At 42.8% G+C, this 72,089-nt stretch overlaps 1 protein-coding gene across 3 annotated transcripts; it reads left to right on the top strand.

The window, feature by feature from the left end:
- The first annotated feature begins 13,108 nt into the window (after window positions 1–13,108).
- Window positions 13,109–67,402, top strand: LOC105917238 (NXPE family member 3). Of its 3 annotated transcripts, XM_036129625.1 has the most exons (8): window positions 13,109–13,246; window positions 33,226–33,381; window positions 40,535–40,975; window positions 43,497–43,792; window positions 46,483–46,553; window positions 65,614–65,646; window positions 65,851–66,036; window positions 66,115–67,402. In XM_036129625.1, the coding sequence occupies exons 1-8, from the start codon at window positions 13,229–13,231 to the stop codon at window positions 66,666–66,668; spliced, it is 1,755 nt and encodes a 584-aa protein (XP_035985518.1). In that variant the 5' UTR covers window positions 13,109–13,228; the 3' UTR covers window positions 66,669–67,402. The 3 variants fall into 3 exon arrangements, with proteins under 3 accessions (XP_035985518.1, XP_035985519.1, XP_035985520.1); XM_036129626.1 differs by lacking the exon at window positions 33,226–33,381 and having other exon boundaries at window positions 13,110–13,246; XM_036129627.1 differs by lacking the exons at window positions 33,226–33,381; window positions 40,535–40,975 and having other exon boundaries at window positions 13,115–13,246.
- Window positions 67,403–72,089: the final 4,687 nt, after the last annotated feature.

Raw genomic sequence — 72,089 nt, 5'->3', positions numbered from 1 at the left:
AGATGAACGTTTCGATATATAGTATGTGGGGGTAGACCCTACGGTTCGGGCTGTATTAACGGTGACGGAAGATAGATATGGAATAATTTTAAAGAAACCCTTATTATTAGGTGCATAGTATAAGGCCTCCACCATGCATTTTCAATGCATAGGCGGGCGCCTAATAATAATAATAATAATGTTTTTTGGTTAATTTTGTCACCAGGGTAACTGGAAATGACATCAAGTACAAAAAGCCAACTTCACAGCGTCGAGATGAACGTTTTGATTGTAGTATGTGGGGGTAGACCCTACGGTTCGGCCTGTATTAACGGTGATAGACCAGTGATGGACCCTTATTAGGTGCATAGTATAAGGCCTCCGCCAGGAGAACAGACGAACAGCATAGCTGTTCGCCTGCGCCGTGGGCTTGGAACCCTAATAATGGAAAAACACACGAAAAACAATAGGGTTCTCTGCACTGCAGTGCAGATGAACGGCTATGCGTTGCATATCCCATTCTTTCTGCACCGCGGGCTTGGAACCCTAATAAATAATTTAAAAACACACGAAAAACAATAGTGTTCTCTGCTTACAGAGCAGACGAACGGAATAGCTGTTCGCCTGCGCTGTGGGCTTGGAACCCTAATAATTTAAAAACAGACGAAAAACAATAGGGTTCTCTGCACTGCAGTGCAGACGAACGGCTATGCGTTGCATATCCCGTTCTTTCTGCACCGCGGGCTTGGAACCCTAATAAATAATTTAAAAACAGACGAAAAACAATAGGGTTCTCTGCACTGCCGTCCAGACGAACGGCAATGTGTTGCATAGCCCGTTCTTTCTGAACCGTTATCAGTTCTTGCCAAAATGCCTCCAAAATCTGCTGCAAGATCAGTGCAACAAACTATTCCCGAGTTGGAGGCTAACTGAGCTACATCCGCTAGCAAGGTAGCTATTGATGCGAGCACACTGCAAGCCTTCCGTGACATTGTGAAGGAAGTTATTAAAGAAGAAGCTGACAGTCTGCGGGAAGAAATCAAGCGATCTGTTGACTCCATAGTAACGACACTTGGTGAATGCCAGGAGAAGATACGTGAACATGACGATGAACTGAGCAACCAGGATGCGCGCTTACTGGCTATGGAGGCCCGGTTTATGGAGTTGAGCAACAAGCATGATAAACTACTGCTAAAAGTGGATGGTCTGGAGAATAGAGGAAGGCGGCATAACCTTCGCATACTGGGGATACCTGAAGGATTAGAAAAGGGGAACTCAACCAGATTCATCGCCGGTTTGCTGCACAAAGTCCTTGGTGGTCCCAATGGTTTGGAGAAACCCCCGGTCCTGGACCGAGCGCATCGGATGGAGGCAGCCCCAACACCCGCGGGGGGAGGACGACCACGGCCGTTCATTCTGTGCGTTCATTATCACCAGGAGAAGGAGTTGATTCAGTGCCTTGCTAGAGAGAAAGGTAGATTGGAGTTTCAAGGAAAGCAGATCTTCATTTTCCCAGATTATAGCGCCGATCTGAGCAAACGATGCGCAGCTTTCAATGAGGTGAAGGGAGCGCTTTGAGGAAAAGGAATCCGCTACAGGCTCTTTTATCCAGCCCGACTCCAAATTACGCTCAACAGGGAAACACAGGTATTTGACTCTCCTCAAGATGCAAAAGACCGTCTCCAGATCTTCGAGTGATGAGTGTTTACGTTAAAACATGGCTTCAACTGTTTATCGTTATTGGAAAGCCATTTGAAAGCGCTAAAAACTACTGATAGGTTCGTGATTACATTGGGCATGAATACGTCATTGTGCCTCTGACAGGCCCTTATGTATGTCAATATTATTTAGCCTACAGACTCTTAATATAATTTGCCTTGCTATATATTTGAATTGCATAAGGCATTTTTTTCGTTTGCTTGCTGTTTGAGTTACTCCCTGCCTGGTGTCACGGAAGGTGCGTTTGTTTTCCGTTCCCATGCATCACAGTGGACTTTTTAGTACATTGCTGCCTTGTATTGACCTCCCTTGTTAGGTTTAAACATTTTTCATTAATTTTATCAAACATTTTCTTTCTTTATTCTTTTTAAAATTAATGCCTGCTTGTATTGTAGGTGTGTATATATATATATATATATATATATATATATATATATATATATATATATATATATATAGTGATATAATTCAGGTTAGTTGTGCGGATTATTTTTGCCTTACTTTCAAAGTAGTGGGACTTCTGTGTGGTGAATGGATCTCCTAGACGAAGTAGAGAAGCTTCAAGGATATGGTGTTTGTCATTTGGGGACAGCACTAAGCGTGGGGGTTTACATGATTACTTGTTTCTGTGTTTTTTTTGGACATATCATTTTTGATTGCAGTTGGGCAGTGTTTGGCTTATGTAATTGTCGTGGCTTGCAATATTTGCTTTTTTGGATGTTTTATTGATGACCACCGCTTCCAATAACTCCTTCTCTTCAGTAAATAATGGCTGCCAAGTTAATTTCATAAGCTGGAATGTAAGGGGGATGAATCACCGAATAAAATGTAATAAGGTACTTTCTCATCTTGTTCACCTGAGAGGGAATATAGTGTTTCTTCAAGAAACACACCTCAAAAATTCAGATAAGAAAAAATTAAAAAGGAGTTGGGTTGGGCAAATTTTGCATTCTAAATTTAACGCTAAAGGCAGAGGCACAGCAATTCTTATAGAAAAAAACACCTCATTTATAGTATCTGATACAATAGCTGACTCTAATGGTCGATATATAATAGTGATTGGTTAATTATTTAATACCCCATTTATTTTGGCGAATGTGTACGCCTCTAATTGGGACGATCACACATTTTTTATTGATTTATTTAATTCACTACCCCAGGTGGACAGTCATCATTTGATATTTGGAGGAGATATAGATAGTTATGGATCCCTTGCTAGATCGCTCCTCAACAAAGCACTTTACAACTTCAAAATCCACACAGGTTTTAAAGTCATTTTTCAGTCATATGGAGCTGTGGATATCTGGCGTTTTCTTAACCTTTTTTTCAGCTGTACATCAAACCTATTCATGTATTGATTACTTTTTTGTTGATAAAAAAATTCTTCAAAAGATTAAGGCATCTAACTATAGCAGCATAGTTGTGTCTGATCATAGCCCACTCATTTTAAAACTTCAGTTTCCGGATGAACCCCATATATATGCCTCAACCCTCTTCTATTATCTGACAATGCATTTGTAAAATACATCTCTAAACAAATTGATCTTTTTCTGGAAACAAATTTCTCCCCAGACGTGACGTATAGTACTGTCTGGGAGAGTTTAAAAGCTTTCCTTCGAGGTCATATTATATATTATTGTCCATCCATCCATCATTTTTCTAACCCGCTTAATCCCTCATGGGGTTGCGGGGGTTGCTGGTGCCTATCTCCAGCATTCACTGGGCGAGAGGCGGGGTACACACTGGACAGGTCGCCAGTCTGTCGCAGGGCAACACAGAGACAAACAACCATTCACGCACACACTCACACCTAAGGCCAATTTGGAGAAGCCAATGACAGTCATGTTTTTGGACTGTGGGAGGAAGCCAGAGTACCCGGAGAGAACCCACGCATGCACAGGGAGAACATGCAAACTCCATGCAGAAAGACCCAGGGTTGGATTTGAACCCAGGACCTTCTTGCTGCAAGGCAACAGCGCTACCCACTGCTCCACTGTGCAGCCTATATCTTATTGTTGTATATCTAATTTTTCTCATGACAAAAGAAGGAGAAAAAATGCATAACTGAACTGATCGGCTTAATGGCACAGTTGGACAGCCAACATTCTAGAAATCCTTCACCAGACCTATATAAACAAAGAATGATGTTGCAAATCGAATTCAATTTGATTTCAACTCAACATGCTGAGCGTATGATCCACAACTCTAGAAGATTGTGGTATGAGCATGGGGAAAAATCATCTAAAATTTTAGCACATCAATTACGTAAATCAGAAGCTGCGCACTTAATATCTGCAATGGAGCAGCATTTACCATCACTGATAGCCCCTGATCAAATTGGATTTATTAAGGGCAGGCACGGCTTATTCAACTTGCGTCGTTTTTTAAACATATTGCATACACAGTCTACAGCAACTCCAGAAATAGCTTTGTCACTTGACGCCGAGAAAGCGTTTGACAGAGTGGAATGGGACTACTTGTTTTATATTCTCAATAAATTTGGTTTTGGGCCTAAATTCATCTCATGGGTTCAATTACTTTACACCTCTCCATTGGCTCGGGTAAAAACTTTATTCGCCTTTCTTTCCACTCCATCGCGGTACTAGACAGGGATGTCCCCTATCACCCCTTCTTTTCGCTTTATCAATTGAGCCCTTAGCTAATGACCTCCTGCTATATGTGTCTGATCCACTCAATTCTCTACCTCATGCCTTCACAATTTTTTACAACTTCGGTAGTATAATGGTAAGTTAAATATACACAAAAGTGAATTGCTTAAGATTAACCCGAAAATCTTAGCAAAGCGAAAAACATTTCTTTCAATAATTTTAACTTTAAAGTTAGAACTGACTATGTAACCTATTTGGGAGTAAAAGTAACCCACTCTTATAAATTACTTTATGAAAAAAACGTTGCCCCACTTCTTAAAAGAACAAAAACCGACTCGGGTGATGGAATAATTTGCCATTGTCACTGATTGGTCGTGTTAATTCTGTTAAAATGAACATTTTACCAAAGTTTTTATACTTATTACAATGCATTCCACTTTACTTACCAAAAACATTTTTTGCAGCTTTGGACAAACTTATTTCAACGTTTATTTGAAATGGTAAATCTGAACATATACGTAAAGATTTTATGCAAAGACTCAGGCCATTAGGTGGACTGGCCTTGCCATGTTTTCAACTTTATTATTGGGCAGCGAACATATGCGCTATGCTCCACTGGCTACATGACCTAACTTTTGAAGCACCTTCTTGAGTTCATGTGGAGGCATCTAGCTGTGGAAAGTCCTCTCTACCAGCCTTGTTAAGTTCAGCCCTTCATTTAAAATTGCATACTTATAAATCCAACCCTCTGCTCCATGACTCTCTCAAAATTTGGATACAATGTAGGAAAAACTTTGGTTTACATACTATATCAAGAAATGCACCTTTGTGCTCAAACCACATGTTCCCACCTTCAATAGATGATTTAGCTTTTAAGATTTGGAGTAATAATGGATTAAGAACTGTTAAAGATCTGTTTATTCATGGAGTATTTGCCTCATCCTTACAGTTGAGTGAACAGTTTAATATACTGATCAGAGCTCTGATTACCCCGTATGTTCCTAAGAGAGCACTTAGTTCTCAGACTGCAGGTCTGCTGGTGGTTCCTAGAGTCTCTAAAAGTAGAATGGGAGGCAGATCCTTTAGCTATCAGGCTCCTGTCCTGTGGAACCAACTCCCAGTTTTGGTCCGTGAGGCAGACACCCTGTCTACTTTTAAGACTAATTTTAAAACTTTCCCTTTTGACAAAGCTTATAGTTAGAGTGGCTCATGTTACCCTGAGCTACCTCTATAGTTATGCTGCTATAGGCTTAGGCTACAGGGCCTATTTTTCTCACATTACTGATTTCTACTGTTCTCCAGTCTACTGTTCTCCAGTTTCGCATTGCATTACATTGAAATGACTGTTGTCATTTCAGCTTTTAACTTTTTGCTCTCTCTCTTTTCTCTTCATAGTAGGTACACCTGGTCTGGCGTTCTGTTAACTGTGACATCATCCAGAGAAGACGGCTCACCCGCTACTACCATCTAACGTAGAACAGATTACTGGATCAATGTGTGCTTCTGTACTCTTTTGTCTGTCTTGTTGTGTCTCTGCTCTGTCTTCTGTAACCCCCAGTCGGTCAAGGCAGATGACCATTCATACTGAGCCCGGTTCTGCCGGAGGTTTTTCCTTCCCGTTAATGGGGAGTTTTGAAGCAATCAACTGGTTCCCTTAAGCCGGGCGTACACTGTACGAGTTTTTCAGTCGTGGTACTTATATACATCTCAAACTGTGCGACGGAACCGCGGGGTTTAAAAAGTTCACCGCTCACGATCTGTGCGGCGCGACGCTCGGACGCGACCGGAGTGCTCACACTGTACGTCGTGTCCCCTCTGGGACCGCTCACTGTGGTGGCAGAGGCAGGCGAGCGATGGTAGGTGACAGGGACCCAGAGCAGGGGTTCGAGCCCAGCTCTGGCGAGGCCCCGCAGGAGGCACCGGGCGTCGGGGGAACGGAGGGGAGAGAGGAGGGACGAGACGCACCGGCGGCCGCGCCCTGCCCGCACCCCCCCCGCGCGAGCGGAGGAGTGCCGAAACAGGCGGCCAGCGCGGACCACGGAGGAGTGCCGAAACAGGCGGCCAGCGCGGACCACGGAGGAGTGCCGAAATAGGCGGCGGACCGCGGAGGAGTGCCGAAACAGGCGGCCAGCGCGTTGCCGCCCTCCCCAACGCCCCCGCGAGTGGGCCGGGCGGAGGTCGCTTCAGGGACGCCCACTTCCCTCCCTCCGCTGGCGGGGACGAAGAGGAGGGGAGGGCGCCCCCTCGTAGCTCTGCTTGAACAGCAGGATGCGCTCACAAAAACCTCACGACAGCCGACTGAATTTCAAAATGTTTGATTTTCACCGATCGTCCGATTCCTGATCGGGAGGTAGTCGTGAGAAGCCAGTCCCCCCTCCTCCCCCCCTCTACGATCAAGCTGAAATTGGGCCCGATTCAAAAAATGCCCGCACGACTGAAGAATCGGCCCGAATAGGGCAAAAACTCGTACAGTGTACGCCCGGCTTTATATAGGAAATTTTTGACCAATCTGTATAATATGATTGATTTTGACTTTGTAAAGTGCCTCTGGGGCACGCATGTGCGACCCATATACAGAGGCCTTAGTCCTCGACGCGGTCGACCCGGGTTCGAATCCGACGCGCGGTCCTTTGCCGAATGTCTCTCCCCCTCTTCTGCCCCCCTTCCTGTCAGCCTACTTTCAGAAAAAGTGAGCCACTAGAGCCGCAAAAAATCCCCCCCAAAAAAAGTGCCTCGAGATGACATGTTTCATGAATTGGCGCTATATAAATAAAATTGAATTGAATTGAAGGTGTTACTCTATTGTATCTGTTACCCTATGTCTGTTGGTTGTGCTGTTCTTTTTACATCTCTCTTTCCAGGTGATGAAGCAGACAGAAGACGTTTTATCATTCTTTCCCTTTTATCTGAGCTTTCTTTCACCTCTTCTCTTTCTTTTTTTCTTTCTTTTTCTTCTTGTTCTTCCTTTACTCTCCTACTTTCCCATTGTAGTGTCCACATAATTTGAAATTCTCCTTGCAGGAATCACAATAAAACTATTTACATGCATAAATCAAGTGGAGCACTATGGCAAAAGCTGATTGCTCCACTTGTGAAAGTAAAATCTGTCAAGCTCTATTTGGCATTAAGACATCTTCTTATTTCAACATTTCTAGACAGGACACTGGAAAAAAAACACAGTAGAAATTATCAAGCCATTGTAACTTGGAATGATTACGTGTTGAAACCCTCAATTTTCTGGTGTTGTTAGAACATGATGTTGAACTGAACGCAAACAAATTAGACATGTTCTTACTTGGAACACACCCAAGAATGTTAACATTTCAACCCCTTGTTTCTACCTGTCAAGTTCAGTTAACTGGCTCTAAGTAGTACTTGCATGTCATATAACCTGTGTGTTGGAGCAAACATTTGCATTGGTGGGAATGGAAAACAAATATCTGTATAAGTAGGACAGATCTCATTCAATATCGGTATTGGATGCTACATGAATCTCATATTGGTCTGAGGTCACTAATCTAGACAGCAAGGTGTGTTGCTGGAGGACTATTATATTATAATATTGACAAATTAATCTTTGACATCCATTCATTTTGATTTTGCCTATCTTAGAAACTTTGCATTTATCCTTTTTTTCTTCTTCTGTCAATTCACCATTTGCTGCTCTCAGACAGTTCATTTTATTTTTAACTAAGTTATGCCCTAACTTGTGTTGTTCATTTTCCTTTTTGTTGGTTGAGCAGATGTCAATTCTACAGGATGGAATGGGCATTTGTGAACCTTGCTTGGCAAGTTAAAAAACTGGGGCAGGGGACAAGAGAAAATTACATTACGTCCGACATCGGTTTAGTAAACTTACACACCAAAGTAATACTAACTTTAGTGACATCTGTTTGACCTAACAGGGTGTCATTACCGCCAGTGTGAATAACAATTTTACTGTAGTTTAGAGTAGAATCTGCTGAACCACCTAATGCTTCAATTTAGAGATGCATTGCACAAGTTCCAGAGTTTTTGCACAAGTTTGTCCCCTTTGACGAGATGTTGAAATGACACAAATGTTGCGCACATGCACGAGAGAAGAGGATAAGTATCTGCCGCTGTGACTGCACAGACCTTTTGTTTGGAGCCGTAATATCTTCTGAGGTCAAAAAATTATAAATATTAAAGTTAGCCTGTGTTCTCCAGTGACTGCATTGATCATGGCAGAGACTTAATTGATAATTATTAATATCCACTACAATTTGGTGTTGTCGGCAGGATCCGACGTGCTAGGAGGACTGAGAGGTGAGGGATGAGGATTCTTGGCCAGCCTGAAGACTTATTATCTTAAGTCCACCTATATTGAAAAAGGGGAGGCCTGGAACCTGCCCGCAGCTCCTGGCCGCTTCCAAAAACGTCTGTGATGATTCATGGGTGAGACACTACTCTAAACCATTTTATTGCATATTAACCATTGTCTCCTAATATTAGTTAGTGGAGTGGAAACATCAGTGCGAGGGCTTCACCCTGTGAGGAGAACAGGGCCGGTCTATTGGCAACAATAGGACCCGGTCTATTGGCAACAATAGGACCCAGTCTATTGGCAACAATAGGACCAAGCGAAACAAAGGGTTTTGTGGGTGGTTTTAGCATTTCTACACTTCATAAAAGGAGAAAGCCAGGATGGGCAGACGTGCCGCCTGTAGGAAAAAAAGGTTCCGGAACCTCAAAGGCCTTGGGGGTGCCTCCCTCTCCTCAAGACTCTACAATATATAAAACTATGAGAGGGAAAAGTGGAGATGATTGTGTTGAATGTGCTTTAATTTGGAAAGATAAGTTTGGTTTTCCACGGGTGGAACTTTGAGTATAAATCAGTTAAATTAAGTAAAAAATCTGATGGATGGAGACTGGGATAAAAATAAGAAAAAGATAAAAAGGGGATTTAGATCTGAAGGAAAGATGAATAAAGTGTTGCAATGAATGCTACAAATAAATTCTGAACTGAAACAGAGGGCAGGGGGAAATATTTCTCTGGGGACATGGATAAAAAATGTGACAATGCTGGTTGTGCTGCTGATGACCCCATGTTTCCAATTACATATAGACCTAGAGGTGCTTCACCCTCCTGTCCATATGTTCCATTGCAGATGGAGCTGCAGGCCCTCCAGGGGGCTGACCCAGCTCTGGACTCCTATCGCCCTCCGTGAAGACATCAACCTGCTCAACAGCATGCAGACCAAGGCAAGGCTGGGGAGCTCAGCAAGCTCAGCAAGCAGGGCAGCTCTGATGGAGTAGTGGGTGAACAACTACGGGAGGATCCCTCACTCATCAGACCCAGTCACTCCCAAGGCAGAGCAAACACAAAAGTCATCTCAAAGCCAGCACCTCTCCAGTTTTCATATGCCAAAGAAATGGGAAACAGTGAGTAAACAAAGGAAGGGCCGATTCATCAAATTCCCATGCTGGAGGTGGCCGGAGCGAATGAACCCCAGCTGGTGTTTAGATGACTGCCTGCAGGAAGTGCAGCAGCCTTATGCCGGTAACTGACAGGTGGGGGATTGGACCCTGGATCCGGAGGTAAACCTTGTTGAGAAGGGACCAACCAATAGATAAGATTACCCCCACCCCCCACCCCCCGCCCCGGTTCTAACTTGGTTAGAAGTTATTCTAAGCAATCAAAAACATCCTAAAATAACAAATTTTACAAGCCTTGGTAATCCAACCATCTGAATGACCAACCAGCTGGTACAGACCTTCATAAAATGTATTAACAGACACATAAGTTAAGATTTAAGAAGCATTTATATTAAAGAACAGTGTATTCTTAAAACAATGTCTATGTAAACCAATGCAATTTTGTGGGGTAGATCTATGGAGATGGCTGCCTCACGGATTGATATTTAAATATATTTAAATACTGATTTTTAAAACTATGTAAACAATAATGTTCTGCTAAGATTTTACAAACACTGGTTGCTATTATTTTGTATGACTGTTCCCTTGTATAATACTCAAATTAGAAACAATAGGACAGTTGTGTTTATGCCAACTATAAATCTAGTTTCTTTAGTGCTTTTAAACTGTTGTCCTGGGGCAGAAGGTGTTGCTTCCCCACCCAATTGTAAAGCAGAACTAGACAGTCCATATTACTGAAACAAATTAGTTTTGCAAACACATTTGAAAACTGGCCATAAGTACAATTAATACTAAAAGAGTAAACTCCATAGAAGTCAGAGTACAAATTGTCAAGCCATTGTAACTTTGAATGATTACAAGTTGAAACCCTCAATTTCGTATAATTTTTAACTAAATGCAAACAAACCAAACATGTTCTTACTTGGAACACACCCAAGAATGTTAACATTTCAACCCTCAGTTAATTGTCTGTAAGTAGTACTTGCATGTCATACAACCTGTTTTTTAGGTGTGTCCACAAACACAGCATCAACGAAACACTCCCGTTCAAGCTCAACCAGCGCTGTTTCCACTTTTTCTCCAGACAGGAGCCACAGCGAAGTGCAGGAATCCATTGACAAAAAGCTAACCAGCTGTTATGGAAATTGTAGATGGAATTCTAAAAAATAGTAACTGAGTTCCCATCTTTACTAAATGAGGAGACGGCGGTAATATAGTTCCAGCACTTTTATTGAGAAACAGAGCAGAGATCACATAGATGGAAAGTAATCGCACCCCACGGTCCCGCTGCAGTCTGCGTCTGCCCTGTCTCTGCCTGTCTTGCTTTTCCGGCTTCCCCTAATACCGCACAGTGGCCTTGGCTTGAGACATAACAAAGACAGTCTATTATAGACAATAATCATTCTACGCAGCATTCAGCCTTGCACTCAGCAAACAGTGGATCTTATACACAGCCATCAGGTCTCCAGGCTTCCCACGTCCGAGTGGTGTGAGGCCATGGTGACTTCAGAATAATATTTTCAATAACACCCGCCTGGATGCCCGTCTCGCCTTGGTAGAAGTCCTACATAAGGAGTTTCAAGCCCTAAGAGAGTCACTGGGATTCAGCCAAGCACAGTAGGGTTAGGGGCAGGGTTAAGAACCACAAAATTACAGTTCTCCCTGCTGGAATACACTGGCCTTCCATGCACAGTCTTCCTGTCGGGTACCCATATTCCCATTTGCCTTTGTTATCTATTAATAAATTATGTTCCTTTCAAGTCCCCCTTTCCCTCGTTGTCCACTGTACTGTGTTTTGTCTGTCAATTTTATTTGGCTTTTCTTAGCCTTTCCTCTTTTCTTCTATTTTCATGTGTCTGTCTTTCTTGTTAGGTTAGGTCTGCTTCTCTTAGCTTTACCTTCTCTTTATATGTCTATCCTATGAAGGGTTAGAGGAAGTTTTTTTTTTTTTTTGCATGTTTGTCACATGTAAAAATGTATTATCCAAAAACTTGAAATATTAAATAACACGAGTAAGCCCAAAATAAAATTGTTTAAATTAAGGTGTTGGTTATGAGAGATAGAAAAACGAAAACCCACATAGTCCTGTGGGGAAAACTGACCTAACTGCAATCAAGTAATAACTGGCAATTACTCTTACACCGCTGTGGAGAGATTTAAGGTCATGCCTCAGTATGTCAACTGGAATTACATCAGGAATTTGACTAGGCCACTCGAAAATCTTTTTTTTTTCTGGTCTGGTCTTGGGAGGGTGGTGTCCATTGGTCCAGGTTAAAGGTGCAGGTCCAGTACTCTCTCTTGTTGGTTTTCTGAGGGTGGACAGGCAGGCGAGCACAGACAGGAGGGCTAAGCGGAGGATAGGTCCGAAGTCCTATCCTCTTTCTTGGTCTGAATGCTTGGAGGTTCTAAGATTGGGGTCCAGGATCTGCGGATCTTGGCAAGGCATTGCACCCAGACCTAGGAGTATGACAATGAAAGGATTTTAAACTGAATTGTAATGTAAAAATGAAAGGAAAAGCATAGTTTGTGAAGTCTTGTTTGAGTCCCAGTTAAAATGTAGCATTTTTGTGCAATTGTAGGAAGCAAAGGAAGACTGTCTAATTCTTAGAATAGAGCAATGGCATAATCATGGGGAGAGGTAATCTAAGCATTAATCACTGTCTTCAGATTGCTTTAGGAGAAATAGGTTTAAATTTTGATGCTTGGATAGTGAAAGTCAGTGCCCATGTTCACATCTTAGCCTAAAAATTTCTACCAAGGAGTCTTAGCTTAAGAGTGATTCAGATAGCTGCTGAGAGCGACTCTGAGTAAGGAAATAGAAGTAGAAACACTCTTTCAACAACTTTCATTGGTTGACAATACAAGAACAAAAACAACACAAATGTGTCATGGCCAGCAGCATTTTTAGAACAAAAATACTATTTCACAACTTGCAGACACAAACACATACAGAGATAATAAGTTAAACTGTTTGACATTTAGCAATTTTGTAAATGACAAGTGTTTAAGTCCTTTCCTTAGTTTTGTGTGTGTGTGTGTGTGTGTGTGTGTGTGTGTGTGTGTGTGTGTGTGTGTGTGTGTGTGTGTGTGTGTGTTTCTGTTAAATTTGACAGTTGAAAGATGTTTGTTCAATGCGCAGATCTAACACAAACACTTTTTGCAGAGATGTAAATTATCTTTACATGAACAAAATAGTGCTGTGAATTGCTCTGGACCCTCTACTGACAGATATTGAAGGGGTGGGAGGTGTAGCTGCAAGGAATGCCAAGTAATTCAAATTCACAGCTTTTGTTAACCCCGTGGCTGACTTGGCCACACCTAACAGGATTTGAGAGATTTTTCTCTATGTAAATATCTTGACAGACAAGTGAAAAATTCTCTCAGGTTGACAACATTGCAACTAGCCAGACCGGATGTCTGTAGATGAATGACACAATCATCACAGTTGCAGAAAAATGAGAGGGTGACAAATGTAAACTGTTCAGTTTAAAGAGAGCAGGAGCAGAGGACTTGGAAGGATCACAATGGGAAATAACGCAAAGGTAAAGAGAAAAATAACCTATTACATTACATAATCATATTTATATTCCTCTACTTATACAACAAACAAAGTCAGTCATGTCAGATTTAAAACATAATGAATATGTATCTGTCCAGTTGTAATAGTTCCTGGATTTACCTTTTGTAATTTGGTACAAAAAACATGAAATGAGATCATTTCATCTTTTCTTGAAAAAATAAGTGGATTTTTAACAAACCTTTTGTTTCTATACTTTATTCTTTAAAAAGTGTGAAAGAACGCTTTGATTCTGAAATTTACATAATTAATGTCAATGAACAGGCAAACTTTCTGTAAAAAGCATTACTCTTATCTGAGCAAAAATATTTGTTTTTGTTATAGAAAAGCTTTATTTTTGTTTTTTTGAAACAAAAACAGCCAAATTATTTTTAAACAGCTGGGAATGCTCATGTGGCTAAATAGAGGCGATTTTTTTTGCTTCTCATAAAAAAACTTTACATTTCCACCTTCAGGTTAGCTCCATTTCATCAACATTCCATTTGCTATGTTTTTATAGTTTATGTTGTCATGAAACCCTTTAAGGATACTCCATTTACTTATGGAAGACTTGTCATTTTAACATATTTACAGTATGCCTTCTTTGTAAATAAAGTAAGCTATATAACAAACTTCAGATAGCCTTTCAAAAGTCAACAAGTTACAAAAATTGCATTAATATTTCCGGAATTAAATAAGGATAAAATAATTACTTTTCAATATTAGAAAATTTGGAACAATAAAAGCTTACTTTTTAAGTCATATTGACAAATATACATTCATTATATTTTGAGAAAACAAGTGTTCTTTTCAATGTAATGAAAAGAACACTTTAATAAAGCAGCAGGCTCACAAAGGCACTTATTTAACAAACAGAAATGTGCTTATTACACATATTACACATAGACTTTAGTTTACATATTCAGATTTTTTCTTCTTTATCCTCATTGTCTCTCCATCCATATTTTGTTGTAGAGCTGTGCCAATATTTACAAATATTTTCAGACTACTCTTAAAGAGAGTGCCTATCTTAGCCTACAAATCCCTACCTAGGAATTTTAGCTTCAGAGTGAATCAGATCATTGCTGATAATGACTCTGGAGGTGCATTCACAATGAACGTGAATGTGTCAGGCCGAGCGACAGATTTATATGATATCCCTATACACAGTTGACACACAGGTGGCGCAAAGCAACACTATGCGAACCCAAGAGGTATTTCTAGCAATTTTGGTGATCAAAGCAAAACCAGGGTGACACAACACCTGCAATGGATGCAACGCGACAGTTGTTGGATTTGGCATGGGGTGAAGAACTGAGGTGGAGACAAAGCTGTTTTCATTCAACATGGAAGATAAGCTGATAATGGCAGTGTGCTGTCGGCCTGCGTTGTATGACTTACCCAGTTATTACTATCAAAACAAGTCTAGAAAGGACCAAGCCTTCAAAAAAGTGTAAGGAGACTGGAGTGGCAGGTAAGTGAAAGCGTCGCTAGATAGCGCCATTGTACTGCATTATTTCTGGCTTGTTGCCCACTGTGTAATTGCTCTCGAATGCTGTGCGAATGGCTGGTGATAATGCCAGGCAAGCAACAGCAAGCAGAAGGGCCGACATTGTGGCACTAATGTGAATGGTCATTGATTAAGGAGAGAACAAACTTTTATCCCAGTGACGAGGTGAAATGTGTCATGACAATGAAGCTTAACATTGTACACAATGTTAGGACGCACCTTATCTTTATTATTTTTGATTTGCTTATTTACTTTTACTAGCCAGTCATTTTACTACTTTATCTATTTGATGTTAATATGCACTAACTTGTCAGCATTTTACTGGGGTTGCCTACTTGTGTAAAAGTAAAATTGGCTCCTGGATCACAGCGCAATACACAGACTTGGAGCCGTATTGCTGCAGATCAATGCATCTTTTCTTCAGCTTTGCACCAACCTAGTGAAAAGCGCTCTGTGCAGCAATCAAAAGCAAGGAGATGGAATCAAGCAAACTTCTAGATGACCATTTAGGCTACTGTGCAATACAGAAAATAGTTTCTCACCTTTTTATATATATATTCTTTGTACATTTCTTCATTAATTATTCATGATTATTGATAGGGTTATGTTTGATAACCCCTTATTATCCTTTAAAGGAAACCACACAACACAAGTTTATACTATTCTATTGAAGGGGGCAGAGGAGCCAGGAGCAGAGGACCTGCTCCATCACAGTATTGGCTCATCTGCCTTGAACCACCTCTTTTTCTCTGCCTTTATTATCAAACTTCAAAAGAGGGACAGGAGAGGTCAAGACTTTACAACCTGGGGGTTGCCACACAAAGAGATGTAAGATTAACATACACAGCTGAATATAGGCAGGACATTCCTTATCTGGGAGAAGCATCTATTCTTCCTGTGTGAAGTTAAAACAATAGAACATGCTTGCAAGCCAGCTCTTTAAACTGACTAAAGGCCTGTAACTTAATAAATAGAAAATTATTACATTCACATTTCTCTAACATATCCCTTCTGTTAATCATTTTTATTTACAATTGAAGCTTAACCTCAAACTACGGGTTGTATTTCCTCAAGAGGGATTTGTGAAAGCAGTTGATATTGAAATATTACATTTCCCATAGTTTTGGCAATCATAGATTTTAGGCATGGAATTACACAAACAGTAGAAACACAAAAGTCAGAGTAAAGGTCATTGATGGTACTCTGGCATCCTACTGCATGTCCTACCTTCTCCGTGTCGCTTCCTCTAGGTAAGCGAATACACACTGGATGTTTCATTCCTTTAGGCATAACAGCCTTCATCTTGGTGGGATAACCTGTGACATTGCTGTTAGAGAACAGTGACGACTTTTTTCCGTTGCACACGCGTTTCTTCATAATCTCTCCAGTTGTAATGTTCGTTAACTGAGCAGGCCTAAACTGGAATGCATATGAAGCAAAACAAATAGCCTGTGAGGCGTTCATTGGGGATATGTACAAGGTAGGCTGCTTGGTACATTTAGGCATGACAGAACACACATAGCAATCAGCCTTGTTATGCTGTTGGGCTATAGCCCTTGCATACATTTCCCATAGGTTGTCAACATGGTGGTTTGGGATATTTCCCAGCCAAATCTTCATGGAAGTGGAGTGGATGAACCTCTTTCTTCTCTCACTCAGCAGGTCTGGACTCAAACAGATAATGCACGCAAGAGCCACAACGCAAAGGAAGCCCCATCTCCATGGGAACCCCATTTTTGCTAGGTTAGCAGAGATGTTAATTTTACCCAGGACTCTAAAGAACAGGGATCAGCTGGTTTCTTCACCGACGTTAACACGAGTGGCCGTAAAAGACCAAACCCCTTTGTAGTCGGACTTCCCCACTGTTCCAACCTTAGGTTTTTAACACTCTCTGTAACTTACAGTGGGTGAGGTGAATTCAGGATGGTCTTTCAGCGATCTTCACAGCTGTTGGCGTGGTCAGGAGCACTTGGAATGGTCCTTCCCACCTTGGGCTCACCCAGTTCTTCCTTCTGATGATTTTGATGAACACCCAGTCCCCTGGCCTCACTGCTTGTGGATCCTGTGGAGACAAAGGTTCTCCTCGCAGTAAATTTGCATTGGACACTTCTTTAAACTGCAACATTGCTCTCATGTACAGTTTTACTAGGTCCAGGCACTCTGGCCATGGCCTCTGTTTTTTCCATGCACTTTTTAAGCCTGGATTTAACTGTCCCATTTGTTCTTTCAACAAGTCCTGCACTTTGTGGATGATAAGCACAGTGATTCTTTAAGGTTATTTGTAACCTGCTTGCCATTTACTGAATCACCTTGTTCACAAAATGTGGACCATTGTCACTTGATTTTCTGTGGGATGCCAAAGTTTGGAACAACACCTTTGCATATAGCTTTAGCTACTGTCAATGCATCTGCATGCTTTGCTGGGATTATTTCAAGCCGTTTTCAAAATGCATCAATCATTACTAGACAGTATTTCTAAGGGCCACTTTGCCAATTTAATAAAATTCATATGCATTACTTCAAAAGGCTCCTTTGGTTCTGGAAACCTTAATTTTTTTCGGTGTAAAATTACCCTGGGGGCTATGTTTTACACAGTTAAAAAACACAGTTACACAGTTAAAAAAATCTTTACAAAAGTTTTTTTTGTGTATGAATTAAATCCATATGTTGTAAAATGTTGCTGTATTCTAGTTATCCCTCCTTTTTGAGACATGGCAAGGCCCATGGCTCAAAACAGCTGCTGTTTTGAATAAGCTTTTAGGGAGAACTGGTTTGTTACAGACTGTGTAGAATCCTTCTACATCCACTGTTGCTCCACTTTTTATTTCATTCCATTCCATTTCTGCAGTTGGCGCAATTTGCTGTCTAACAACCCTTCTAGATTCACAGGATATAGTCTTTAGGAGTAGTAAGCTACAGGTTTTTAGCTCATCACCACGAGGTTGTAACAACACAGAGGTCATAAAACTAGCTTTACAGTTGACTGTTTGGATGAACGGTTTTTGACAATTCGGTAGAGCTTAGACAGTTGCTGAGATAAGCTCTGCTTTTAACTCTGAGAATTGCTTTTCTGCTTCTAGGGTCCACTGGATTGTCTCTGACATAAATAAGATTTAAGAGAAGCTGAGTTTTTTTCAATGTAATGTGAAATCCAACCTCTGCAGTAACAGCACAATCCTAAAAAGGACATCTGTTTTTTAGTAACTGGTTTTCAGCGCACTTGCTATCGCAGTTTTTCATTCTTCCTGTGAATTTTTTCCATCTTCTGAGATAACATAGCCTATTATTTTACTTTACTTTCTACACCCACTGCATTTTATCTCTGCTAACTTTGTTTCCTGTTTTAGCCAAATGATGTAGCAGTTGCAGGGAGTCTGCTCTACAGTGTTCAGCTGTTTTAGATGCAATTAGAAGGTCATCCATGTACATTAACACTTGACTTATATGCTTAGGATTAAAGGTCTCCAAGCATGTTAAAACAGCCTGGGTGAAAATTGTAGGACTATTTGCAAATCCCTGTGGCAATTGGGAATCTGGGCATGGTCTAATTATTCCTGCATCCAATGGTTTAATACCCTCCTGTTCTTCACATATTAGCAGGATCTGTTTTATCCGCAGCATGTACTTGTATTGTGATTTAGGAACTATTTTAACTGGTTCTACAGTTTGTCAATAATCCTACATCAGTTGGTCCTGTAGACCACAAAGCATTTGAAATACCTTTTAAATAATTTTCATCAGATGATGGTGACATTACTACCGGAGCATGAAACCCTTTTCCTGTTAGAGTGTCTTTTATTTCTATTGCTTTTGACATCTATCCTTGGGACGTTAGGGTTAGGGTTTTACAAAAATGAGCATTTTAGATGCCTTTAGTCCTAGAATATTTTTATACATGTTTTTCAGGCTCCTGAATCACATAAAAGAGTAACTGGCTGTCTATTAATTGTAAGCCCTATGTATGGTTTTACTTTTAATGCATTTAATAGGTCCCATGCTCATACACATCACACACAGATAGGATACACCTTATCTCAAAAGTTAATTTATGGCCCCTATCACCCCTTAAATGACCCTTGATTTATGACACCTGTCACCCGTATGTGACCCCCCCCTTCCTGACCCTCTCCCTATTTTATGACACCTGTCACCCCTATGTGAATTCACACCCATCCTCCGCTGAAGTCCCGCCCCGGAAGTCCCCTTCAACCCGCCCATGACCGCTTCTCTCATGATATAAGCCCCTTTTCTTCAGCGTCCGTAGTGAATGAATACTTTTCAACATGGCATCTGGAAGAACCACCTTTGAACCTGTCATTGCTGAGACACCCATCACGATTTTCCATGATCAGAGCGATTTTTGGCGAGCTCAGCATACCCCTCACAAGGCTACGCTGTTTTTATGCAGAACTCAGATGCCTCCGAGCCTGCCTTTGCAAGAACAATGGTCTTTGGAACCCTATTGAGCCCGTGGTAAATGGGGGTACGTCTTTAAATATGAATCAGAGGAGAACCGGCGGCGCCCCTGGCGGCAGCAGCCGAACACAGCTCCTGTACCAACTAGCGGACTTTTTGAAAAAAATGCCGCCAAACTCGCTGGAAACCACTCATCTACCCAGCCGATCAGTACTTGACCGCGAGCGCCTGTTGGAGTTACGATCAAGTTGTGTTTTTGGACTTTTAAATACCACGCTCGACTGTTTACGTGACTGTGGCGTCTTACGGAGACCAGCCCCGGAGGCCTGTGAAGCGGCGGCTTCGACGAGCAGCTCACGCCGGAGGAGAGCACCGCGGAAGCGGTGTAGCCGGCCGAAGAAGCGCGGGTGCCGAGGAGGCTTAGCAGCGAGGCTAAAGGCTAACCCATTCAGACCGCCGCTACCATCCATCTGGCTTTCCAACGTTCGCTCACTGGACAACAAAATGGACCATTTACAACTCGAGCTCTCTGCAAAGAGGGAGCTCAGGGACTGCTGCGCTCTTATTCTGACCGAAACATGGCTAACCTCAACAATTCCAGACAACGCCGTTAGCCTGGAGGGGCTAGCTACTTTCCGCGCCGACAGACAAACAGAACTCTGCGGTAAGACCTGAGGAGGCGGACTCTGCGTTTACACCAATAACACCTGGTGTAAAAATGCTAGATTAGTCACAAGTCTCTGCTCTCCGGACATTGAGCTTTTGATTATTAGCTGCAGACCTTTTTATCTGCCTAGAGAGTTCACTGTTGTTATCATCGCAGCGGTTTATGTTCCTCCCAGCGCTAATACTAAAGATGCTATGACTGTTCTCTATCGGACTATCTCTGAGCTGCAATCTGCACACACAGAGGGTGTTTTCATCATTGCTGGGGATTTTAACCAGGCAAATATGAAAACTGTTCTCCCTCATTTTTACCAACACGTGGATTTTGCAACTCGGGGAGAGAACACTCTAGACTTAGTCTACACAAACATTAAAGGAGCATTCAGAGCAGCCCCCCGCCCCCACCTGGGCTCTTCAGACCACCTTTCTGTGATGCTAATTCCTGCATACAGGCCCCTGCTGATCAGAGCAAAACCAACAGCGAGGCAGGTGAGGGTGTGGACTGAGGGAGCAATGGAGGCGCTCCAGGACTGTTTTGAGTGCTCTGACTGGAACATGTTCAAAGATGCTGCAACTTATGAGGACAAGATCAACATTGATGAGTACGCCATGACTGTGTCAGCCTACATCAACAAATGCATTGAGGACGTCAGCACCACCAAGACCATCATCACCCGAGCCAACCAACGACCCTGGATTACTGCGGAGGTCCGTCAAGCGCTAAAAGCACGGAACTCAGCCTTCAAGTCTGGTGACAAGGAGGCACTGAGGACAGCGAGAGCCAACCTGAACCGTGCCATCAGGCTAGCAAAGCGGAACCACAGTCAGAAAATCCAGGAGCTTTTCCATGACGCCAGCAACACCAGGAGCATGTGGAAAGGCATCCGGGCGATCACTGAATACAACACGCCCTCCCCCCCCGGTGGGTGAAGTTGATGCTGACTTCCTCAATGGACTAAATAACTTCTTTGGGAGGTTTGAGGCACTAAACAGCACTCCAGCAGTGAAAGCTGTTCCCCATCAGGAACAGCTTTCACTGCAGCTTTCAGCTGCCTTGACACCGCCGACGTGTGGAAGACTCTGAGGAGAGTCAACCCGCGGAAGGCCCCAGGCCCCGACAACATACCTGGGCGGGTGCTCAAGGAGTGTGCAGGTCAGCTAGCTGGTGTCCTCACAGACATTTTTAACATCTCGCTGGACCAAGCCATAGTGCCAGCATGCTTCAAGTCTGCCTCCATCATTCCGGTGCCGAAGAAACCTCAAGTCACCTGTTTCAACGACTACCGGCCTGTTGCACTGACTCCCATCATGATGAAGTGCTTTGAAAGGCTGGTAAAGGAACACATCGTCTCCAGTCTCCCCCAACACTCGACCCGTTCCAGTTTGCCTACCGACGGAACCGCTCCACTGAGGACGCCATCTCCTCTGCTCTTCACCTGAGCCTAGCACACCTGGAGGAGAAGAACACGCACGTGCGGATGCTGTTCCTGGACTTCAGTTCAGCGTTCAACACCATCATCCCACAACATCTGGTGGGAAAACTGGAACATCTGGGCTTCAACACACCCCTACGAAACTGGCTGCTAGGCCCGTTTCGTGCTAGGCCTCACCAACAGACCTCAGTCAGTCCGGGTCGGACAGAACACCTCTGATGTCATCACCCTCAGCACGGGCTCCCCTCAGGGCTGCGTCCTGAGCCCCCTGCTGTTCACCCTGATGACTCACGACTGCGTCCCCAGGTTCACCACCAATCACATCGTGAAGTTTGCAGACGACACAACGGTGGTGGGCCTGATCAGAGACGACAACGACCAGGACTACAGAGAGGAGGTGGAACAGCTGGTGGACTGGTGCAGAGACAACAGCCTGATCCTGAACGTGGAGAAGACGAAGGAGATCATCGTCGACTTCAGGAAAAACCGGCCTCACCATGCTCCACTGCTCATCAACAACTCAGCGGTGGAGGTGGTCAGCAGCACCAAGTTCCTGGGGGTGCACATCACGGACAACCTCACCTGGACTGTGAACACCACGTCACTGGTGAAGAGGGCACAGAAGCGACTGTACTTTCTGCGGAGGATGAGGAGAGCCCGCCTGCCCCCGCCCATCCTCACGACCTTCTACAGAAGCACCATAGAGAGCATTCTGACCAGCTGTCTCTCTGTGTGGTGTGGAGGCTGCAGTGCCTCCGACTGGAAGAACGTGAGGAGAGTGGTGAGGACAGCAGAAGGGATCATCGGGGCTCCTCTTCCCTCCATTAAAGACATTTCATCGCAGCGCTGCGTGGCCCGAGCCCATAACATCATCAGAGACCCCTCACACCCCAACCATAGACTATTCTCCCTGCTGCCTTCTGGAAAGAGGTTCCGCAGCATCCGCTGCAGGTCCACCAGGTTCTGCAAAAGCTTTTTCCCTGCTGCCATCAGACTGTTGAACTGCTAAACTGCTGAAGTAAAAAAAAACGGACTGTGTACCACACTCGACTCGCTGATTTGCACATTTGCACATTTGCACATTTGTATCGTACCCTGCAAAATTGCTGCTGCACCTTACCCAGAAACGTACTGCAAAACTGTTTACAATGCAACTGTCTACTTTTAAATCACTGCTGCACCTTACTGCATATTTTCATCTGCCTACTGTTCACTGCTGCACTTTAACCGGAAGTCAATTGCAATCTATCCTGTAAGTGATTGCGATTTATCACTGCACTTTATCCTGTACTGTAATTCACTGTCAGGTATCCTGTAGAGTTACTGCAATCTTTCTGAGCTGTGTGAAAAACCAAATTTCGTTCTGTATGCACTCTGTGTATACAAAATGACAATAAAGAAAGTCTAAGTCTAAGTCTATATATCTCTATCAACTGGATGATGAAGGTGACGAGCTACAAACTATCCACTCCTTGGGCATGCTGACATCAAATGATTGGGCTGTTCTGAAACTCATCATGCTTCGCAGACTAGGCACTGAAGAAGCAAATGCAGCAGCAGGCCCCTCTGTGAGACAAGAAGCCGAGGACAGAATCATGGATTCACCCGCCACTAAACGGGGCAAACGACCACATCAACAAGCCGAGGATGGAATCAAGGATTCACCCGCCACTAAACGCTGACCAACCTAAATGAAATTGACAAGGATTCAGGAAATAGGATCTTCTCAGCTACTTGTCAGTAAAAGACGGGGGCTACCGGCCGATGGTTTTTCCGTGCAAGTCTCAGAAAGGCTCTAGATAAAACAGAGACGGTAATTTTCGTGCTTGAGTATTATAATTCTGACGGCGGTGTGTTCAGGACATTGCTAGCTATTCCCTTTGATGCGTGGCGTGACAAGATGATCGGAATAGCAGACAGGATTTCAACGCTGTTTCAAGACTGTCGCAACTGGAAAGACATTTGGGGGGTCAAGAAAGCACTCACTTTTTAGACCCACCCCTAACAACAGCCAATACCGCCCCTTCAACGTTAACCACGCCCTTCTCAGTATATAAAAACAACCAGGCAGGCCAATCGGGACTCTGTGCAACTTCGCTGACCAGACATCTAACATCTGACACCATGAGGAACGACGCTGGCAGCAGTCTGACATGACGGCGGGAGCGAGAGTATCCTCACGTCACTGCAGAGGCATAGCATCGACTGGTCCAGGCCCCCACCCTGGAGGCATGAAAGGCAGCCCTGAGTACTTTGTTTTATGGGATAAGAATTCCAGGCTTCCTACCATGCCACCTCAGACTACGGCCCTGGACGAAGATTCACAAGCTGTGAATCTTCCTGCCTGTGTCCTTCCTTGTCAGGCTGAGGACACGCAGCTCCCTGACAGCCAAGGAGATCCAGCCTCCCCAGTGCTATCCGAGGACTCACAGCTACCCTCAGGCCAAGGAGATCCCCCCTTCCCCGGAACCTTCTCAGCCAGGCCAAGTAGAGGCTGACACCGGGGCCGATGAAAATGATGGGTAGATTCGCTTCGGCTTCATCAGAGCTGTGAAAACTGTGGTGCACCATCTTTTGTTCCACGCCATCAACAAGTATGTGCAGGATAAATGTTACGGGTGTAATATGAACCGTCCTAGTTTGAGAGACCATGAATGCTTTTACCATGTTGAGGACGGGTTCTCAACATGGCAACTACTATCAATTACTATTGTGTAATGCCAGTGCTTTGTAATGCACATTTCATCAGAGCCATTCAACACTTTGTAGCCGCACGCAACATTCATCAAGACAGCGATGCAGTCAGCGCGGTTGCACAAGCTGACTTGTAGGAATTGACGCGGGTCAAGCAGGTGTATGACCCCATCCACGACGTGTATGGTCAGGTCATTCAAGAAATCTCTGAATTCAGAGATCAGCTTCTAGCCGCCTCGCAGTACTGGCGGGGGTGTTGAAACCAAAGCATGCATGTTTTCTCTTATCTTTCTCTTTATATATTAAATTAGTTTGTGACATAGTATTAAAAAGAATGTATTTTCAATGTAACTGTTTTATTTTTACATCTTTTCTTTTTATATATGAAATAAATTTTTACAATTAGTTTGTGGTATAATAAATTAATGTAATTTCTTTCCTGATTATGTTAATGAAATATATAAAAAAAAGATTGCAGACATCTTTTCCTTTATTTAGCATCACTACGTGTGTGGGAAGGTATGGCTGAAGAAAAGTTAAAGAAACGGGTATATTACACACCTGTTCACCCCAGTTCTTTCGGCGGAGTAGATAGATTACAGAGAGCTATGGAAAGTGAAACTGGTAAGAAGGTCCCGGCTGAAAAGGTTCAAGACTTTTTATCAGAACAAGATGCATATTCTTTGCATAAACCAGCAAGAATAAGATTTCCCAGAAATAAAGTGTTTGTCACTAGGCCTATGAGACAGTTTCAAGCAGATCTTTGTGATATGCAGTTTGTCCAAAGAAAATGACGGTTACAATTATTTATTAACCGTTATCGACATATTTTCCAAAAGAGCATATGTCAGGGTTTTAAAAAGGAAAACTGCATCCGATGTCGTAACAGCTTTCAAATCCGTTTTTAATGGAGAGTCAGATTCCGAAGAGACTTCAAACTGACGACGGTAAAGAATTTTTCAACAAATCATTCAAAGCATTAATGGATAAAAACGGTATTGAAAATTTTTCCACGGCTAGTGATATAAAAGCATCGGTGGTTGAGAGGTTTAACCGTACGTTAAAATCAACAATGTGGAGATATTTCACCGCAAACAACACTCTCCGATATGTAAATGTGCTTCAGGATATGGTCAAAAGTTACAACCACAGCTATCATTCGAGTATTGAAATGGCCCCTGTCGAAGTCACCGCTAGAAACGCTTTTCAGGTGTTTCAGAATTTGTACGGGACTTATTCCAAATGCTACACAAAACTCAAGATGGCGTTTAAGCAAGGTGACCATGTCAGAATCTCTAAAGTGCGTGGTGTGTTTGACAAGAAATATGAACGGAGATACAACAATCTCCACCTGTTTTCAAACTGAAAGATTTAGACGGAGAGCCCGTTCGAGGTTCTTTTTACGCTGAGGAGCTTCAAAAGGCGAAAATGCCAAAAAACAAAATGTATCAAGTGCGTGAAATATTGTGCAAACGCAATGGGGTCTGGCTTTTGGGCGAATGAGACACTCTGCAATGTAATGACAAGGGGAACTGCAATAAAGACAACGATCTATTGAAAAACGATTAGGTTGGGCTTGTACTGCGCCCTCTCCCGAAACACCTGAGGTCTCCATTAAGTGTGGAGCCCATAACCCCCCCACCCCTTTTGCTCCCCCCCGCTGGTTGGTACCCGCCAGAGTGCAGGGCGCCCCAGGGGCCTTGGGTCCCTGGAGCCCATGGCTGCATCCGCTCCAGCATAGCTGGCTGCTGGCAGAATCCATGGCTTCGTTGCCCAGTGCACCTGAGCCGTTGCTGCCCTGCGCACCCAAATTCCTGTGTTCTCCTACGTTCTCAAGTTCCTGTGCTCTCCCAATGTTCTTAAGTTCCTGCCCTCTCCCATTGTTCTGAAGTTCCAGCCTTCACTAACTGAATCCCAGCGTTCACTAAGTTCCTGAGTTCTCCCAGCGCTCCCTAGCTCTTGAGTTCTCCCAGTGCTCCCCAGTTCCTGAGTTCTCCCAGTGCTCCCTAGTTCCTAAGTTCTGCAGCGCTCTCTAGTTCTTGGGCTTACCTCTCTCTAGCGCCTTCCTCCTCCTGCCCTGCTCTGTCTCACTCCACTAATCATCTACACCTGTCAGTCTCTAATCAGCACGGACTGTTTCCACCTGTAAACCTCCCTACACCCTGTTCAATCGTCTGATGCCCTCAGTCAGAGATTCTCACACGTCTGGCTGAGCATCAACTCTCTGTAGTCTTGCACCCAGAGATTTTCCCACGTCTGGCTGCCATAGTTTTCCTACGCCTGCGCCAGTCAGCTGCTGATCCTCTTGCTGCTCCAGCGTTTCTGTGCTCCCGGTGATCCCTTGGCTCTGCTGCTGGTTCTCCCTGCTGTGCTCCTGATCCTCCAGCTACACTTGAATCTTCCTGCGCTTCATGTGACCTCTCTGTGGAGTTCCTGGTCCAACTGCAGCCCCTGCGTCCAAAGAACTCTCTCTGCTGCGCTCCTGGTCCTTCTGCAGCCCCTGCGTTCTGAGGACACTCTCTCTGCTGCGCTCCGGGTCCTTCTGCAGCCCCTGCGTTCTGAGGACTCTCTCTCTGCTGCGCTCCTGGTCTTACAGCAGCCCCAGCGTCCCGAGAACTCTCTCACCTGCTATGGAAGCTACCCGGTTCCTGCAGCACAGCACCCGCAGCACTCCAGCATTCCCCATCCATCTTCACCACCCCGGTAAAGATTCTCATCCATTATCCAAACACCTCAATAAACTGCCTCTAAACGGACTCTGTGTGTGTGTGTGTGTGTGTGTGTGTGTGTGTGTGTGTGTGTGTGTGTTTGGGTTCTCCGAGACAAATCCTGACATTTATACATTTGTAAATTAAGATAAACATTATTTATTAATATGAAAAAGTAAACAATTAAAATGCAAATATTAATTATTTTGGAATTATGTACTTTAAAGGTGTTTTTGTAGTTTCATAAATCAAATGGACAGAAGTTATTTTGTCCATTTTACTTTCTATAAGCACTTTTGTGTAATATTCACAGTGATTTGCTTAGCATGATTTTCTTTGCAGTTTGAGTAAAAATAACTTATGTACACTTAAATATAGGTAAAGCAATAATATTTAGTGTTCTTGTTTTGGGGTTGTTTTAAAGGTATACAGCCATATTATATGTTTATAAAAAAACAAAAACCGTTTGATCATGATAAAATAACATTATGCACACCAATCCACCATCCTGAAAATGTCTTGATGTCTGTTGACATCTGTCCTTTTTGTGGATAAAAATATAGCCCCAGCACCGGGTAAAATGACCGCATATAAACAGTCATGGCAGCATCTACCGACAGTATCGCAGAACTATCATAGTGCCGGTGTGCTTAATTAATAAAACAGCAATAAAAAATGCTAGACCAAGCCTGACCTTCTGCAATGTCTCACAGTAAAGCAGCAGCTTGTCGTGATCAAGACCAATGATCTACAACAACTGAAAGAGCATCATATCAGAACATTTACTCACATCAATCGACTCTGTGGTCACATTTGAGCGGGTTTAGCATCCGCTTCAGTGCACACCAACAGTTATACTGTATTCCCAGTGACAATGCAGTCTTTTCCTTCTTGGAAACATATGTTTTTAGAGTTTTTTTTACACAGGATCTCGGACCATTCTGCATTGATACCCTGAGAGATGCTAATTGCTAATAGCTGCTTCCTTGTTTTATCCTCTGCTGCGCATGTGCAGTGTTGTACTTTCTTCTGTTATAAATAAACACAAAAGGCTTTACTTACTATTAAATCCAGCAAAACAAAGCGTAAAACAGCAAAATAATAATTAATATGCCAGAAGGACGTGATAATCTTTCATAAAAACCTTGTAAGCAATCAGCATGAGCTACTGACTTATCAATAAAGAAACGTCAAATAACGTGGCTATGCACCTTAAAAGATTTTTAACCTTCTTCTGGACCAATTGTAAAGAAAATTACCTGATACACTGATAAATAAATAAAAGATGAATGAAGATATCTGCTTGGTCTTTTGAGTGGAATCCAGTTGTGACAATCTGCATAGACGCATAAATCCCTTTCAAGTGGTGAAGCTGCACAAATTAAAAGGGGGAACTTAACAATGGCGGAGGACCTAACAATGATTGTGACAGAACTGACTGAACTTATAGAGCTGTAATCCATCCATCCATCCTCTTCCGCTTATCTGGGGTAAGGTCGCGGGGTAGCAGCTTCAGTAGGGAGGCCCAGATGTCCCGCTCCTCAGCCACTTGGGCCAGCTCCTCCGGGGGAATCCCAAGGCGTTCCCAGGCCAGCCGAGAGACATAGTCCCTCCAGCGTGTCCTGGGTCTCCCCCTGGGTCTTTTCCCAGTGGGATGTGCCCGGAACACCTCACCAGGGAGGCGTCCAGGAGGCATCCTAACCAGATGCCCGAGCCACCTCAACTGGCTCCTCTCGATGTGGAGGAGCAGCGGCTCTACTCTGAGTCCTCCCCGGATGACTGAGCTCCTCACTCTATCTCTAAGGGAGAGCCCAGACATACTACGGAGAAAACTCATTTTGGCTGCTTGTATCCAGGACCTCGCTCTTTCGGTCATGACCCAAAGCTCATGACCATAGATGAGGGTAGGAACGTAAATCGACCGGTAAATCAAGAGCTTCGCCTTTTGGCTCAGCTCTCTTTACTAAAACGGACCAGTACAGCGCCTGCTTCACAGCAGACACCGCACCAATCCGCCTATCGATCTCCTGCTCCATCTTCCCCTTATTCGTGAACAAGACCCCAAGATACTTAATCTCCTCCACTAGGGCCAGAACATCCTCCCTAACCCAGAGGAGGCACTCTACTCTTTTCAGTCACAAGACCATGGTCTCGGATTTAGAGGCACTGATCCTCATCCTGGCCGCTTCACACTCGGTACGATAACTAACTTCCAAGACTTATTGAATAAGGAAACAGTGAAGTGGTGAAGTTCCCGCACTTTTATTGAGAATCAGAGCAGAGATCACATAGATGGAAAGTAATCGCACCCAACGGTCCCACTGCAGTCTGCGTCTGCCCTGTTTCTGATTGTCAGGTTCAAATACCTAGAAAATCCATTAAACAACACAGGGGGAAAAAGACATCAGACGTTAGAGCTTTTTAACTTGCAAGGAGAACGACAGGAATATGCTCAGTTACATATTGCCCACTGCTCTAAAGCACACCTGCCGTCTCCTTGTGTTTATTAAGATTTTAGGATGTCCCTAGTTTGAAAAAAACATTGTTACTCTAAGGAGAACGGGAGGCGAACACAAATGTGACCTTCGAGACAGTACAAAGCAGTTTCCCACAGTTTAGTTATGTGTATGCAGACCCGATGGCTGAGTGCAGTTCATCACAATTTCGAACATAACTTGAAAAACACTTATTATCACAACCTGTTTTTCTGCTTTCTCCAGGCCTTCTGTAACAATAAGAGAGAGAAAATCAATACACATATACAGTAAAATAAAATGGTTCTCTGAGTGTTTCCATAGCTGAAACACTGAGAGAACACCAGTTGTAGCAGGCTCTGTTCACAGTCTCTTATAGATGTCAGCAAAGTCCTCTCCCATGGGTCACAATGGCAGATGCTGTTCTTTCTCTGAGAAGCACCTCAGTGACACAGTCACGGTCCACAACCCAGAGGCTTATGGTTGCCTAGAAGTAGTGGAATATGTCGCTCCAGTGTCCACTAAAAGTTCATGCAGTCATTTCCCACTTTTTTTGGCAGCATGGGGTCTGCAGTGCTTATGCCAGTCAAGTCATCCTCAGGGGTGTATCAATATTGTCCATAGGGAGAGTTGTCCCCTTGCTAGGGTACTGACCTTGTAGAGGTGGGGTCATGTTAGGATTTGGTGGCACCATGCCAGGCTGACCTGCCGGTGGGGTGAAAAAGCCCACAGTCACATGCTCCACATCCAGGACAACCACAGTTGTATGTCGATGGGTGCTCTCAGAGATCCACCATATCTACTCCGTACATTCGGTCCTCTGTTCCATTTCGACAGCACACTGACCACCGAACTGCCACCTGCTTCTACGTCCAGGACCAACAGACCTGTAATTATATGGAGAATAGAGAGAAGGAGGCAAGCCTGAGGTGACACTGAGGTGACACCTACAGGGTTGAAGATCCAACTGCTGATACCATCACATGTTCACTTTTTCTTTTTACTCACTTTCTGTTTTGCTTCTCGTAATTGCAATTTAAATAATTAATCTTGTAATTCCTCTTTTTCTTGTTTTCTCCTCCTCTCCTCACCTTGAGCCACATGCAAATGATGTACCAAATATTTATAAGTATATATCAAAACATGCCTCTCGATGCCGTGAAGTGTCCTATTTGTACTTCACGCTATTTCGAGTTATCGTGGAGATGCAATTAGCAAAAAACCACACCAAAAACTCCCATAGAAATTAAAGGAGAAAATGCCGGAATTTTCTGGCAGTTAGAGTGACGCACTGTAACTTTTTCAAAGATTTCAAAACTCCAAACAACTTCAGCCTACTCGCTCAATTTTCATTCTACGTAGACAAATTACACACCAAAACGTAGGAATTTTGGTCAGGATTCAGAAAATATAACCCTCATTGGTGTAGTATTTATAGATTTTTCGCAAATCACCCCAGAGCGCCAAAAAGTCCAAACGCTCTCCATTGATTTTCTGTGGAGGTGTCATGAAAAATCACATCCTAAAATTCCAAACACCACATGTTTTCACATTGTCGCTACTCCTAAACCGTTTGTTGTACAGGCATGAGACTTTCACACATTCATGTTCAGGCCCTTCTGGCACTCACAAAAAAATTATTTAGTTGATAACTGTTACGGTATTGCTGCAGGAACAATTTGTTTGGGAGTAATGAATGTGCAAAATCCTGAAAACGCTTTGGACCTGTATCCTTCCACATGATCCACTTTTTTACATCGCCGCCATGCCTACACCGATTTTTGTACAAACATAAAAATAACGGTTGTCTTCTAAAGGCTGCTGATACTCACGGTCTCATATCAGCTATAGCGATTTGTTCGGGACATTATTTCGAGTGTTTTTGCATTTTTGTAATTTGCGCCATTATTAAAATATTTCCAGAAAAAACAGATGTCTTGTTCCCCTATCCGTTCCAAATTAAACACAGACAAAATTACCTCTCTAGGCCTTATCGTCACGGAGATATGGGGCGAAGTCCGAGGGAAGGTTTTGCCACTGCATCCCAATTACACAGAAACAGAGCAAGTGTGTCCGCGCAGTAGACAAGCAGCAGCATGTGTCAGTGAGTTTCCATGACAATGGAATTCTGCTGGCCAGAGGTTACTAGAGGCCAGGGACATTGGCCTAGAATGGCATCTTTCGATGCCCACTGCAGTGGCTGTGATGAATAGAATACAATAGAATTCAACTTTAATGTCATTGCACTGTATCAGGTACAAAGCAATGGAATGTGGTTTCTCTGCTTTTAACCCATCCCCTAGGGGAGCAGTGGGCTCGAACCGGGTACTTGCATCCTTTGAGTGCAAGCGCGCTGCTCTAACCACTAGGCCAGCACTCCCCCTAATTTCTCTGCATTCAACCCATCCTCATTGGGGAGCAGTGAGCTGCCACTGTAGGGCGCCCAGGGAGCAGTTGGGGGTTGAGGGTCTTGCTCAGGGACCCAGAGTGCAGGCAGTTGGGATCGAATAGGGTACTTGCATCCTTCTCAGAGCGCAAGCGCGCTGCTCTAACCTGTAGCCCACCACTCCCGCTTGGCTGAACGTAGGAATCTGAGATTCGCAAAGTCACTTCCACTTATTTTTTTTAATTTTCGGTGATTATCATGCATCTCTCACTTTTCTGTCGCTTTTTTGATTTAACATAGTTATCCTATTAGGCCAACAGAACCTGACAGGATGCCCAGACACAACCCATCCGGCCTATACAGCACCACCCACCTGTGGGAAATGGCACTACACACAATTTTGGTCAAATGTTGAGTTATGGGCCCAGATTTGGTGAGGCTGTGTTAATAAAGGAGTACAATCTGACCCATGATCTTTGCTGACCTTTGGTGACTTTTACTATCTTCTCCCTTTTTGAGGGATACTGAACACAACCATGTTAGCGGCTAATGGTTAGCGTGTTGCTAACCGGAAGTAGCTCTAGGAAGGTCCTACTAACTTCTGCTTGACAGAGTCTGTACTTCCTTTAAAGAGAAAGCTCCACAATAAATCTGGGCCACGTCGGATAAAGCATCTCCAAATTATGAAGTGTCAAATATCCATTTTTAACCCTTTTCCCCTGCTACATGCTGCAGAATTGCTCCATACACTAAAATCACACAATCCATTCAGTCCCCCTCACGCTAAAGGTAATGAGGAATTAGAGGGCTGCAGCTGTGAGTGAGTTTACATGACAATGGAACTCTGTTGGCCAGAGGCTCCTAGGCGGTCAGGGACATGCTCCATTGCCTTATAATGGCGCCTTTCCACGACCACTGCGGGGGCTGTGATAAAAGTAGGAATCTGAGATTTGCAACGTTAACTGTTACGGGTAGGATGGTACGCACCACGAGACAGGCCCTGTCTAAATTTCTTTAAAAAAAATTCATCAGTTGAAAACACTTATAATTTACAAAAAGTAATTTAAGTACCTAAAAGAGTTATAAAAACTTTAATAGCATATACAAAAGGACAGAAGGCACTTTTGTGAGGTCTTGAAAACAGTGGTTAGACAAACTACATCACTTTTTAAAGTTACAAAATATCATGAAAAGTTAAATACAATTACACATTTAAGAATAGAAGTTCAGTTCAGTTCAGTGAATTTATTTGAAATGTCCAGAGATTACACACAAAAACACGTTACAGCAAACCTAACTGCAAGGGTTGAAAAGCGGATGGATGAAGCAGAAGATTATTACATTTCCAATCCTCCTACTCACCATCACAACATAATCCAACAACAAAACAATAAAACACTTATCTAGACAGACAAAGACAGGTCTGACAATTCTCTGACTCCACACCGTTCTCCCTTTATTTACAAGTAAATCAAACCCTGGGGATTAAATCAAGGCACTTTCAATGGAAAAGAGGCTATATTCGGCTTTGTGTGCAATGCAGGGTATTTCATATATTTTGTCAGTATTTAACATAAAAACTGAATCTTGTTAACAAATTTGATTAAAGAGGCAGGGCCGAAAAGTTTTAGAAAACTGAATTAACCACTTGTGTTTTTTATTTTGTCTTTTAACACAGGACCAGGTCCAGTCACAAATATTGGGAGGAGAAACTTTAAGGAAACGTTTTCCTTTGAAGTATGGCTTGATCTTCCTTTTTTTTATTTTCTTTGTTTTATGGATTATGTTTTACAGCGTTAACTTCACTGATCACATAACCTGTAAATTAGCAGAGGTGAGTAAAAAAATATCTTCAAATACATCAGCCTCATAGTCTGTCAAAAATATAGCTTTTATCACAGTCCTTAGAAGGTAGTTGACTAAAGTTTTTGTTAATGACTATCATCCATTTAAGTGGTATATTTTGTTGCATTAAGGCTATTAAATAACATAGACCAAGAAACACATGTGTTAATTTACATTTAGGCAAGGCAAGTCAATTTGTAGGGCACTTTTCAGCCATTGAAAGACATTTCAATGATGAAAATATGACAAAATGCATAATAAAGTACACTGCAGTGGTATAATAAAGCACAGTAAGGAAAAGTTGAACTGCAGAGTAAAATATAAAAAGCTTCAGTCAATATTTAGGTTATCCCAAACTGATACCTCATAATCACTTAGTAAAGTTGTTTACCTATGTAATACATGAAAATTACCAGAAACTGTGACATTGAATTATTAAGGATTAGATTTACAGAAAATGACAGGATTATTAAAAAGTTGATTTATTTCAGAAACTAAATTTACTAAGTAAAACATATGTATATCCATACGCACAGACTGATGCTTTCAAGCATTTGTTTTATTTAAGGATGATGAATTTTCACTTATGCCTGTCCAAATTGTTAGTTTTCCAGGTCATCACAACACGAAAGAGGTTTAAATCCGAGGCAACTGGACCTTCGCTTAGTTTTTCTGAAAACATTTCAACACTTACCCAGGAGTCTGTCAATTCTGGTGGCTCGTAGTTGAGCAAGGCAAGGCAAATTTATTTATATAGCACAATTCAGTACAGAGACAATGCAAAGTGCTTTACATGAACAGAATAACAGCAAGTAGGGATAGAATGTAGAAACAAAAAAGAACATTAAAAACATTAAAACAGTTTAACTAGAACAGTTAAAGGAAATTTTAAACAAATGTGTTTTTAATCTTGATTTAAAAGAACTCAGGCTTTCCGCACTTTTACAGTTTTCTGGAAGTTTGTTCCAGAGAAGTGGAGCATAGGAACTTAATGCTGCTTCTCCGTGTTTGGTTCGTGTTCTAGGTATGCAGAGCAGGCTAGAGCCAGAAGACCTGAGTGGTCTGGAGGGTTGATACACTGATAACAAGTCTGTAATGTATTTAGGTGCTAAGCCATTTAGGGATTTATAAACTAGTATAAGTATTTTAAAGTCTATTCTCTGAGATACAGGGAGCCAGTGTAATGACTTTAGAACTGGGGTTATGTGCTCTACTTTCTTAGTCTTAGTGAGGACGTGGGCAGCAGCGTTCTGGATCAGCTGCAGCTGTCTGATCCACTTTTTAGGCAGGCCTGTGAAAACACCGTTGCAGTAATCAATTCTACTAAATATAAACGCATGGATTAGTTTTTCCAGATCATTCTGAGACATTAGTCCTTTAATCCTGGAAATGTTCCTCAGGTGATAGAAAGCCGACCTTGTAATTGTCTTTAGATGCTTTTGGAGGTTCAGGTCTGAGTCCATCACTACTCCCAGATTTCAGGCCTGATCAGTGGGTCCTAGCTGAAGCGACTGAAGCTGTGAGCTAATTTTTGATCTCTCCTCTATTTGTCCAAAGATTATTACTTCAGTTTTGTTTTTATTCAATTGAAGAAAGTTTTGACACATCCAGTCATTGATTTCTTCTAGGCATTTACTCAGTGCCTGAACTGGTTCATAGTCACCTTGTGACATGGTGATGTAAAGCTGTGTGTCGTCTGCATAGTTATGGTAGCTGATGTTTTTTATGATCTGAGCTAGAGGGAGCATGTAGATATTGAAAAGGGAGGGGACCCAGGATGGACCCTTGGGGAACCCCACATGTGATTTTTGTCATCTTTGATGTAAAGTTACCTACTGATACAAAAAAGTCCCTGTCCTTTAAGTAGGATTTAAACCAGTGGAGAGCTGTACCAGAGAGGCCGACCCAGTTCTCCAGGCGTTCTAACAGGATGGGGTGATCGACAGTATCAAATGCTGCACTGAGATCCAATAGTACCAGCACGGTGGGGGGGAGGCGGATCCAGTCTGGACCGGAGTTCGTGACGATGTAGGTTTTTGGTGCTCTCTTTGTCCTGCTGAGATCTGGGATGAATCCTCCTGTAGCTCTGACATAGCCTCTTTCTGTGTTATCTCTATGGCCATCTTTATCTTGGCTTGTTCGGGCTGTACTGGGCAAATCATTTGTTTTGGCACTGGTTGAGCTTTGTTTTGGGACAAAGCTGAGGGTGCATGGTTCACAGAATAGAAGATGTTTGAAATCAGCCGTTTTGCACCTGACCTATTTAGATGGAAACCATTGCCACTGAACAGATGTCTCCTCTCCCAAAATATGTTAATGTTGTCTATGAAGGTTACAGTTGTTTGTTTGCATTTTTTTTCCAGCCATTTGTTTAGCATCAGAATTCTGGAAAAAATCTCCTCTCCGCAATTAACGGGCGCATGAGGGCCGCTGAGAAACACCTTGACATTGAGGCCATCAACTAAGTTCAACAGACGAATTTAATTCTCTTTCAATACTTCTGATTTTCTTATCCGGGTGACGTCGCCCAGGGCTTCAGCTTGTATTATGAGTTTTTCCAAGATCGGGCATTCTTTCAAGATCCATGGATGTCTGATACATCAGACACCATGCCACAATTCCTATTGTTATAAATCAACACCTCTGTGTTTTTCTTGTGATAGAAATGTTTAATCCCACTTACAGATCCATTGCATAATATCAGGGTCCTCGGCCCTGTGGCATGTATTTTTTCTGATGTCTTAGAACGAAAATCATTGACATACCTCTGATTGATGTCAAGATCCTCCTGGGTCACATTTTGGAGCGGAGCAGATCTGTTTAGTAACGGAATTCCAACATTTCCAGCAGGTTTGCTCCTATCATTTGTTGTGAGAACAGCCCGCTGTTGTTTCACTTGTCTTGGGACATCTCTCTGTAGTCTCGGCCAGTTTTCTTTGTCTATGTGTGGGGTTCGGTGATCCTTTGGTCTTGCACCCAGAGTGGTCCAGGGATTCTCATTTTCTTCAGGGAACTCTTTGTTCGCTGAGTCGCTGTGCTGGTGGTCACCGTTCGGAATCACAGTTAGGGTTGTTTCATTTCCATGCGCGGCGTTTACACCATAATTCACTTCAAGTCGACAGATTTTCAGTTCCATAACAGCTATCTTCTGTAAAAGCTTGTCAAAGTCCATTGTGGTGAAGATAGGCATCTTTTCAAAATCAAAATCAAAAATAAATAAAAGAAAATAAATAAAATAATTAAATCCAACTGTCTGTGGTTTTGCTTAAGAGATAAAAGGAGAAAAAAAGTAAAAGGCAGTAAAATGCAAGCAAACAGGGTACAGAGAAAAAATCTCTGTACCCTAACCTGACTGGCCTTGTGCTGCTGTCCCTTCGTGCTGAAACATGTTTGTTTTTCTCTCCCAACCTGTAGTTGGAGCACTGCTGTTTTTCAGCACATGGAGGTCCATCCCCTAGACACATTCAATTCAATTCAATTCAATTTTATTTATATAGCGCCAAATCATGAAACATGTCATCTCAAGGCACTTTACAAAGTCAAGTTCAATCATATTATACAGACATTCCATGTCAGATACAAATCAATGACCCACCTGTCACTGTCCTGGGTCATTAGAGGCTATTGTTTGGTGTGAGTGAAGTACTTGGTCACCTGAATTCTGATGAGACCGCTTACATAATCTTGTAATGCCAGAAGCTGATTGAATGATTATTATTATTATTTATAATTTGGTATTATAATTTTAATTATTATTAATTATAATTTAAACTTAATTAGTAGCTATAACAAATATGATTAAAATGGTATTGATGCTAGAGCTATAAGCTTGTAATGATTTATACTACTAATGCATTTATTAATTAGCTGTTAGCTGTTAGCTGTTGTGCTGGAACAAAATGATCTGATTGTGTTCTGACTGATTCGATTTATCCAGCAACGGTGATAACTCAACTAATAACTGCAGTTAGAGTTTAAACCGTTACCCCTTTTATCACCAATCCAACGAAAATATCTCTATGTTAATATTGGATGTTAACTCAAAGAGGAGGTAACTCTGAATTCTGAATAACCATGCAACTGTGACTTGGATTGAACACAAACAATTACTACTCCACAGTTGTTGTTTTTATTGAACCAAAGGTAATTCCCTGTTACAGTAATTGATTCAACAACCTTTCAATTCTTCTCGCTACTAAACTAAACATGCTAAATATATGTGGAAATAAAAGTCAAAAATAGATTAAAATGAGAGGTAGCAAATCTTAGTTCAACTCACAGTTGTCTAAACATCACATTCAAGAGGTCGGCATTTGACATCGCAGCATTGAGAGGCAGAAAACCGCTTTGAGAATGCAGACGGGCGCCTTAAGGTTTTCACAACAGCAAGTTATAGTTTAGTTACATGACCTACAACCTTGCGCGATGAGTGAGGTCCTGATGATGAAGTCAGCGCTCACACTAAAGTGGGGTGGTGCCTCGGCCAGCGGGGGAGCGGCTGACTGAGGAGTTTAAAATAAACCGCTAACTGAGTTCTAACAAAGAGATTGAACTGATAAGAGAAAGCAAGGAGACAGGGAAAATATGGAAAAATCGACCTGCAGCGGAGTCGCTTATGAATCACAAATCAACACAGCCAAAATCACCTTCAAAATGCATGCACATAGAACAGATAATATTCAGCAATTAAAAACAACTATGTCTTGGCATTAACCTATATCCTACCTCTGCCCAGGCACACTACGGTCACCTTGTGGGTGAAAAAGAAAGAAAAGAAAAGAAAAAGGGGAATCTTTCTTTACTTTGACGATGCCTTGCGGATGTCCTGGGTTAGGGTTAGGTTCTGTTTCAGTTCACCCAGCGCGCCGGACAGCAGGGAGGAGCGAGGAGAAGTCCCTTTGTCTCTTTTCTTCTGGGCTTTCAGACGCTTCGTTTGGCCAAAACAAAAGCGTGGTCCTCTTTCGATCACCGAGAGATAACGGCTCTCAGTCTTTGATCAAAGGGAATTCAAAAGTAATTTTTAGTCGACCTCCTGTATCAGCAATACAGGGATAGTTTTGCTTCGGTAATCTTCGGTCAAGCAAAGAGTTATCGAGCACGTGGCGTGTGGGGGTTGAAACCCAAGGAGTGAAACAGCTGTGTGCCTTCTCGTACTGGCGGAGCACCAAGAAGAAGGCAGAACACAGGTGCTGCTGGGTTTTATACCTTTCCCAAGCAACGTTATCTCTTCGCTTCATTGTTAGGGTCGCAGCCATTTTGACCACCTTGCATCATGGGAAATGCAGTCTGTCACGTCTGAACCTGCGTAACAATCTCTTTCGAATGTGTTGGAGGACTGCGCTGTACACACTGGGGAGTTGGAAGCACAATTCTCCCTTTCTGTTCAGTGTTGACTTTTCACTTTTTACCAAGATGGCTTCTTTCACCTCTCTTTCAAACAATATATTCTGTGTCCACAATTTGTACATCATTCTGATCAAAAGTGTGTCCTTTGATCTTGAGTGGACTGCTGAATCTTGCCCAGTGCTGCTGGTCCTGTCATGCTGCGCCATTCATCTAGATGTTGTTAGGTTTCTCTGAAGAGACCTAACACACTCTACCAGTGTGTTGTAGTTTTGAGAAAGTTATCCTGTTTCTTAAACTCCTGCCACATGGAATGAGAATCTATCTCTCTGTTTTCTCCTGTGTTAGATGCAGTGTTGTTTTTCCTGCTAGGTTTGTTAGCCGACTTGACAAATGCCCGATTCGTATAGCCACAAGCTTGAAGGGATTTTCTGATGTGCTTGTGTTCTCTTTGTTTCTTCTCTGTAGCAGAGAGAATGTTGTCTCCCCAATAAGTTCTGATAACTGATAGTTTGTGTTCCATTGGGTGATGTGAATAAAAATGCATATATTGATCTGTGTGTGTGGGCTTCTGGTAAACCCTAGTTTTCATCCTCCCATCTTTCCCAATGTGTACCGCACAGTCCAGAAACAGCAACATGTTGCTCTTGGTGTCTGGTAAACTTGATGAGACTGTCCACTGCCTTGATATGGTTGGTGAATTCCTCAACTTCTTTGGTTTGGATTTTGGCCCAAGTGTCATTCACGTATCTGAACCAGTGATTTGGTGGACTTCCCTGTTAAGTGCTGAGTGCTCTGCTCTCCACTTCCTCCATGTACAGTACAAACTGGCCACAATGGGTGAAACTGGGGAGCCCATGCCAAATCCATGTTTCTGTTTGTAAAAGGTTATACCAAAAACAGCAGTGCTCATACTACAGGTTGCTCAAATGCATGCTACCAAAATTGACAAACATCCCTGGATAGGTGTCATTTTGCAAGTTTTAATTTGGCTGTTTAAGTAGAATTTATGCTATTTCTATTTTCTTCATGATATGTAAGAGGATTCTGAAAAGAAAATGTATATTCAGAAATGTCAGTTATCCACCAACTAACCCATTAATGTTTTTCTTCTCTTTTAAAGTAATATGTCTGTAATTAGAAAGGTATGTGTTTATGTTTGCCCACTGTGGTTTTTCATTTATAATAATGCTGTTCACTAACAGTATTTTTTGCAAACCTGCTGACTGACACAGACTTTTTTATTACTCAGTATAGGGTAAAACTGGGCAGAAAATATTGTAAGTGGTCCCAGCCAAAGTCATAAAAGGTCATTTTTTTAAATAAGCCTGCTGCTTGCAGAGTGTTGTATTCAGTCATATTATTGGAAAGTTAACTAGAAGGAAAAAGTGTAACAAACGTGGTATCTGCTTTAATGACAAGGATATTATTTTGTTTGATATGCCATTAAACTGGCCGGACCTAAACTCCATGGAGGATCTATCAATTATATTTAAGAGGAAGATGAGACATACCAGACCTAACTAATCGAGAACTTCTGCAACGCCTCAGTGAACCACACCACATTTAGAATATAGTTCTTGTAAAACTGAGTGCATTTAGTGTACATAAAAATACTTTTCATTAGACTAATTTCTTCAAATAAATCTATTGTTTAATGATCTGCTAAAATATTGAAGTTTTCTGAGCGATATGGTTTTTGTTTTCCATTATCTGTAAACCAAAATCAAACAAAATAATTAGTATTTTGTGCTGAAATTCTGTGTTATTTATGTGTTTAATCTCCTAACTTTCTTTAGTTAAAGAAGAAAGTCCCAACCACCGAAACTTTGAAACGTCCCACTAAGGCTCCTAAGCGTACCAGTGTCTGCTCTTTCCGTTCTGTGCTCCCTGACGATGCCCGTGAGGCAGAGATTCTGAAGGACTACATTGCCTGGCCTGAAACACCATCTGTACCAGCTAATTTTTCTCTGAAAGACACCACTCATGCTCCTCATAGTACTTTTACAATTCTTCCTCATAATGGAGGGAGAAGTTGGCACGTAGGGGATCAACTAGAGGTTTTGATACAAATTAATGACTTTAATGGTCGCCCCAAGAAATCTGGTGGAGACGTTCTTTTTGCACGGCTACACAACCCTACTGTCCGTGCAGGTGTCGTGGGGAACGTGCTTGATCATCATAATGGTTCCTACACCGCTGTATTCTCTTTACTCTGGGAAGGAAGCGCACAAGTTGAGGTAAGACTAAAAGTTCTTCTGTCAAGTGTAATAGTAATATATGCAGGCTAAGCAATCTTTTGTCTCTGCTCTCACACCTAAATACGCTTTTAGTCTCATTGGTTCAAGTTGTTGAGGACCCAAATGCAAAGAGTAGAGAATCAATCTAATGTTAAGTCATGTTATAAAATCCATTTCATATGACAACCATAGACTAAATGGACTAGGAAGAACATACAAATAAAAGCAATCCATCCACATAAAAAGCAACAAAAAACATGAAAATGAAATGCTTAGAGAAAATAAGGAAAATTTAGGAAAAAAATCCCACAAAATCAGACATATGTGGTGAGCCAGTGGAGCAGGGCTAGCATGTGCGGCCCATGTATGGAGGCCTTAGTTCTCAACACAGCTGACCCGATTTTGATTCTGCATTCGGACTTTTAAGGAGAGCCAGATCTCCGCCTATAGGGTGGTCTCTTTGGGAAGGCTGCAGTGGGAAACCCTGTTGCTGCAGCCTTTAGTTGGCCTGACAGTCAGTTATTTGCCTCAGTTGCGGCAGGAAAGTGAATATAAAGTGTTTACTAAGTTTGTGGGGAATATCTGCAAGTAGCAGATATCACAAAGTCTTTGCCGGATTTTAATTCTAAACTTTTTTGCCACAATTCCTTGTGTGCTTCGTCCGTTTACTGCAAAATGTGCTACACAGTAATCCAAACTGAATCCATTCATGCATTCATACAGCCCTGCCCCCTCCCTCCTTTACTTTGAAATATTATCAGATCCAATCTACATTTCATGCATCTGACTTCCTGTCTGGCTTTCAGAAATCAACGTATTTCGCTCCGTCATCCGTCACAAATATCCTGATCGATATTTCTGACAGACCACAGAGGAGAATTCTCTGTTGTTTCATAGTGCCACCGTGCTGGTGTGAAATGCCCCATTGACTAGACTTTTATTTCTGAAGCAATGGAGAACGCAAGGATGAAGGGAGTACTGTATGTGTAAATGAGGGGGTCACTCAACCAATCAGGCAGAACCTCGTCTTGTTTTGCTGCCTGCATGTTTTTTGTTTTTTTCCCTATTGTTTCTGTCGCTCAGCCAGTTAATCCTGTGGACCTGTTCTCGCCCTGCCCTCGCTAGCTGGTTTAATTAGTGCTTGTGTGCACCGCTTGGTTAATGTTGCTCCTGGGGATTCTGTGTCTTAGGAACACATCTGCTTCTGGTCAAGTCTGTCTCTGCGTGCATCTTCTGGTCAAGTCTGTTTCTGCTTGCATCATCTGGTCAAGTCTGTGTGTGTGTGTGTGTGTGTGTGTGGGGGGGGGTGGGCGCGGAACAAGACAGGCTCACTGCTTTCCACTCCTTCTGTGGCAAGAGCTATAACCTATAAAAATAATTTCATATTCACCCATGTCAGGTCACCTATGGCCTGGGTGATTTGTTTGTAACCTCAAATTGTTTTTAGGCTTTTCCAAACATCACTGATGCTTTCCTGTCATTATTTTGTCCTTCTTTGATCTTTCTCCTCACCTATTTTTACACATCTCTCAGTTATTTTTTTATTTCCTGGCCTGGAAGCCCTCTACCTCTGCTTCAGCAAGGAGTTTAGGGTTTATCCAGGGCTTGCTATTCGAGAAGCAGCTAACCTTCCCAAGGGGCACAGTAGAGTCTACACAGAAGTTTATGGAATCTCTGATGCATTCTGTTATTCCATCGGTGTCTTCCACAAGAGGATCATATAGTTTATCCCAGTCTCAGGGCTTCTTCTGTGTCCTCTGACCATTTCCTTACTGTGCATATTAAAACTGTTCGTTTTATTTTTGTTCACAAGGGGTTATAAACTTTGTGTACAAGATGTACTAGTGACTTATAGTGTGGAGACATGATTTTATATTACATTTGCAGGAATACCAGTTGTAAAAGTTTACTTTCAACTAAATATTCCAAAGTCCACTGCTAGGGTATCATAAAATGGAAGTTATTGGGAACAACAGCAACTCAGCCACAAAGTGTTGGACCAAGTAAAATCAAAGAGCTTAGTGCGCAGAGGCAACAAACTTCGCGGAATGGATTTCCAACCCTTTGCCTCTCCTTTTTATAACATCATCCCTTTACATCTCCAAGTGCTATGCAAGGCATTATGTGACAATGGAGACATGTTTTCTGAAATTTGCAAATGATGCCCCCGTCTGACATTCCAGTGGAATCAGTGGCATGGTAGTTGCCAGGAGGACATTTCCCTAACTGCATCATGTCAAACGTAATGTTAGCTGCAGACAGGATTATGCTATAAATCTTTTTTTTAGGACTTGGACATGGGCCTTTAGTTCCACTTAAAGGAACTCTTAATGCGAGTGTAAACTTTGTGGCAACAGTTTCCTTTCCAAAAGTGAAATGCAAAGTATATAAAGTTATGTAGAGTAAGTTTGGTATGGAAGAAAAAGAATTGTCTAAAATGAGTTCTGCAGAACATGTATTGCAAATGCTAAATCTTACTTACCACGATGTATTTATCTGAATTCTTGTTCTTTTCAAAAAGGTGATCCTGATCCACTCCAGTGAAGCGGTCACAGTAATGGAAAGAGTCAACCTGGAACAACCTGGTAGAATCTTTTTTCGAAGCCTTTTCCGCTTTGGCTCAGTCTCTGAAGCTGCCATATGTAATGTGTGCCTTAATGCCCCCCTGGAGCAGCTGTGCAATTACACTGACATTCGCACAGGTGAGCCCTGGTACTGCTACAAGCCAAAGAAACTTAAATGTGAGCACAGAATCACCCACTCTTTTGGAGGTTACAAACTAAAACCTATGCCCTTGGAGAACAAGCTCTTTAAAATGTAAGTATAACATTAGGTATGTTCTCAGCTTTTTTATAATGAGCCAAAAAACGTGTGTCAAGACATTTGGGGGCCGTGTGAAATTTATACTATAAAGGTACGTTCACACTGACCGCAAACAAGGCAAACTGAGTGAGTGATTTACATCCCTATGTAAAGGCGTATTCAGGAGCTAATTAACGGTCGACAATGTAAACAGCCATTTTGGGTGATGCAAACAATATAGAGTAAAGCAAAACTGCAAAAAGTGCAGTAGACATGCAAATAGAGCTAAGCAAAACTGCAAACAACGCAGTAGACATGCAAATACACAGACCTCTCAAAAAGTTAAGAGTGAGATTATGCTAAAGTTGGGGGCGGGGCTTGTTTGGGGGCGGGGCTAACCAGACCCTGGAAGAGCCGGTGGAGTCAACTCCATCTCATTTTTATCCCACCAGACAATGAAGTAGACATGTATTACTTGTGTTAAAAAGAGAAAGAGATATATTAATACTTTATTGTTCAGTTAATGGATTAAAACACAAATAATACACAATTGTTCAAATAATACTGAATAAAATTAAGTAGACTGTTACAGTTAATAACCATCATCACCTTTCACAGCGACAGGTTTCTCAGTCAGTCGCCGCGCTGACCAGACAAATCTCTATTGCTCTCATCAGTGCTCCGAGGGAAAGGAGGGGGGAGAGGAGCAAAGGCAAAGGCACAGAAATACGGTGCATGTAGTTAAAAAATGCAGAATTAATAAAAACGAAACTTATAAACAGACCAAGTGGCGTTTTAAACTGCTTCTGGTTAGCAGAACTGTTTTATTATCCAGCGTGCAGCCATGACTGGTTCTGAATGAACTGGTCATCTGGCAGCAGCTCGCCCCTCCCCTCCTCTGTACGCGGTACAGGACCTACCGGCTCACTTTCACCACTGTTAAAGACAAATTATTCATAACTCTGATCACTCTTCCTGCTGCTCTGTTAAAAAGAACTGCAGCAGGAATTACTGATGGCCACAAGCTGTGAAAGAAGCCGAAACAGCTCAGCAGAAAGCGGAGTTTTGTCGTCTGCAGCCCAGATGGGCTTTGTGATTTTTATGCATGAGAAATTCCATGTTTGCGTGTGAAATGTCATGTGTTGCGTGTGAAGTCAGTGAAATGCGTGTGTCACACGGTCAATGCGTGAGAGTTGAGAGCACTGCAAATACAGCATAGTGAAACTGTAAATAAAGCGAAGGAAAACTCCAAAAAGCGTGGTAGACATGCGAATAGAGCAAAGCGAAACTGCGCAGCAAAACAGATTGTTCACTCAAGTTCAACAATCTGAACTTTTCTGTCAATTTGCATCACATTAAGGGTGCTCTTTATCAATTTATTTCAGCACAAAGGTGTTTTTATGAGTTACATATTCAGACAGTACAATTAGGCTATATTTCTATTGAGCAATGATGGATTTACTGACCGAAGACGCTTGTAGTTTGTGGCCTGGAGGGTGACCCAAGCCCCAACGTGAGGTACCAACTCCTTGTACTGGGTCTTGGGAGTGACCATCATCCAGACAGAGCAACAGGTGGTGGTGGAGGCCCAGCTACCAGTGGAGGATCTAGTGTACCCAACTGTACCGACTCTGTTGTTCAGCTTTCCAAATGGAATACAGCACCGTGACTTGCTCAGTAAAATCCGTCTCCGCCATTGTGAGATGTACAGACACGAGGAACCAGCAAGCGGATAGTGCTCCTCACATCTGATGACACGGTGAAGCGAGTTGGGGGGAAACTGGCACAAATTATTTATGATAAAGAGGCAAAATGTGAAGCGTCCACTGGTAGACAGTCATTGAGAAAAATTTGCATTGATCGTGTTCGGTGTGAATGTACCTCAACAATTTATGGGAGTCAACTTTTTTTTTTACAGGTTTTTCAAAGCAGGCATTAATCTACTTCAGTATACCAACGTATTTTAATCCTTCATGATATGAGGATGTTTTTTTGTTTAAAGTTATGTTATAAGAAAATTTTATGTTGATTTAAAAAGAGTCATATCCAGTTCAGAACTTCATGGGGCCGGAACTACTCCTCAATCCTTGTACGTAGGTCTCACCTACAGACTATTATTTTGCAAAACCTCCAGAAAAACAGACCATCAACATACAACAGCAACAAAAGTAGACAGGAAGCAGAGTTGGAAGAAGAAAGTCTGCTGTCAACAGCTGTAGGGTACACATTATGGGAGAAGCTTTGTAAAGTGCTTTGAGATGATGTGAATCATGAATTGCCACGATATAAAAAAAATAATTGAATTGATGGCTCGAACATAGAAGGAGTGCTCCCATAACTTGTTCCCTACCAGCTGATAACGGATGACTTTGCTTCCTCACAATAGTGTCACTATTAGTCAGCTGATGACTTTTCTATAGAAAAGTAAGACTCCTCCCTACTTTTGTTGTTGTCAGCCATTGTAGCAGTGGTCAGTTTATGTGCCAGGGTTCCCCTTTTATGTCATGAAGGAGTACAATAGGAATACAATAGAATATCAAAAAAGACTGCTTTTTAATGAGATTTATGACCATTTATTTAATCAGTATAAGATTCTTATCAAAACAGTTTTGTCAATGTTATGTTTCTATTCTGTTTTTTAAACCATTCATGTCACAAGAACTTTTGATTAATGTTTTGTCATATATTTTCTGTGCTTTTTATAGTGGTGTCAACATGAAAGCCTCAATTCGGTCACCAGGGCCTTCCAAAATCACCATTTTACCAAAACTAAAAGGTAAAGGTTACTATATTATCAGGAGATTTACAACAATAGGTCAAGCACTGCTTGACTAAAAAAAATTTACGCACTTCTCATATTTGATGCATGGCTTCCTTAGACAACTTTAATCTGAAATGGCATTTGGTATTTTATATAATCTAAATAGATGTTTTCAGGGCCGGATTATCCATAAAGGCCAGTGGGCCAGTGCCCAGGGGCACCAACCATGGGGGGGGGGTGGGGAGTTACCACATGACACATGCTTTAAAAATATATTTTTCATAAATTGTTGTTATTTACTTGAAATTGTTGAAAGACCGTGCATTATTCGTTTTATGAACACTGATGTCACAATAATAATAAATGATAAATAAATCAAAATTAGGCTACATGATCTATCACTCCCCCTCCCCAATCTGTCATAGTTGAGCTGGTCCACAAGTACGTGCAAATGTATCGTCTTTTTTAACGCTACAGAAAATTAATACATTTCAGAAATCCCCTTGATTATGTCTGATGTTTTTGACCGGAGGACAGCACGGATAAGGTGGCGAGGGGGGCCTTTGTGGTATAGTGCCCAGGGGCACCACATTGTCTTAATACCGGCCTGGATGTTTTTAATAAAATCAAGAAGTTATCATTGAGTTGGTTCCAAGCTCAGTGACACAAGTGTGCCCCGGTGATGCCCCTCCTAGCACACCAGGTCACATGGCTCACCAACCCAGCACACATCTAGAACTTAACATGAGTAAGGCAAGGCAAATTCATTTATATAGCACAATTCAGTACACCCAGGTTTCGGGCCTGATCAGCGGTTTCTAGCTGGAGCGACTGAAGCTGTGTGCTAACTTTTGATCTCTCCTCTACTGGTCCAAATATTATTACTCCTGTTTTGTTTTTATTCAATTAAAGAAAATGTTGGCACATCCAGGCATTGATTTCTTCTAGGCATTTACTCAGTGCCTGAACTGGTTCATAATCACCTGGTGACATGGTGATGTAAAGCTGTGTGCCGTCTGCATAGTTATGGTAGCTGATGTTGTTGTTTTTTATTATCTGTGCAAGAGGGAGCATGTAGATATTGAAGAGTAGGGGACCCAGAATGGACCCTTGGGGAACCCCACATGTGATTTTTGTCAGCACGGAAGTCAGACTGGAAAACGTCAAAGCGGCTGGTCGTTGTTAAGAAGGTGTTTAATTGTTGAAACACAGCTTTTTCAATAATCTTACTGATAAAGGGAAGATTTGAGATGGGCCTGTAGTTCTGGAGTAGAAGCTTGTCTAAATTGTTCTTTTTCAGCAGTGGTTTGATAATTGCTGTTTTTAGGGACTGGGGGAAAACACCTGACAGAAGGGATGTGTTTATTATCTGAGTCAACTCAGATGCTATGACAGGTAAAACTTTCTTAAAGAAAGCTGTGGGGAGAACATCAAGGCAGCAGGAGGAGGAACTTAGCTGCTGAATGATCTCCTCTAAGCTTTTGTGGTTTATTTGGCTGAATTTGGACATTTTGTCAGGGTAAGTTCCAGCTGAATACAGCTTTGGTTCTGGTGTTGATATGGAAGTACAAACTAATCCTATAATTTTTAGGATTTTCTCAGTAAAGAAGTTAGCAAACTCATTGCAGGCCCTGGTGGAGTGGAGTTCGGAAGTCACGGACACAGGAGGATTTGTTAACCTGTCGATTGTGGCAAATAAGACACAAGCATTATTAATGTTTTTCTTGATGATCTCAGAGAATGAAGATTCTCTTGCATTTTTCAATTGTAAGTTATATCTGTAAAGTCTCTCTTTATATATGTCATAGTGAACCTGAAGTCTGTTCTTTCTCCACCTGAGTTCAGCTTTTTGACACGCCCTTTTTTCACCTCTAACTGCTGGAGCACTTCTCCAAGGAGATTTTTTCTTCCCGGAAAGAACTTTCACTTTAACTGGAGCAATACAGTCAATGATGTCTGAGACTTTAGAATTAAAGTTATCTACTGAGTTGCAGCCCAAGGTTGAAGTGTTAGAGTAAGCTTGAATAAAAGTTTCCGTGGCATTGTCCTTAAAAGGTCCGTTTTCTTACGATGTCCCTTTGGCTAAATGAGTCACTGGAAATTATGCTTTCAAAAGGTAACAGAAAAATGATCAGATAGGGCAACATCAATTACATTGACCTTAGAAAGCTTTAGACCTTTAGTGATGATCAGGTCTAAAATATGTCCCCGTTTGTGTGTTGGCTGTTTAACATGTTGAGTTAAACCAAAGTTTCTAAGTGTGTCACACGGTTCTTTTGCACTTCTGTCTTCAGGGTTGTCAATGTGAAAGTTGAAGTCTCCCACAAAAGGTGGTTGCCACTCCTCCGCCTTTCCTTTGCTGTCTGCTCTCAAAAAGAAAATTGTAGTTGGGAGGAGTTGACTCCAACAGAATAGCTGCTTCATTAGATTCATGTAACCATGTTTCTGTTAAAAACATTATATCAAGATTATTGTCAATAATGGAGTCATTAAATAAAAGGGATTTTCCTGACAGATCTAATGTTTTAAAAAAACAGTTTATATGACTTAGTGGTTGATGATGTCTCTGTGACAGGTTGCATCTGACAGTTTATGCCTTTTTAGTATTTGTTCCTGTTTATCCTTTTGTTTTTCTTATTTCTGCCACACATTATCACAGATATTCATAATGTCCGGCAAAAGGCCCAAGCTGATACTAGAAACTGTCATGTCTGATAAACGTACTCCCAGGGCCCGGTCTGTATCACAGCAAAGTTATCTGGAGGTCCTGAGCACCAGAATATTCCATGATATGTAGAGGAGGAGGATCTAAGACTCTGAGGCCTTTGGAAAATGCTGGTTTAGTCACAGCAGAATGGCTATGTGGAGAGGATGTCAACTGTAGGCCAATCTTAAATACTTTGTTCATGTTGTGAGAAAATTCCAGAAAAGGAACTTCTGGGCTTTGTGGAGAAGAAGGGGAGGCGGGTCCAGTCTGGACCGGAGTTCGTGACGATGGAGGTTATTGGTCCTCTCTTTGTCCTGCTGAAATCTGGGATGAATCCTCCTGTAGCTCTGACATAGCCTCTTTCTGTGTCATCTTTCTGGCCATCTTTATCTTGGCTTGTTCGGGCTGTACTGGGCATATCATTTGTTTTGGCACTGGTTGAGCTTTGTTTTGGGACAAAGCTGAGGGTGCATGGTTCACAGAATAGAAGATGTTTGAAATCAGCCGTTTTGCACCTGACCTATTTAGATGGAAACCATTGTCGCTGAACAGATGTCTCCGCTCCCAAAAGATGTTAAAGTTGTCTATGAAGGTTACAGTTGTTTGTTTGCATGTTTTTTCCAGCCATTTGTTTAGCATCAGAATTCTGGAAAAAATCTTATCTCAGCAATTAACGGGCGCATGAGGGCCGCTGAGAAACACCTTGACATTGAGGCCATCAACTAAGTTCAACAGACGAATGTAATCCTCTTTCAGTACTTCTAATTTTCTTACCCGGGTGACGTCGCCCAGGGCTTCAGCTTGTATTATGAGTTTTTCCAAGGTCGGGCATTCTTTCAAGATCCTTGGAAGGATGTCTGATACATCAGACACCATGCCACAGTTCCTATTGTTATAAATCAACACCTCTGTGTTTTTCTTGTGATAGAAATGTTTAATCCCACTTACAGATCCATTGCATAATATCAGGGTCCTCGGCCCTGTGGCATGTTTTTTCTCTGATGTCTTAGAACGAAAATCGTTGACATACCTCTGATTGATGTCAAGATCCTCCTGGGTCACATTTTGGAGCGGAGCGAATCTGTTTAGTAACAGAATTCCAACATTTCCAGCAGGTTTACTCTTATCATTTATTTTGAGAACAGCCCGCTGTTGTTTCACTTGTCTTGGGACACTTCTCTGTAGTATCGGCCAGTTTCCTTTGTCTAGGTGGGGGGTTTATTGATCCTTTGGTCTTGCACCCAGAGTGGTCCAGGGATTCTCATTTTCCTAGGGAACTGTTTGTTCGCTGAGTCGCTGGGCTGGTGGTCACCATTCTGAATCGCAGGCAGGGTTGTTTCATTTCCATGCGCGGCGTTTACATCATAATTCACTTCGAGTTGACAGAATTTCAGTTCCATAACAGCCATCTTCTTTAAAAGCTTGTTAAAGTCCATTGTGGTGAAGATAGGCATCTTTTCAAAATCAAAATCAAAAATAAATAAAAGAAAATAAATAAAATAACTAAATCCAACTTCATGTGGTTTTGGCTAAGAGATAAAAATTAGATAAAAAGGTAACAGGCAGGGAGCAGAGAAAAAAGTACATTTTCTTTTGGCAATGTGGCATTAGGAATTGCTGTCTTAATGCCAAAAACAGCAAAGTAAAACAGATTTTACTTTCACAAGTGGAGCCGTACCGTTTTCGCCATAGTGCTCCGCTTGATTTATATGTAAATATCTTTATTCTAATTTATGCAGGGTATATTTCATGTTATATGGACACTACAATAAGAAAGTAGAAGAGAAAAAGGAAAGAAAAAAGATGAAAGAAGGAGGAGATAAAAGGGAGAGAATGATAAAACAACACCAGTCTGCTACTTCACCTGCAAAGAGAGATGTAAAAAGAACAAAACAGCCAGTGGATAAAGTATTACAGATACAATAAAATAGCGCCTTGATACCATCACTAAAATATATACAGTATCAAATAATACGACATGTATAAAGTGACAGCTGAAGATAATAATAGGGGTTTTCTGTATAGAAGTGAGTCTATAAAGACCTGGATCCAAGCACCTGTTGGGACCCTCAAAGTAAAGGTGTCCAAGAGGGGCCAACACAGGAAATCTGCCTCCACCACCAAGGGAAGAGGAGAGACAGCCCCAAGGAAAACCCCCAGAGACGCAGTACACACATTTGCACTTACCACTCACACCCCATATTCCCAGGTCCAGGCACCGGCGCACCAAAGCGGCACAAGGTCTTGCAAAAGGGGGCAGTACAAACACAACCCGATTTTAGGGTTCACCCGGTAGGTGAACCCTAAAATCGCAACCTACCTGAACCCTCAAAGTCTAAATGCGAGTGGGGGTAGAGGGAACCATCAGGGGTGAGGCCTACACAATACGCCCCCCAGATGTATTTACCCCCCAAACAATGCCCTACATGTATGTGTTTGACGCATAATAAAATTGGGGTCAGGACGTCACCAGAAAGTGGGACCCTCCAGCAATGCCCCCCTCCCCAAGGTCCTACGTGTGTGACAGCCTGATGGAGCAGGCAAAGGGGGAGGTGCGGGGATGGGGAGGAAAGGACTGAGGAGCCTCATGCTCACCAAGGAAGCCAGCTCCCTTGCTGACTCCGAAAGGCACCCCCGTAGCTGCACTACCATGGCCCAGGGGCCAGGGACAGGTGGCAGGCCCTGTGAGCCAACCGCACACCGGGACCAACACCCCCAACCCGCCCACCATGCCTCTGGGCTGTCTCGGAGGTAACAAAAAAACCTTCAGTTTAACCAGCCTACCCCAACAATGCAGACCCCTGTTCCAGCGATAGAACCAGCCCAGGGAGATGGCATGGACAAGGACCGAGATAGGGAGGAAGACACGGAGCCCACCAAACATCTACACACACCCCTCACACCCCCAACTGATAATATAATCCCACCCTAACATTTAAACAACTCTCAACACAAATGTTAAAGCTACTGCACCCTGTTGGCGCATAAACACCCTTGGTTGCCCCAGCTCTTTACCCCTAGGGTGACCCCACTTGTACTTTAAAGTGTTTTCAATTTATGATGCATTACAGAAATCTGAACTTTAACTGGTTTAATCTAGCAAAGTCAGAGAAATGTTTATAGACACATCAGCGCTGACGGACTCTTGATCAAACACAACACAATACTGATCATTTCTTAAGCCTTATAAAGAAATCTAGGTACACGCCTTTGCAAGGACTGTACGCTTCCAAACATGTCGTCAGTAAAATAATGTGTCACCACTTGGGTGCTATCTGATGACCTTGTGTCCCAGTCTTGTGTCCCAGACTGTCTAGGTGCGCATGCTACTCCCAGGACTGACATTCCACTCATTCATCCCATTTCTACATTCTACTCATATGCCGCATTTCTAACACACATATGACAATAGAACCCCAGGCTGGGTTCACACCCCCTCCCCCTCCCTGCCCTCCCCCCACTGGCAGAATGCAAACCCCTAAAGGGGAGAGCATGTGCCATGAGATGTTAATGTCCATACCCCCCTACCAGCTCAACAGGCCACAAGGCCCCCCAGCACACCAGAGGCCCTGGTAGGGTCAGATACCCCGGCATACACCGGCCCAAACACCAAGTGACACTCCACAGAACCCAAACCCCTGAGGCCCCGCCAGGACACCCACCCAAAGATGACACACCCCAGGAACCCAGATCCCCGGACCCACCCTAGACCCACCCAGCGGCAGCACAGCTACCAGGCAGGTAACCCACGTCTGTCAGCGCGGAACCCCCCAAGAGCATTGCAAGCACCCGCTGCAGGCCGCCGTGAGGACCCCCAGCCCCCGCCCAGGTGGGGACAGCAGAGTCCAGGGCCAGACCCACCAGACACCCCATTCCGAGCACCCCCCAGAGCCCCAAAACCCAGGCACCCCCTGAATCAGCCTCCCTGTCCCACAGGACGCATCCCACAGTCCCCCACCCCCACTAACTTATGGAGCCGATCAAAGGAGCCCAGAGAGATTGATCAGATGCGGATGTAGATGCTGTCTCAAGACTAATATGATCCAACAACAGATCTCTAGATTGATTGAAAATGATTTTTTTTTTGCTTTTGCAATTGACGAGGAGAGTTTTCTTTGCAATACATAAGACAGTGAAAGCCATGTGTCAGGATTGTGGAGGCGAGGACCTAGGCAGCAACGAGGCAGAGGCAGGCGCATGGGGTTAAACAAAAGATATTTAATGAAAGCTAAACTTACAAGACCTCTGGCAGCAACAGCACGGGGAAAACTCAGGAGGACGCAGAGGGTGATCACAGAATGACCCGACGATGGGGAAACAAACAGAGGCAACTTATATACGTGCACACACAACGGGGATAATTAAACACAGGTGAGTCCAATCAACAGAAACACAACACAGGATCCTGACATCACCCCCCCTTAAGGGCGGATCCCAGACGCCCACTAGTGTCCAATCAGAAAGGGAAAACAACCCGGCCAGGGCGGGTGGAGGGGGTCTAGGACGGCGGGCTAGAGTCCAATAAAGAGTTCAGGTGGCTCAAACGGTGGCTTGGGAGCAGCAGGGTCCTCGGCGGGCCGTCGCGGAGGGCGACCTCGGCGGCGGCGAAGCAGCAGGGTCCTCGGCGGGCCGTCGCGGAGGGCGACCTCGGCGGCGGCGAAGCAGCAGGTCCTCGGCGGGCGTCGCGGAGGGCGACCTCGGCGGCGGCGAAGCAGCAGGGTCCTCGGCGGGCGTCGCGGAGGGCGACCTCGGCGGCGGCGAAGCAGGGTCTCAGGCGGTTGGTGACGGAGCCTCATCCCGGTCTGCCAGACGTGGAGTTCCAGAGCAGGACCCTCGCCGGACTGGGGAGCGGAGGCTGGAGGCGGGTCCCCCTGGACCGCCTCGCCGGACTGGGGAGCGAAGACTGGAGGCGGGTCCCCCTGGACCGCCTCGCAGAACTCGGGAGCGAAGACTGGAGGCGGGTGCCCCTGGACCGCCTCGCAGAACTCGGGAGCGTCGTGGAAGGGAGGCGGGTCCTCCTGGACCACCTCGCAGAACTCGGGAGCGTCGTGGAAGGGAGGCGGGTCCTCCTGGACCGCCTCGCAGAACTCGGGAGCGAAGACTGGAGGCGGGTCCTCCTGGACCGCCTCGCAGAACTCGGGAGCGTCGTGGAAGGGAGGCGGGTCCCCCTGGACCGCCTCGCAGAACTCGGGAGCGTCGTGGAAGGGAGGCGGGTCCCCCTGGACCGCCTCGCAGAACTCGGGAGCGTCGTGGAAGGGAGGCGGGTCCCCCTGGACTGCCTCGCAGAACTCGGGAGCGTCGTGGAAGGGAGGCGGGTCCTCCTGGACCGCCTCGCAGAACTCGGGAGCGTCGTGGAAGGGAGGCGGGTCCCCCTGGACCGCCTCGCAGAACTCGGGAGCGTCGTGGAAGGGAGGCGGGTCCCCCTGGAACCCCTCCTGGGACTTGAGAGCGTCGGCGGCCTCGGACTGTGGCGGGACATCAGCGAAGGCCGGCGGCGGCGGGACGTCAGCGAAGGCCGGCGGCGGCGGGACGTCAGCGAAGGCCGGCGGCGGCGGGACGTCAGAGAAGGCCGGCGGCGGCGGGACGTGCACACCCTTGCAGGCTTTGGCCGTGGCGGGTGGAGCAGGACCTTGGATGGCCGGCGGGACAGAGCTTTCTTCGGCCAGCTGTACAGGTACGTGCACACCCACGCAGGCTTGGGTCGTGGCGTGTGCAGGGGGATCTTCAGCGTCGGCCAGTGGGATTGCGCTTACTTTAGCGGCCGGCGGGACTGGGCTGTCTTCTGCGGCCGGCGGAGCAGAGAACTTGGAGACGAACGCGTCTGGCTGGGCCTCAAGGGAGGTTCTGTGCCGGCGAGCCCGGCGTCTGCGCCGGGGGAAGCCAGACTGCGATGCGGAGACTGCTGCTGGTGGTGAGGCCGCGGTGGAGACAGCAGCAGAGGCGAAGGTCGATGAGGGTACGTGCGCACCCACGCAGGCTTTGGCCGTGGCGTGCGCAGCAGGAACGGTCCAGCTGGGGAACAGATCATCTCTGTCTCCATAGAAGAAGTCCCACAGACTGGATTCCTCCACATGAGGCGCTCTAGGACAGTGTGGAACTAAAGGAGGCTGGTCATCCCAATTATCCATTTCGGAGTGGCTGGACTGGGGCTGTTGCAGGGGCCTGGGCACCATCCTGAAATTTCCTTTATACGCCCCTGCTTTCCCCGCAGACCGGCCGATGAGAGGCTGCTATTTGCCGGGCGGAGGAGGTGCGGTCGGATTCCTCGGAGCCGGGGTGAAGGTTGTTGGGCGGCAGTGAAGGGAAGCAAAAAGATGAGTCGGCGAAGGTGGCTGACCCTCGCGGGAGGAATGCGGGGCGTCAGCCTGGCACGACGCAGGGTTTCCTCTTCTTCGCCGTCCTTCATGCCTGCCCCGCGCCGGTGGCTGACCCCCGCGGGAAGTTTGCGAGGCGTTAGTCCAGTACGGCGCGGAGACCTTCTCCTTCTGTCTCCAGAGCTGATTAAACAGCCCGATTATTTCCAGCCCCGTTGCCTGGCCCTCTCTTGGTCGGGTCATTACTGTCAGGATTGTGGAGGCGAGGACCTAGGCGGCAACGAGGCAGAGGCAGGCGCATGGGGTTAAACAAAAGATATTTAATGAAAGCTAAACTTACAAGACCTCTGGCAGCAACAGCACGGGGAAAACTCAGGAGGACGCAGAGGGTGATCACAGAATGACCCGACGATGGGGAAACAAACAGAGGCAACTTATATACGTGCACACACAACGGGGATAATTAAACACAGGTGAGTCCAATCAACAGAAACACAACACAGGATCCTGACACCATGCAAACTGATTTTTTTCCAAATTGCTCTCATCAAAGTTACCCAGCAAGCAAATTGAGGGGAAGGTGAAATTTTAAAATTCAGACAAGTCCTTACATATCTGGACACAGAACCGCTGAACAAGTGCACATAACCAGAGTTAATGAATATAACTGTCAGGATTATTGTCTGTGTGCTGTGAACAGATATTAGATTGTGCAAAACCCATCTTGAATAATCTTTGACCTGTATAATGTACTCTGTGAAGGATTTTGTATTGTATTAGTTGTAAAGTTTGGTGTCTAGTCATTTTGAAAGTTCTTAGACATATCTGAGTCCAGATGTTTTGCTCAAAACTGACTGATAAATCCTCTTCCCATTTTTATAATAGGAAGAGATATTGAATCATCTAGTTTAGACGGTGTCCTGTAAAATTTAGACAGTAGTTTTGAGGGGTTTAGATCTAGGAACTCTGATATATTTATTGGAATTAGTAAACCACCTTTAATATGCTTAAATTTATTTCTAATTATTGATTTAATTTGTTCATATTGTAAGAATATATTTTTATTAATACTATATTGTATATTGAATCTATCAAATGTGATAAACTCAGTTCTTTCAAATATATGTTCCAGGTATTCAATACCTTTATTCTTCCAGGATGGAAAGTTTATCATATTTTTTTGTAGTCAGGATTATTCCACATGGGTGTACGACTGCATGGCATAAGGGATGACTCAGTCATTTTAAAGAACTCCCATCATGCTGTCAGAGAAGAGCTGATGTTAATATTTTCAAAGCAGGTATGCCGTTTTATATTTGAGCTAATAAACGGCAGATCTGAACTCATGATATTATTGCATATTTTCTGTTCTGTGTCTAGCCAGGGCTCGTCTAACGGATTATGTTTTATCCATTTTGAGATGTATTGTAGCCTTTTTGCTAAGTAGTGGTTATGGACGTTAGGCAGGTCTAGTCCTCCTCTATCTTTAGTTTTCTGTAGCATCTTTAAGCTGATACGGGGGGTTTATCTTTCCAAAGAAATTTAGAAATGGAGGAGTCGAAAGATTTAAACCAGTCGATAGTGGTTAATTGGGGGTCATTGAAAATAATTAATTAATTCTAGGTAAAACTATAATTTTAATTGAAGCAACCCTATCCATAAGTGAAATTGGAAGCGATTTCAATCTTACAAGATCCTCTTCTATCCTTTGTTAAAGCGGGATGTAGTTAAGTTTTTGTAAATCTGCCGAATTAGACGACACAGTAATCCCCAAATATTTAATACTCCCTGATTGCAGTTGTAAATCTAAGGGGTTCTGTAAAGAGCAGTTAATTGGTAGTACTGTTGATTTAGACCCATTTATATAGTAATCTGAGACATTTGAGAAAAAGTCTAGTAATCTAATTACTTGAGAGAGAGAGAGAGGTGTTTGAGTGCTGGGATAGAGTAATACATCATCTGCATAAAGACTAATTTTATGCTCTATTTTCATGCATTTTATACCTTTAACCACATTAGTTTGTCTAATTGTTGCTGCTAGTGGTTCAATAAAAATGGCAAATAGTGAGGGGGAAAGCGGTCATCCTTGCTGAGTACCCCTCTGGAGACAAAAGCTGGAAGATGTTGGTTATTTGTCCTGACACATGCTGTTGGGAAGCTGTAAAAAAAGAAAAAATAACCCTACTTATGAAAAAATTCCAAAACCAAGTTTATGTAGAGTAGCAAATAAAAATGTCCAATTTACTCTATCAAATGCTTTTTCTGCATCTAAAGACAATATATTGGATTCAATATTTTACCGTAGGAATTACTTAATAATTTAAGTAATCTGCGTGCCTTTGTGGATGACTGTCTTCATTTAATGAAACCAGTTTGATCAGGGTGTATTATGAGAGGAGTGACGTTATCTAATCGTTTTGCTTTACCGATTATTTTAATCTCCATGTTAATTAGGGATATGGGACGATAGCTGGTAGGAATATCTTTGCCTGACTTAAGCAAGAGACTAATGGTAGCAGAATTCATATTAGCCGGGAATCTGCCATTCTCCTCAGTTTCCTGCAACATTCTGTGGACCTTTGGTGCCAGAATATTCCAGAACTCTTTATAAAACTCAGTAGGGAATCCATTTGGAGCTGGAGCCTTTTTATTGGGCATGCTTTTTAGAGCTTCCTGAATTTCGACTGTTGCTTGATGTCATTATCTGATGGATTTATGTGCGATGTGTATAAAGATTTGTAGAAATCTCGGAAGATCTTGTTATACTTTCCGAATCACATAATGTATTACCAGTTGAGTCTGTGACTGCAAATATAGTTATTTTTTCTTTGCTTATTATTAGCTGATTAGCTAAGAAGCTTCCTGACTTATTGCTATGTTCAAAATCTTCTATTTAAAGTCAATATATTTATTTAATTCTAATTTTGCTTTAGGGATTTTACCCAACTTTTCCTCTTCCTGGGAGGATTCTAGAAACTTATTTTTTCCCTGTAATTCCTGAATCTTTTTGTTTTCAATCTTCTTCTCGTGAGATGAGAATGAAATAATTTTACCTCTCATCACTGCTTTCCCTGCTTCCCAGAGGATAGTTGCTGATGTCCCTGGTAGATCATTGTACTCAAAGAAAGAAGCCTGCTCCTCATTAAAATATTTGATTAATTCCTCATCTTTAAGCAGTGATGTATTAAGACTGCAGTTTATTTTTTGTTGGGTTATTTTTTATCATCTTTTTTATTTTTAGAGTTAAAGAAACAGGAGCATGATCACTGACAGCAATAGGATGTATTACAGTATCTGAGATATCAGGCAGCAGTGAGCTGCTGATTAAGACATTGTCCAGACGAGAGAAGGAATGATGGACATTTGAAAAGAAAGTATATTCTTTACTGTTAGGATGAAGAGATCCCATGCATCGCAAAGACCATAATCGCTCATGTATTGGTATTTAATGAATGCCAACTGTGCTGAGTCCCTATTGTATTCAACCTGTCCATTTCCTCATTTAGACCAAAGCTGAGGTCACCCCCAATAAATAGAGAACAATCCCCGTGTTTTGAAAGAGCATGGGAAAGTTTGTGGAAGAATGAGGTGTCATCAACATTTGGGCCATGTAATGAATGGTGTGGGGCAGAACCCGATATTCTAGCCTCGTGAGACCATCCTGATCTCGCGAGCTTTCAAGGTTTCACTCGCAGATCAGTCTGGCTACTTTCCGTTAAAGAAAATTTGGAGCCGTTCACCAAACGAACGTCCAATCAGCGTTGGCTTTGAGGCGGGTTGAGGTGTGACGCAACGAGAAGCGCGACAGTTCAGTCTAAAGAACGTGGCGGCTTCAGCCGATGAAACTAGCGTTAGCGTGGCTATCGAGCAAGTTTTATCCGAATTACAGAGTATTTATTTGCTTAGCTAACGAGCCTTTACCTGCAGCAGCAAGAGTAGCTTGGCTTGTGGTTGTGTTTTCGTCGTCTTTCTGTTATGAGTTACGATGAATCTGATTGATTTATTTGGCCCGTCTATCACCAACATAGGCCAATCAGCTAAGCAGTATTTTCGCCCCTTCCCAAAATTACTTCAACGGAAGGTTTCCAGATGGATATGCGGAGCAAATCTATCTGGCAGAGTCAGGTAACCGATATTCAGCCGAAACAGTAATTCATTTAACGGGATTTATTGAGAGAATGATGAACAGGAAAAGGATCCGAAAAAAGGCAGACATCCAAAAACAACTGACGGGAACAGGCAAACAAACTGGGCAGGATAAACAGAAACAGGTTAACCAAAAACAGAATCAAGGTGACGGGGCTCTTACCGAGGCAGAGGGCAGACGAGGAGGAACAGAGCATGGGCATGTAAATGTGAGGAACCGACAAATAACTGAGGAGGGAGTGGGGCTTAAATAAACAGACAAACAGGTGAGCGGAGGGAACTAATTAACCATGGACAGGAAGCAATAACAACGCTGACAGAAGAGATAAACCTAAGACTGAGGAAAACACAATGTCCGTCCGTCCGTCCGTCCGTCCGTCCATCTTCTTCCGCTTATACAGGGTCGGGTCGCGGGGGCAGCAGCTTCAGTAGGGAGGCCCAGACGTCCCTCTCCCCGGCCACTTGGGCCAGCTCCTCAGGAGGAATCCCAAGGCGTTCCCAGGCCAGCCGGGAGACATAGTCCCTCCAGCATGTCCTAGGTCTTCCCCTGGGCCTCCTCCCGGTGGGATGTGCCCGGAACACCTCACCAGGGAGGCGTCCAGGAGGCATCCTGACCAGATGCCCGAGCCACCTCAACTAGCTCCTCTCGACGAAACCACAATGTGTAGAGCAAAAAAAAAAAGAACACACAGACTAAACAGGAACCTAAAACAAGACAGAACCTACAAAAGAAATAAACCCATAGGCAGGAGTGAACTGACTTAACCAAACAATAAACCTAAACCAAAACGTTACAGGCCATTTATACTGACAATACATAACTTTTGATTATGAATCTACCTTCAGGGTCTATAATTTTGTCTAATATTGTAAAACCAATGTTTTTGTGGATTAGAATTGCTATATCTCTTTGTCTAGAGTTATAGCAGGCAGCAAACACATTAGAGAACTTAGGTGAGTTAAGAGTTAAGTTCACAGCTGTAGCTGATTTATGAGTTTCTTGCAATAAGACAACAACTGCCTTTAATCTTGTAAACTGGTTAAAGATCTTTAACGTTTTCTCTCTGGTGCCAGCTCCATGCACATTCTATGACATAAACCTCACATTCACCATAGGTGTGACTGAGAAGCTGTTATGGGAATTCTGAACAGATAACTGACTTCCCTAAGTTACTGAAGAAGGAGACGGCGGTGATGAAGTTCCAGCACTTTTATTGAGAAACAGAGCAGAGTTCACATAGATGAAAAGTAATCACACCCCACAGTTCCGCTGTGGTCTGCGTCTGCCCTTTCTCTGCCTGTCTCGCTTTTCGGCTCCCCCTAATACTGCACAGTGGCCTTGCCTTGAGACAAAACAAAGATAGTCTATCTTAGACAATCAGTATCCCCCTGCAACTGCAGCATTTGGCCTTGCAATCAGCAAACAGTGGATCTTATAAACAGCCATCATGCCTGCAGGCCTCCTATGTCCGAGTGGTGTGAGGCCATAGTGACTTCATAATAAAATTTCTTACAACAGAAGCTGAAGCTGGAAAGTGCATGACCCTATAGAAATAGATGTACATAGACCCAGAGGACATCACATTAAGTGCTTGTGATTATCTGATCCACAGAAAAGCAGCAGAGGAATAGGATAAAGGAATAAAGAGAATTGCGAAAGTGCAGAGAGTGAGAAAGGGTGAAAGAAAAATAATTACAACCCAGCTGTGACTAAAAAACATACCATGCCAACGTGCTCTTGAGCTGTGAATACATTTAATTTGTCACTGTGTTCTGTTCAATTACTTTGAACAGAACATGGTGTCACATGCTTTAAATCCACCAGTTGTGCAGCTAATAAAGCCACATAGTGATCTTCTGATCACTGAACAGCTAACCATTAATTTAAAGCTTATCTACAGCCACTGTAGCTCTGATGCCCTCTGCAATGTATTTCTTCCTAATTGGGAATAAACCTTGCCTTTGATCTAGGATTTTCTTTGGAAACTGGTCATTGATGCTGAAATCCGTTTCTCTCAGCTCTCTGCCCCGACTTCTGGCCTGCTCCTTTTGCTTATAATGCTCAAATTTAACTACTATCTGTCTAGGACAGGTTTTATCAGGCTTCTTATCTCTGAGCCAGTGAATGCGATAAAAAGTAATATCCTTCACCTGATCCGCCGGGATTTTCAGCTTCTGCTGGAGGAACTCATGGATTGTTACCTGGGGATCCTCCTCCTGCTGCTCCAGGATGCCAGCAAAGATGAAGTTATTTCTCATTCTCCGTGATTGAATGTCCAGAATGGATTCCTTCATCTTCTTATTTTCACCAGACAGCTGAACCATCCCCTCAGTGAGCTTTGTGACTTCCCCCTTCAGCGCTTTGTTCTCGGCTGTCTGTTCATTTTTGATTTGATGTTCCTGAATTGTTCCTGAACCTTTAACAGAAGATTCCAACTGGCTGAGCACACAGGATCTGGTAGAGACAGGGCACATCAAACTGGATGAGGTGAGAAGAAAAGAGACGTTCTGGCAGAGTTGGCTGAGGCAGGTATATGTAGGCTGGTGAGCAGGTGAGCTGAGTAAACTAACTAGTGGCAATGGGTGGAGATGGCCTAGAGTAGGGTGGTGGCTGGAGGGAGACTGAGCTGACTGGATAGTGGCTGGTGGCTGAGAGGTGATAGGCTAAATAAGAAATGTCCAGAAAAGTCCAAAGGCAAAATAAACAAAAACCCAAATCATGACACAATGGATTTAACCTTTTTAACCCGTCTCGCCCAATCTCGGTACTAGCAGAGCCATGCCTATTATATCAGGCTTTAAAAGTAGTTCAGAAATCAGCAAACCTCAACACTGTCCTCCACCACGAGTGGATATGCTTGAGTGAGAAGTGTTGAAAATTTGACTGAAATCCGATCTTCCTGCTGGAAGCTGCGGTCACTTCCTGTTTGGTGGCAAAGGATTATTAAAGACTTTCTGTTGTGTTTTAAAAATGTCCCCCTAAAATATTATCTAATGATAGTTAATCTTTGAAACAGATAAACACTATCAACGAGGAGTAATCAGCAATGAAGTCATTCAGTTAGTGCTTAATGGGCGTGGTTAAAGTGAAGTCATCAGCTGATCAGACCAACATATCTAATAGTGATAAGATGACCTCTAGTTCTTCCTGTTTCAATCACTACGGGCCGCCTTACTTCGTTTGTAGATTTGGCAGCAAAGGAAGAAAACAATTATCAGAGACAAAACACTCGAAATATACATATATTTATTACAATTGGAATTCCAAGGGGAGACACAAACTGATAAGCATGATCATAAAGTCCACATAGTATAACTTGAAGTCCACCCGTCCATGCCAGGTGTAAGATAGTGTCTGCTTGAAACCACCCAGGGGTGCATTTTTTGATAGGCTGGCTCACCCCTCACATAGTGTCCGTAGAGGGGTAAATTCCACCCACACACTCACTATGGCCCTTATCTTCTCCCAAGCAAAACAGATCCACATTCCAGTGTCAACTCAGGAACTCACTTTTAATTTATTTACCAGGTGTTTTTAGGATTCTACCAAGAAAAACATCAAGAACAACTAGAACATTTCTGAAGAAATTTAGAACCGGGCCTGCCACGTGGTGCATACCATCCTACCCATAACAGTTAACGTTGTGAATCTCAGATTCCTTCATTCTTCACAGCCCCTGCAGTGTCCATCGAAAGGTGCCATTCTAAGGCAATGCAGCATGTCCCTGACCTCCTAGGAGCCTCTGGTCAGTAGAGTTCCGTTGTCATGGAAACTCACTCACAGCTGCAGCTTTTTCTATAAAGGCAGTAAAAACCTGCATAAGCAGAAGTTGGTAGGACCTTCCTTAGGCTACTTCCATTAGCCGCTAACATGATTGTGTTTAGTAATACCGGGTGATGGTACTCTGTTAGTTTGGTTCAAATCCTCTACTGGGAAGTGCCTCAAAAAAGGAGAAACATAGACCCCATTCATTCCTATGGGATTTTTGGGCATGATTTTAGCTAATTTCGTCACAATGGTAACTCAAAATGGCATGTTGTACAAAAAGCACACTTTATGAGATCGAGACGCATGTTTTGATATATACACTGTGGGGGGGGGGGTATACCCTAAGCCTCCCACACAAGCGTAACAATGGAAGGGTTACTGACCATCCTGGGAGATTTTGAAATCTGTAATTCAAAAGTTGTCGGTAGAGTTCGCTCAAATACGACATGAGTGAAAGGGACACAATGGCGGTATTGATTCCTTACTTCCTGTAGGTTTTGGACCAATGCTCCAAGATATATTTTTGTAGGTCCAGATAAGTTACATATGTGTACCAAATTTCATAATTCAAGACAAAGCATGGCTTGGCGCTGATTGTTTTAGTGCTGCTAGGGGCGCTGTGGAGGAGATAGGCCGTGCCCACCAAATGTTGGGATGGATTCCTGTGTAGGGCTGGACTAGGATCGATCACAATTATTTTGGTGCAGATCAGATGATCGATGTGGAAATTTAGAGCCAAATGTGTATCATACTTTCAATGTGACACCACACTTTGCCATGCCGTCACTGCCACGCCCTCCAGCAAAAACTATCTGTGCTCCAAACAGAGTAAGACCATCATGTAATCTGACTTCTGACACAGTTTCAAGTTCATAAGGTAAATAGGGACCGAGAGGGACCCTTCCAACTGAAAAATGTGTCTTCCTGTTCTCAGGGGGCGTGGGTTTGTTGATGTCAGAATTTCACCACATAGAACTATTGGTCACCTGACAGGGACCAACAATTCCAAGTTTGGTTCAATTTGCCCATCTAATGTGAAAGTCATAACATTTTGAATTTTCTGGCAAGAAGGTCAACTTTAGTTCCTAGTCCTGCACCTTCAACATGCACAAAATTTCAAGATTTTGATAATGTTTCATCCCCAAAAATTCCTAGGAGGAGTTTGTTAAAGTTTGACAAGTATGAAAATGAAAAATTGCCCAAAATTACATTTTGACCCAAAATGGTCGATTTCGTCCTGGCTTTTGGGCATACCTTTTTTTTTAATTGGAGATATTTAAGTATATCCCGAATTTCAAATCTGGACGACTTACCAATGTCTCTGTCTCACGGTAGGTGGTGATGTGGAGCCGTTTGGCCATGCCCATTTTGAATTCCATTAAATTACTAAACATTCACATGGGGGACAATTTTGGGTAAAGTTTGGTGAGTTTTTGAATAGGTTTAGATGTACAAAAAGGCACTTTATCCCGGAGGAAAAAAACAATAATAAGAAACATTTGAATTATAATAGGCCATCGCAGCACTTGCACTGCTCGGGCCTAATAAACATTATGAATCCAATAGCCCTTTGCAGCGCTTTTGCTGCTCGGGCCCAATGAAAAAAATAATGGTAAAACTGATGAATCCCAATAGGGTTATCTGCTATACTGTAGCAGGTGAACGGGCATGCCTTGAATGGGTCATTGCCAGCTAAGCGATTATGGAACCCTAAAAATGGAAAAACCAACAAATCCCATTAGGGTTCCCAGCTAGGCTGTAGCAGGTGAACAGCAATGCATGGCTCGTCCGTCTTCTGCGCAACAACTCGGAACCATAATTATATCGTATCAAATTGGGTTTGACTTAATTTGATTGAAATATTGCTAGATGTAATTTGGCTGGAATGTAACCTTTTTGTTTTTTGCACAAGGCTGTAAGTTGACTTTAGTCTGTGCTAAGAACAAAACCTGAGTTACGTTTAAAAGTAAACATATGTCCTCAAAACAGGTTGTACTGTAAGCAACTAGTGAGAAGTGTGTTTTTCTCAAATTAAATCCCGGTAAGCCATGAAATGTAAATAATGAAGCAGCTGTTTTCAGCTGAAGTACCTGTCACAATATAAAATCACTAAATGTCATTTATCATTATTTCTTCCAGCTCTCAATGAAGCAGTCCCTGCTTACGCATCAGGTAAAATATAATTCATATATTTATCTAAAATAGTTATATTTAAAAAGGTAATCCTGTAAACTACTGGTGTCATTGATGATTGTGTTCATCACTTTGCTAAATCTTCAGTGATCTTATGAGACAAATAAATTATTGAAATCTTATACTTTTACTTTACTTGTTTTCTTTTTTAATGTTCTTTTGATCTCCTCTCTGTTCATCTAGGAAGAGTTATGAGTAGACCTGTTGGTTATTACTACCAGGGTGCATGGCAACCTCTAGATGGCACAACAGTTCATCAGTTTAACAATGCTGCAGTAATAAGCCAGTGTCTGAAAGGGAAGGTGGTCCACATGTTTGGAGACTCAACCATCAGGCAGTGGTTTGAATATTTAATCGCAAAAACACCAAGTAGGTGCCCAGTAGAAATCTCTGCCAACACTTTGAATTGGTTGATACTTATTTTTTATTTTTCTGCTATGCTTTCAGATCTTAAGAAGTTTGACATGAAAACACCCCCAAAAACGGGACCTTTTATTGCTTTGGACTATACAAAAAACATCTTACTGACGTTCCGCTGCCATGGTCCTCCAATTCGTTCTCCTATGTTGCCTGTCAGTCAGTTACATTTTGTTGCCAATGAACTGGACAGTGTGGATGGAAGCAATAACACTGTTGTAGTTATTGGTGTCTGGGCCCACTTCAGCACTTTTCCTGTGGAGGTCTACATCCGACGTCTGCTGAGCATAAGGAGGGCAGTGGAGCGGTTGTTGACAAGAGCTCCGGGTACACTGGTTATCATCAGGACTGCTAATCCAAAAAGGCTGACACCACCAGAGTCAATGACCACAGATGATTACTATTTCCTACAACGTGATAAGATACTCCGAGCAATATTCAAAGAGGTCAATGTCAAATTGCTACAGGCATGGGAGATGACGCAGGCCCACTACCTGGCACATAACCTCCACCCACCACCTCCTATAATAAAGAATATGATTGATGTTATCTTGTCCCACATATGCCCTCAGCTGGGAATTTGAAAAAGCATCAAATGAATGTTCTATATTTGGGTAGTCATGTAACTGTTGTTGAATGGTAACGCCTACAATTCGACCATTAACATATAAATATTGTCCAACAGTTCAGAAAACTAAGTAAACCATTCACAAAATCAGAAACAAATTTAGTGAATGCAATGTTGTGATGATCTTTTGTAGAAAAACCTGAGTACAATAAGTTTGTATCACATATCAAAGCTTTCATCATATTGAAAATAAAACATACCAGGTACATAATTATACCAAGATCCTGAACATTTAACATCCAGTTTTGCATCCGTGCCCTTTCCTCATCCCTTTTCACACTTCACTTTCCCACATCAAGGTTTATGTTGATGCAGACCCAGCTGCAGAGAAAAATTACAGGGGGGGGGGGCATTCCATTGTTTTAGGGGGGCACACTTTTTTAAAAAAAAATGTATATGCTTCAGGCTGAACAGTGTCTCTGTGACTACTCTTACAGTGCCGAGAAAGAAATTCTTAATAAAATCCCAAAATCTAAAAAAAATCAACAAACAAAAAGCAATAGTGTAGTCAGTATTCCCAAACTGGGCAGGTTTTTACCCAATTAGGCTTATTTTGAACACATTGAGCTGGAAGACAAATAGCTTACGGGCAGGTTGTAGACATTTGGGAAGATTTTCACAACATTTGTTGGGCTTTTAGAAAGATTTTCTGACAAAATATATCAAAATAGTTGTCAATGTCTGGAAGAAAACTAAAACCATTTTAATAAAATCCCATCTCCTTGAACTCATTTTACTGGTCAATTTATTTTTGAAATGAGCCGAATCTGACATCATCAATGAATAATAGTTATAATGAATAATAATAATATTGATTGTTATAATAAAACAAGAAAATAATAATGCTTAATCAAAGGTCACTATGAAACTGTATTGGTCAATGTAAACGCCCCAAGAGGCGTTGAGTTCTACTGATCAACTTAAAAATATTTCATGGCTGTGTGAAAGAGAAATGTTTGATTGAGCTCTGTAAGATAAATTAAGTTTATATTAAGGTAGATTTATTACTCATGTTAGGAAGCTATTTTTTAGGGTTGATATACCATGATTATTAAAGTGATCTTGTGTGTTATGTGGTTGCTTGATTGTACATTTTGTGCAGATTTTTTTTCTTTGCTTCAGCTCAGTTGTGAGCTAATGGCATGTTCTTATGTGTTTAATAGTTCTGTGCTTTTAACATGAGAGTTGAGATTTGGGCTTGTTTTTTTCTTTTAAGCTGGGCAGGTTTTATGCTGGGTTTGGGTTACTGGAAACTAACAGTGGGGTAAACTGGAGAGCTGTGTCTTGACTCAAAAGTCCAGCATAAACTTTACGCTGGTGTCAGGCTGAACACTGACTGAAGTAAAAATTCATACTACAGTAGAAGAGGTTCTGTAATCACAGCAGCTAGGGAGAACAAGGATCAGAACAAAGCAGAATCCACTTCTGCCTGCAAGTTACCCATGTTTCTTCAGTTTGGCAGTTTTACTGCTTGGTTCTGCTCCTTGTGCTCCTAGCTGTCTAGCTAACCCTCCTAGCGTTAATGTTTACTCCAGTCTTGACTTCAATGCTGACGTTTCAAACAGAAATTGTGTATGTGTGTGTATGTTGATATGTACGTGTGCATTTATGTGTATGTATGTAGATGCATATATTCATATGTGTATAAATATAATTGTTTATATTTTTTGTGAATTTTGGATTATACATTGTTGGTTAATAGGAAGGTACTTTAAGTGAAATTAGAGGGAGTAGGGGCATGAAAAATAAGTTTTACTTCTTCATACCCCTTTTCAGACAACTTTCTTTAATCACTAATCAATGTCAGAAATCAGGGTAAATACACCTGATATATTTTATTTAGAGGAAAATTTTGTTTATCTCATCTCTATTTATGTTCAAATGATTTAATTGAACTGGAACAGAAAATTTAATTTAATGTTTATCAATTACTTTTTTATGTAGTCCTTGGTTGAAGAATTTCTTAAATTGATTATTTTTTATTATTATGTGGTAATTTCTGAAATTGATTTATTTAATATTTGTTAAATGTGTGTTAAATTTGTTAATTGTCTGAAATAAATTCATTCATTCATTCATTCAAATTAATAGCCCGGCTTCCAGCTTACTCTTGTTTGCTTCATTGTCACTTCTTGTAATTGTTTGGTAATCAGACCAAATATCCATCCCGAACTACAAACACCGACACCGACGGTGACCACAGCCACAGCTGGCTCAATGGGCCCCTAATGCCCGCCCATGCCGCCGGGTCTGTGTTGATGTGAATCTGTGCAGAACTTTTGCATTAGTAAGGGAAGCTATGCCGTTGTTGAATCTTTTATATTATTATATTATGTGTGATTGATCAAAACAGGTATTAGATCAAAAGGCTACAACTCAGAGAGTTTATTTGGCTCTGGTTTGGTGCTTTTGTTCTGACATTATATATGAAATATTGTAAAAACTGGTTTGTACTCTTGTAGTTGATAAATAGATTATTGCATCATGTAAAAAATCTTTTTTGTTATGAATCCCCTTGTCCATTATTTTCTCTCCTGATTCTGTATCTGTTTTTGTTAACATTTACTGTAAAAAAGCAACATAAAAATGGATTGTTGGGCGCGCATGTGGCGCAGCGGGTAGTGCAACCCATATATAGAGGCCTTAGTCCTCGACGCGGTCGACCCGGGTTCGAATCCGACCCGCGGTCCTTTGCCGAATGTCTCTCCCCCTCTTCTACCCCCTTCCTGTCAGCCTACTTTCGGAAAAAGCGAGCCACTAGAGCCGCAAAAAATCCCCCCCAAAAAAAACGGATTGTTTTTGCTGTTTTAGTTCAGTCCCCCTTTGTGGTTGTTTTGGCTTAAAACTACACGGTTTGAAAAAAAATTGTAAATATTAGTTAAGCTCTTGTCAAAACCATGCACTTAGGACATTTTTATAGTGACAGAGTTACTACAAGATGATTTTAAGTCATTTATATCACAATAAGCAATGTTGTGCGTGTATAATGTGGTGTGTAAATAATTGGAAAGGATTATGCATTTTGCAGGGCAACAATAAGTGCTTTTAGCATGAAACAAATGTAAAAGGAAAAAAGACATAGAAAGCATGAATGCTTAAAAAGACATTGGAGACATTTAATTTTAGATATACTGTCTGTTTTTCTGTTTTTGCTCAATTTTGCTACTTGGTAATATAGCACTTACTGCTGAACATTTATTTTTCCTTGTTCTCTCATTTGGGGTTTATACAGGATTTGCAGAGTTGAATTTACGACCTAGACCTTTTCTTACTATGTCTACAATAATTTTTACTACCAACACAATTAAGAAGCAGTCTAATTTGGGGCATGGTTTAAATAGTTTTGAAATTTTCATTAGTTTTTATAATTTGACATCCGATTTTCAATTCTATTTTTAGTAGTTGTTTGTGACATGGTTTTTAGATGTTTGGCCTACATGCACAACACAGTCAGAAAGCAGAAAGTGGTTTTAAGGTGTTTATTAGACACAAGTGTACAGAAAACGTGCGGACAAACGCCAGCGAGAGATGCCAGAACAGGAGTCACTCAATCTAAGGACAAGAGGAGAGTGATTAGACAGTTCTCAAAAACTGGAGATGGACAAATGAGGGGGAGAGCTTACCACAGAGCATGTGAACCTGGCCGGGGGAGTGGAGCAGAAGGGGTTAGGACGACCCCCCGAAATGGCAGAGCGTTTTGATTCATTTTGATGGCACCATGGCGGTTAATGCTCCTAAGTGGCAGGGAACTCCAACAATGCCATTTAAGTATTATTATGTATACTGCCATATGGGACACCCTAACGGCATTTTGTTAAAATGTGCAACATATGCAAAATCCACTAGATGGAGCTTCTGTATTATAAGTTGAAACATGGTCTTGTTTTAAGAGAGCATGCCACGAGGGAGGGTGTGCCATTTGGGTATTACATGCATATTAAGCATGCCACAAGGGATTATTGTGTGTCACGTAGGTATCGTGCATATTAATTGTATTTTCTAAGTCTTTATTGGTGGTCCATTGAGTGTGTGGGGGAGGGGCAGCGTGCCACAAGGGATTATTGGCTGGTGATCCTAAATGGCAAAGGGTATTTATGTTATTTTCTAAGTTTATGAGTACTGGTGGTCCATTGGGAGTGTGTGGGGGAGGGGCGGCCTGCAACAAGGGGTCATTGGCTGGTGATCCTAAATGGCAATGGCTCTTTATGCTATTTTCTAATTGTTTAAGTACTGGTGGTCCCTTGGAGGTGTGTGGGGAGGGGCGGTGGGCCTAGTTATGGATGTTGGTTCTGGAGAACCAGGGGCTGCTCCTTGGAAGTTGATGCCCGGCTAGGGTGCTTTGTTCTTGGGTAAAAAAGCTCCATGGTTCCCCCCTCTGGTTCACCTGGACCCTGGTGGTCCAGAAGAACCAGGGGCTGCTCCATGGAGGCCCATGCAGGCCCAGGGTGCTCTGTTCCTGGGTAGAGATGCTTCATGTGGCCCCTGGTTCTCTGGATGTCCATTGTGGCCTTCCAGTCTAAGTCCATGGGCCTTCCTGGTTCTTTGGAGGTCAAAGGTCCAAGAGGCCCTCTGGAGGTCCAAGGGGATGTCAGCACACCTCCATGCGAGGCAGGGTGCTCCATCCCTGGGTACAGATGCTCCATGTGGCCCCTGGTTCTCTGGAGGTAAAAGGTCAAAGGGGACCTCTGGAGGTCCAAGGGGATGTCAGCCCACCTCCATGCGGTCCACGGAGCTCCATCCCTGGGTAGAGATGCTCCATGTGGCCCCTGGTTCTCTGGAGCTCCAGTGTGGGCTTTCAGTCTAAGTCCATAGGGTTAGGGAACCAAAGATATGACAGTTCCCCCCGAAGGGGGGAACTGGAATGCACTGGCCATCATGGTGTCGGTCAGCCACCAAGTCTCCCATCCCCAGTCGCCTTGGCTATCTAATAATAATAAAGTTTTATCATGTCAAGTCCGGTGTTGTGTTGTCTCTTGTCTGGAGTTCTTCTGTTTTTTGTAGTGTGCTTATAAGCTTTTCTTTGTCTGTCTATTTTTGTTCTTTTCTGTTTCTTTTATATGTGCCTTTGTTGGCTTTTCTGTTTCTTGTAATCTGTTTTTTTCTGTTTCTCTAATTTCTGCCGTTCTTGGCTTTTCTGTTCCTTGTTTTCAATTACGGACGGCCTTGTCGACGACGTTTCGACTGTTTTTTTGTGTCTTCATCAGGTCTTGTTGCGTCCGTATCTTCTTTCTGTGTGTTCTTTTTCTTCCTTTTATAGGTTATGTATGGTAAGTATTTCTCTTTTCCAGGTTTGCATTTGTTTCCGGTAAGTATTTTCCTTTTCAGGTTTGCGTTTCCACCAGGTGAGTATTTTTCTTTTACAGGTTTGCGATTTTTC

The sequence above is a fragment of the Fundulus heteroclitus genome, unplaced genomic scaffold (genome assembly GCF_011125445.2).
Source record: "Fundulus heteroclitus isolate FHET01 unplaced genomic scaffold, MU-UCD_Fhet_4.1 scaffold_194, whole genome shotgun sequence".
Taxonomy (NCBI): Eukaryota; Metazoa; Chordata; class Actinopteri; order Cyprinodontiformes; family Fundulidae; genus Fundulus; species Fundulus heteroclitus.
The sequence above is the reverse complement of the archived record's forward strand: the minus strand, read 5'-3'. Positions and strand labels throughout refer to the sequence as shown.

Bases quoted from the DNA above. Each gene is read 5' to 3' on its own strand.
- LOC105917238 (XM_036129625.1), top strand. The intron at 46,554-65,613 runs GTAAAGGTTACT...TATTTCTTCCAG, and splicing joins CATTTTACCAAAACTAAAAG to CTCTCAATGAAGCAGTCCCT. The intron at 65,647-65,850 runs GTAAAATATAAT...CTGTTCATCTAG, and splicing joins AGTCCCTGCTTACGCATCAG to GAAGAGTTATGAGTAGACCT.